Source organism: Eretmochelys imbricata, chromosome 6 (assembly GCF_965152235.1).
Source record: "Eretmochelys imbricata isolate rEreImb1 chromosome 6, rEreImb1.hap1, whole genome shotgun sequence".
In the NCBI taxonomy this organism is placed as follows: domain Eukaryota; kingdom Metazoa; phylum Chordata; order Testudines; family Cheloniidae; genus Eretmochelys; species Eretmochelys imbricata.
The window spans coordinates 26,659,158-26,731,064 of record NC_135577.1 but is presented as its reverse complement, the minus strand read 5'-3'; the positions used below and the strand labels follow the sequence as shown (position 1 = coordinate 26,731,064).

Below are 71,907 nucleotides of genomic sequence, written 5' to 3'. Positions count from 1 at the left end.
AGGGGAAAAAAAGAGCGGGTGTGGTTAGACAGAGGAGGGTCCCCACCATTGGAGTCCTGGTGGTCATTAGAAGCTGCTCCTGCCTAGTTGAGGGAATAGAGGACCCCGGGGACTGTTTCTTAGCTGCTCTACCCCTTTCCCCTAATCTCACTCAGACAGTCATAATTTTGAGCTGTTTGGTGTCAGGGCGACAGTGACATTTGCCAGGTTTTTAGAGCAATGTAAAAGAACATATTAAAGCTTCGGTTAGTCTATGTATCTCCGTAATCCTGATCCACTTCTGTCTCTCTCAAGGATTAAAAACCATCCTGAGCTTTCTCTCTCTTCAGGGAGGTCCTATGCTTCATCCCCGTGACAGAAAATCCGGTTTATTATTGAGCAGACTGCCCCAGACTGAATGGGCCAGGTCCTCAGCTATTGGAAATCACTCAGCTCCAGGGAAAACAATGGAGCTCTGTCAGTTTACACTAGAGAGGTGCATGTCTCATTACAGCTTTACTGAGCATTGGGGGAGGATTCTGCAAGAAAATACACAGGGTCTCAGGGGAAGGATCCCTAGTTTTCACTTGGGAGCCCATCCCATCCCCCTAATACCAGATGAGTGGCTTGGGAAGTCAGATTTTGGGCAGGAGGCCTGAAATCAGCTGCATCTGCAATAGCAAAAGACATCATAGGAAAGTGTTAAACTAAGCTTCCGCCATTCTATTATCGAAAAGAAAAGAATCAAAAAGGAGATAATCCTTGTTTAAATATCACAAGCGGCAGCTGAGTCAGTGGGAGCCTTAGGCTGGAAATGTCAGGGAGGAATTTAGATTTTCGGAGCAGTTGCTAGCCTGCAATTATCATAAGTCACTTATGACGACCCCTTGACCTTCATTGCCCCCACCTGCACATCCATAGCAGTGGGAAGAGGAAGTGGAGACAAAACACATGGCCCGAGCAGTGGGAGATAAGGCAAATTGAACAGGATCCCAGTTTAGGTACAAGACAATTCCCTTCAGGCTACAGCAAGGTTTGTGCGTGTGTGTGTGTGCGTGTGAGATGGACAGAGAAAAAGATGGGGGCGGAATCACAAAGAAGGCAGGAGAATAGGGGAAGAAAAGAGAGAGAAATGGAGGCAGGGAAGAAGACAAAGCAAGAAGGTGGGAAAGAGATGGCAGATGAGGGAGATCATGGGCTAACTCCAGGTAAAGGAGGGATGGATTAGCAGAGGATGCTTTCAGCATCTGATTGCTTTTAGAGCTATTTTGAAGGTGGGGGTTGAGGGAAAGGAAGAAAGTTCCAACAAAGTCAGTTTTTCTTCTGCATTGTCTCCTTCTTTGGTTCTCCTAATGTCCTTCTCTGACAACCCAGCCACGCTCAGACTGCAATTTAGCATGGTACTATATTAAGTAGGCGGAACCATCTCTAGTAACTCCTCTTGCTGGAGGTTGGGGTGTCAACAGGGATGGGCAGCCTTGAGAACATATCCTTGGAGGGCTGGGGTTCATTGTCACCAGATCAAACTCCCAAGGCCAGCTCTCAGCAAGACGATAAGACATTGCTTGGCACTGTGAGGAAGACATTTAGTTACTACCTGGGCTCTTTTCACTCCTGGGCATAGCTAGCTGGTACCCAGCTGAATGAGTCATTTAAGGGTAGTGGTCTTCTTGTGTTAAGATCTCAGAGATGGTTCCTGCTTGGTGGTTTTGTAGCAATGGGGCACACATATTGGATCATCAAACTACATTGCCTAGTCACTTTGAAATAGCCCTAAAGTGCAGTCACCCCAAAAACTTCCTATAAGGCACCATGGAGAATTCAGGGAACTAATAACTGAAAACAAAGTCCCACTTCAATGGCCACCTAAATCATCCTTTGCTTTATTTTTATTTGTCTGCATTTTTGGGGAGAGTCTCTCTTATTAAAGAGGTACCTTTCTTTTGGCATTGAGTGATAATGGGCCCCGATCTTGATCTTGCTTCCACTGGTTTTACACAGGGGAATCTCTGGCCACTTCAATGGAGTTACTCCTATTTTGCATCAGTGTGGATGAGACCAGAATCGGGCCCCATTTTTGCCTAAGGCTCCCAGGTAGGTTTTGGGGACAGCTGAGATTGAAAGGGGAGGGAGGAACATTAAATCATAGTGAGTTCTGGAGAATGTTTTGTACAAACGCGCCTTTGTACTTCTAAAAGACCCTGATGGCTGAGCCATCGCACATGCCACAAGGCAGGAAGTATTTTAAAATATAGGTTGTTGGTGTATCTCTGGATTTTGTAACTGCATTACATGTGGCCATGTTCCTAGTTCTACAGCTTCCTTGGACCTGCTGGTATATCCATTCTGTTTCTACACTGACTCATTGCTAGATTTGACAAAGTACTGGAGAGTCATGGATTTTGAGGCCAGCAAGAACTATTACATCAGCTAGTCTGACCCTCTGCATAAAACGCAGCATAGAATTTTGTCCCGTTACTCCCATATTGAGCCCAGTAATTTAAGTTATAACTTCCAGAAAGGCATTCAACCTTGATTTGAAGACCTCAAGAAACAGGGATTCCCACACTTGCCTTGGTGGCTTGTTCCAGTGGTTAATCAACCTCACTATTAAACATTTGTGTCTTATTTCTAATCTGAATTTGTCTGGCTTTAACTACCAGCCATTGGTTCTTGTTAATGCCTTTCTCTGTTCGTGGAGGGAACACTCCTGTAACAGCAAAGGTTATGGAACATATAACCTAGTCAGAGTCAGATTCACCATTGTGTTACTCCAATTTTACATTGATATAAGTCCACTGAAATCAACCATGATACGCCAGTGTAAAACTGCAGTAATGCAATGGCGAACCATGTCCAAGTCTTTTTGGTCCTTAATGCCCAGAAACTTGGATCAGAAAATCGCTTTTGATATATCCCAAAGGCACAAAAAGTGGGCCCAAAATGTGGAGTAAAAACAAACTATCCCTAACCCTGAGTGGGTTGAACGAGGCTTGTCACTGGTCAACATATTGTGTTCCTCTTTATCTGTAAAAAGAGGGACATAATGTTTTCTCATGCTCTTTCCCTTTTATTTAACTCATGAAAATAACTCATGATTCAGCTGGTGTGAATCAATGTAGCTTGCATGGACTTCATTGTGAAATACCGTTGGCAAATTCTGATTCAGAATTAGTTGAGTCTACATAATAAATCTCATCCATTCAATGCTGTATGTAAAATATCTTTCTATTGCCATACAAATAAGCATCTGTATGAAGTCAATATGGTGCTATTTCCATATGATCTGGGACTCCTAGCATAGCCCTTGATCCTAAAATTATATCAGACCTTTTGTTTGACAGATGGATCATTTTCATTCTCTGACGCCTGAGGAGAGACCTACCAAAGCGGGTAAGAAGTGGGTTATTTTCTGTGCACTCAGCAGTACTGAGCTGCACTTTACTGTCATCTGTTCCTATTGTCTTCTTCGCTGACATGGAGCTGCTGCTGTTCAAAAAAAATGAGGAAAAGCGGTGGAAGGATTGAGGGGGAGGGAACATATATATTTAACAGAAATTACATGTTACTGACAAGGGAGAACATTCAGCAAACACTGCCTGTGATGGAAACCCATGACTTTCTCTGTGGTTGCCACTTTCCATTTGCATCTGCAGTCAGATCCCAAAATGAGTTGCTGGGAAGCTCTAAGGGAAAGGGCATTTATAAATGAAGGGGTGAAAAACCTGGCCCCCTTGAAGTGCATGGGATTTTGGTATCAACTTCGATGGGGCAAGGATTTTGCCTGAAATCATTTGCTGTAAATAGTGAAAGTCTTCTGATCATTCCACAGGGAGACGGAAACTGGTTTGTGAGCTTTGATACTGGCTTTCCACTCCCCCTTCTGTTGCTGGCACGAATTATATAAATTATTTCCTGCTATAGAAGGCTCAGAAACAGCAGACAACGGTAAAACTTTCAAAAGTGCCGAAATGATTTAGGTGCTTGCACCCCCTTTTCAAAAGTGACTTATGCACTAAGTATGAGAGCCTAAGTCTCATTGAAAGACAATGATTTTTCAGAGGGTGCATGCTCAGCACTTTCTGAAAATCAGGCCCCTCTAAGGTGTCACACGCTGGGTGCCCAAACTCACTCGTCATTTTTGGAAATCTTAGCCACTGCTTTGTATCAAAAACGACTCGTTTTCTCCAGACACAAATACATAGTCCATGTCGTGTAAAGTTTGCCACACCTGGTGGGCCCTGAGGGGTTCCTGTGCAGAGAGAAACTCCCTGCTTTCTTTAAATGTACTGTTCATTGCACCATTCATTCTTGCGCTTTGGCCTACCCTGAGGAGAAGTGTTGGAAACTCAGTCTACTCTAGTTTCAGCCCAGAGCTGCATTCACATTTAGCACATAAAGAATTACTTTACCCCTTTTTGAAACTCCACTGCAGCACGTTCAGTTTATGCCTGGTAGCAGGTAAGAACCTCTCAACTTTTCCTTTTTATCTATAGGGGGAGCCAGAGAGCTTAATATGCTAATAAATCTGGCAGCATGTAGGTACACACACTCAAATTTCACCTATAGATGGGGCCAGAGAGCATCTGTTCCCTGAAACCTCCTAGTTCTGAGGCTTACAGCTGGGATAGGTGAAAAATAAAGTGGTCATTTTTTTTTGCTTGTACACAGTATTAGGGGACAGTCTGCTGGGAGTGCCACAGGGAAAAAGAGTCCTTTCCCAGATTCTTGCAAATTGCAGGAAAGCAGAATCCAGCACTCCTCTGGCCCCTCAGTTGTCCAGGTGGAGTTCTCCAGTCTTCCTGCTTGATGCAGGGAATATTTTCTAGGTTATACTCTTCATTTGAATTTTCTCTGTGGGAAATGGGGATATCTTAAAATAGGCACCAGGCTGGCGTTTACGGTGGGAGGGGTAGAAGCGAGAGCACCAATATAATTGTCCATGATCTCTGTCAAAATACAGCTGGTGATGGTCCTGTCTGGTGAGTGACTAACTAATAAGATCTGAATGTCTCTCTCTTATTGCTTTTCAAATGTGTAATTTGTCAGAGACTTGTTAAATGCTACAAGGATGGGTTGGAGGCGTGGTATATGCCCTGTAGACATAGGGTGACCAGATATCAACTGTGAAAAAAAGGGACACAGGGTGGGGGTAGTAGGCACCTATATGAGAAAAAGTCCCAAAAAACGGGACTGTCCCTATAAAAACAGGACATCTGGTCACCCTATGTAAACACAGTGTGAGCGACAGGGCATGAGCCTTCATCTGCAGTAGGACAGGACTCAAGAAGGATAAGCCAGTCAAAGAAGATAGTTGAGCAGAGAGAGCCTTTTGGTGCCCATGAAGGTGATACACTAAACTAAAATTACCAAAGAACCAGCTACATGAAGAGGAGATATTTAGGCATCTCGGAAATAGATCTGCAAATGCACCTTAATCCTAACTTGCGAAATACCCTACTGGTCCTGTCCTTAGGCCCATAGGCATTTCTACCATTGCCTCTCTAACCAAACTTGTTACATATTCCCCTGTTCCAGTGCATCATCAGCAGCAGCAATGCCTTCCCAGTGCATCAAAATCCCAGTTCACAATACCCCTTTCAAGACTTGATTTGCAGTTCAGGCCTGAAGTGCATGAGACGTACTGGGTTGGAACCTAGATTAGAACAGATGGGGATGTAGCACGATAGAGTGGAGATGCATTTGCAGAGCACTGTGAGGATGAACTACTTTTGAGTTTGTCTCCTTTTCATGACCAAGAGGATTTGTCCCTAGATAGAAGCTTTGTGGAAGGAGAATCCAGCCAAATACTAAAGTGCTTATATTGCTCTCTTCATTTACAAAGCTCTGTAGAGACATTAACCAATTATTCCTTACAATAGCACTAAGAAGTAAGAAGCCATGAAAACTATTAAAGTAATCTACAGAGGGGAATATTAAGGCAGAGAGTTATATGACTGGCTCAAGGCCCCATAGTGAGCCAGTAGAAAGGCAGCCCTATGTTTGCTCCGCTCGTTCATGTAGCTGCTCTGTAGATGTAATCAGCCCTTGACAATTGATTTTTTTTTAAATTTCAGATTGCTTCTGGTGTTTTGCCCTCTCAGCTTTTGGTATAAGGATAACCGTGTAATTTTTTTTTTTACAGTTGAGAGATAGGATTGCCAACTCCAAATGTTTAAAAATCCTGAGTCAAGCTACCCAAATTCATCAGCTAGGCTTAAAAATTACAAGAAGTAAAAATAAAATAACAATAATAATTTGGGCTCTTCATGATTGCACTCTGGTTTCCTTCTGGCTACACTTGGATCACATTTTCAGGCTTTGCTCCACAGCCATTAGGGCTAGAAACTTGAAAGCTGAGGTTCTCATGCAATCACCTGACTCCTGGAGCTTGCAGTAAAACATTAGGTATCATGAGACTCATCTTAGAATCACAGAGGGGCTGACCTCTATAAGGGGAAGTAAGAGGTGCATAGGCCTTGTGCTGACTCAAAACAGGGTTGAATTTTACTCTGTCTAAAATATGTGCTGTCCTTAGTTTATTCTGATTCGTCACCTGTGTCGAATTTGGTGCTCATGGATGTGTGTTTTTTGTTAATGGCTCCTATGAGGTGGACTATCACAGGACACTGGAAGGCAGCAGAGAGGATTGATGGAAATACGGGCAAACCTCGTGACCTCTCCAAAGATCTCACAGCATTCTGATGTAACCGGGGAGCAGAACTATCTCCTCTGCTATTTATTTAATTTGTTTATTTGCTGTATCAATGTCCTTACAAGTGACATTTTGGGGAAATATCTACATTGGCTGTGTGGGTGTGAGGAGGTGACCAATTAGCTTTACAAGTCTTTACAAAGCCTTTACAAGTTTACAAAGGTTCCAAGGGAAGGTACACTTTATTTTGCCTCCTGCCAGCTGCCTGTCTGTTCGCTGCCCATATTTCCAAAGACCAAATGACACTTAAGTGCTTCCCCATTGATCCAAGAGGAGATCGTTGTTTTGGATTCTGCAGTGACGGTCAAATCATCAATATGATGTTTCTGAATTCTCACTCAGATGCTCCTTGGCCATTTCCTGGCTCTTGTTAGTGCTAATTGCTGCAGCATTTCTCCCTCGGATGCAGAAAGTGAGAGATTGTTATTTTTTTCTGAGACGTCAAGACTGAATTCTAAGCTATGGGGTCATGTGAAAACACCAATTTTGCATTTGTTCTTGGGAAAAAAAGTTCACCCTTTTGTTCAGAGCCACGTTATTATCCTTCCAACATTTGATTAGTGTGAAATTTTCACAGAATGGCAATTGCCCATTGAACCATATGTGGTTTCAATATTTGGCTTGTTTCAGTGCAAAAACTGAGCTTTTGAGAACAAAATTTTGAATTTTAATACCATCAAGAGCTCTGCTTGAGAACAGGATCATATATGAGTAAAACCAGGCCCATTTGCATTCCAAAATGTCCTATCTTTGAGAAGGGGAAAAATTGCAGAAATTTATCATAAAATTGAATCAGTTTCACAAATTGTAAAACCTCAGATTTTGAGGTTTTCAGATACTAAGATATTGAATCTGTGCCTCAGCTTGTGTAAATCCACTTGACTTTAGTGACGCTGCACTGATCTAGACCAGCATATTGTTTGATCCATTTTGCATGGTCCTGCTTATCTATCTCTCCACCTCAAACCATTGGCTTTGTGTTTCTTTTTAAGCAGACAGCGTAGTGATTTGCGATGGTTCACCTTCCCCACCCATTTTCCATGAGAATGAGGCTGTGAAGAAAAAAATGCTCTGGGTTCATATGGATCTCAGTCCACTGGAGGCAAAAGCCAGAAGCTTGAATCTGAGACTTAGTAGGTCACTGGAGATGTGGGACAGCAGAGACAAGTCAGCAGTGGTGAGCAGTGGATAGAGGCTCAAAATTTTAGGGATCCTTGATAGAGTTGGGACGAATGGAGGAGGCCCAAAGCAGCATTTAAAATGTGGTGAAAGAAGGTCAGATAGCCAGTAGCATGGAAGGAGGATAAGGAGTACATGGGAGCATTACAACGCCAAGGAGTATACAAAAAGACCCTTTCTTCCTCCCTTCTGTGTACTACACACCTATCATGTGGCCAACATCCTTGCTACCCCGGCAGTATATGAATTGTGAATCTGTTTCTCTGCCAGAGGCTTGTACATTAATGAGTTCCCAGTCTCTGAACACAGTCTGATCCATTGACAGCAATGCGCAAGGGCCAGATTCTACCTCCCCACCTCTGAGCATGGTAAGATCTACCCACCAGCATCCTAGTGACCTAATGTACAGGAGAGCAGCTCTCCATGTCAGATTCACACACCATGCCAACTGCCTCTCAAAACCAACTTGTCCAGGGTGCAGTGGTTTGGCCTCAGAGGAGCCTCAGAAGTTAACAAAGCTTTGCTTCTAACAAAACTACCCTGTCTCATTCAGAGTGCAAGGGCACAAGTGCTAAAAGTCAGGGTTTGCTAAATAATACATGGCTGTAAAGTCAATGTGTACGTGGATTTTAATTATATTTTCCCCTCTTCCTCCAGTCCCAGGGAGGTTGCCAATGACGCTGAGCTGTGAGGTATCATTATGGGCTATTAAACTCTTTTGTGGCATTCAGTGAAGTTGAATGGAGCTGTGAATGGAAAAAGCACGATTTGATAGAGCTGGCTAAACTCTGTTGTAATTGCTTAAAGTGGCAGACTATAATTATTCAAGACTATGGAAGGAGGGGGGAGAGAGAGAACCACATGGGGAACTGAACTCCAAAATACGGTCATTGGTAGAACACTGTATTGTGCACTGTTGGTCCTATGAGATTTCATCCCATTGCATAATCAGTAGGTACTGGTCACTTTTACAGTAATATACATCAGCCCTTTAAAGCATATAGGGCCAATTCCTTGGATCTGGTTGGGCTGCACTCAGTGTAGGAGCTGAGACTGGGAGAAAGGTGCGTCAAGAGCTGAAATGAGTGCTGCTGTGTTCCCAGTGCTCTGCTCAAGGACACTCAAGGGTGCAAAGAGAATTTTTATTAGCAGAGAGTGACACACCGTACCTCAAAGTAGCACACTGTAACCCCCATGTTCATCATTCATATATGGGTGTACTATTTTATACAAAGCATGCCATGGAAGATATCATATGAAAGGTCATGATCTCCTGAAACCCATTATTCTGTCAAAATATGTATATTGTTGGTGTGTATGAAGTTATGAGACTTTGCTGTATTGTTGTTATTGAAATATTTTATCAGTTTGGGAGTCATGCACGGCTAGTTCTCCAGTAACAACAAAGGAGGCGATCTACACCCAGGCAGGTGTTAAACGACCATTAATCAGCAGCGGTGTCGTCAACAAGAGGTTTATGTGAGAGAGTTGTGCAGGCACCACACAATGGGGATTGCCCAACTCAGGGACTCAGTAAAGCCCACCAGGACGCGTCTGGGCTAGTATTTTCCATTTTTCAGGCACATAGACTGAGGGTATAAAATAAGAGACAGTGACATCATGTGATTATCTTTCTCCTTCTGCACCTATGGTGGAAGCAATGGGAGGAGACAGACTTGAACTGAGGAGATTGGTCCCAGGCTTAAAGGGAAAGCCTATGTATTAAGGACTGTAACCTACCTGCGACATCCAGTGGGGTGAGAAAAACTGCTTGATCCAAATACTGCCTAGTCTAATAAGGTTTAGGATTAAGACTGCATACATACCTTTTATTTTCTTTGGTAACTATCTCTGACCTTTTGTGCCTACCACTTATAATCACGTAAAATCCCTCTTTCTGCAGTTAATAAATCTGTTTTATGCTTTACCTAAAACAGTGTGTTTTGGTTGAGGTGCTCAGTTTACAAAGGCTAGTGTGGATCCTCTCCACATTGAGGGAAGGGTGGACTGGGTAATGAACTTCCACTGGTCAGGCTTCTGACCAGGACAAGACAGTACAGTTCTGGGGTTCAAGGCTGGGGGCTTGGGATACTTGCTGGTGCCTTTTTCTGGATGATTTGTGAGTGGCTCAGGGAGCTTTCATGCAATTTAGCTGAGTGTGGGGCTCCAGATGCTGTTGTACTGAATGATACAGTGCTTGGAGGGGTTTGCTGCTTGTCACTAGCAACTGGTTCCAGGTTGTACCCCAGTACCCTGTCACAGAGAGGAGGGTGTCTGATTTATTTTTGACTTCCAAGAATGGCAAACATCCTGCCTGAAACCTTTTGGGGAATGGGACATTGTGATATTTGAGCGGAAAGCAGAGCTTTGGTTTACATGTGGGTTCCTAACATAGTGCCAACTGGTTTATTAGAGGACAGACGACAACATTTTCCTAGGAGGGACAGCTTTCCCAACTCCCAGACCCTCCAAGCGTCTCTACACATTTAAGCAGGTTCCCACTGTTCAGCATATTAACATTAATTAGACTCAGCAACATGTCATCCTAATGATGCATCAAGGAAGGCCAAATCCAGCCCCCTTCAGGTGGACACACCTTTTCCATTGTGGGAAAAACAGAAAGATTTCTGGCTTCCTCTGATGCCACAGCAAATCCCAAAGAGGCAGAGGGGCACCAGTAAAATTCTAGAGTTATAGAGGGACTATGCCGCAGAACTAGAGGGCCAGTGTGGTCTAAGGGATATGGCACTGGATTGGGACTCAGGTGACCTGATTCTATTCCCAGCTCTGCCATGCTGTGTGACCTTGGGCAAATCACTTCACCTCTGTTTCCCCTGTGTCTATCTTTTCTATTTAGACCGTGTGCTCTTTTGGGCATGGACTGTTTCTCCCTATGCAAAGCACCTAGCAAAATTTGGCTCTGATCTCAGTTGGGGCCTCGAGGTGCTACTGTAATACAAATAATTAAAAACAACACCACTGCAAAGGAACAGTCAGAGGTGCTGGTCTCAAACAGAGGAAACACAGCCACTTCAATGGATGATTTAAATGGCTTCTGTTGGAATGGAAGTATTTTTTCCCCTTTTTTCTTGCTTTGGTGTCTTCAGAGTGTTTGTTTTTCAGTGAAGAGGCCGTGTAATCCCACATTCAGTCTGTGGTACAGTGAGGAGGAATGTACTGGTTACTAATAGTTTGGATAGTCTAGAGTCATGTTTAGACCAGTTGGTGAATGGTAACACCCACAAAAGTGCGCTCCCTACCATCCTGCTTCTGAAATATCAAATGAGCTCTGCCTTTGATGTCAAGTCCTGAGTCTTTACATTACGCCTCTGGCCCCACTGAGACAGCACGCCCTTTCAGGCACTGACAGGAAGTGCTCTTTCACAGGGCTCTGATTCAACTAGGAGCCTGGGTGGTAAGTGATGAGCAACCTAATGGTGCCATCCATAGCTATAGGGCAGGGGTGGGCAAAATTTTTGGCCGGAGGGCCACGTCGGGGTGCGAAACTGTATGGAGGGCCGGGTAGGGAAGGCTGTGACCCCCAAACAGCCTGGCCCCCGCCCCCTATTTGACCCGTCCCAGTTCCCATCCCCTGTCTCCTCCTGGAACCCCCTATCCCCCACAGGATCCCACTCCCTATCCAACCCCCCTGCTCCCTGTACCTTGACTGTCCCAACCTATCCACACCCCTGCCCCTAACAGGCCCCCCGGGACTCCCACGCCCTATCTATCCCCCCGTGTTCCCCGACCCCTGACAGCCTCAGAACCTCCGCCCCATCCAACTGCTCCCTGTTCCCTGACTGCCCCCCGGGACCCCAGCCCCAACCGCCCCCTGCTTCCTGACTGCCCCCTGAAATCCCCTACCCAACCCCCCTGCTGCCGTGCGCACCGCCGCTGCCTTCTTACCTTGCTGCTCAGAGCAACAGGAGCTTGCAGCCCTGCTGCCCATGCGGTGGTGAAAGTACGTGGGAGGGGAAACAGCAGAGGAGGGGCCAGGGGCTAGCCTCCCAGGCCAGGAGCTCAAGGGCCGGGCAGGTCGGTCCCGCGGGCTGTAGTTTGCCCACCTCTGCTATAGGAGAATGTGATGCATTTGAGACCTGATCCAAAGCCCACTGAAGTCAGTTGGAAACTCTCCATCCACTTCAATCAACAGTGGCTTAGGCCGTTGATGCTTTAGTAGTATCTTGGGCCTTTGCACATGGTGCCTGGGGCCATGGGCATAAACACTCTTCTGCTTTTGGGTGGGGTTTCTAAGAAGGCTTGATGGGCTGTAGAAGAATATGTGAGAGGGTGTATAGCTATGCTGTTATATACACATGATTTGGGGGGCATTAAGAGATACCAAGTAAAACACCAACTGCTTGCATGACTCTCAGGGCATGGCCCAGATGGTAAGCTCATTGGGTAGGTGTGATGCTGGAGACTTAGGCCAATTCTAGGCCTATGTAACAGCTGAAAGCGTCAGGCAAAATGCTGGTGGAATGTTATTAAAATTAAGCTGTTAAAATTGAAGTAAAATATGTAGTGTTTGGACTTTCCTAAATACTGGTGATCTGATAACTGTAATATGCATATGTTAATCTCTGTATTTCTCACGTGAAGAGTAACATCTGTGCATGTGTGTTACATAACTCTCACACGGCTGGGACAGACCCATGAGAACAAGAGCCATTAATCATTGCAGAGTTTCACCCATAGAAATGACTATACCTCTTAGGGGACGAATGGTCAATTGATACTCATTAAAAAGCAACATGTCTAAAGGAAACTCCTCAGTTCTCAGTACAGTAGGTAGAAACCAGTGTACAATACAACAGAGAAGAGGAAACTCCCACCCAGGGATGAGTAACTCAGGATGTCTTCACTGAAGAATTACCTCATGGACTCCTTCCCATCACCTTATTCATCTGTGAGCCTAGGGCCCGAACAGGCACATAGCAGGGTTTTCAGATAAAAGCTGCGTAGGGGAAGGAAACAAAACCAGATTCTTTTTACCAGACAGGATCCAGGACTTTGTGTGCCAGATAAAGGACCCCTAGCTTCCACAGCTGGGATAAGTCTCAGAAGCTGAACCTACGGGACTATGTTACTTAGAACAGAAGTTTTATAAGATAATAACCTAAGTTTGGCTTGGTCTGAGTGTTTAATATTCTTAGCATTGTGCAAATAGCTCTTGCTTCATTTTCATTTAATTAATAAAGCCTAAATAAGTTTATTACAGGATGAGACTGAGCATTGCCTTATTGGATGAAGGAGGGAAATCTAACGAGGAATTGACCTGTGACATATTTCTAGTCCTTTGAGAACAGAGGAAATTGGATTTTCTGATATATTACTGTGAAAAGAGCCTAATATCACAGGGTCCACTCACTTAGAGTCAAGAGGGACTGGGCTTCCAAGGAGATTGTTTAAATTCTATATGAAGGCTGGCAAAAAGTCTACAGCGTTAACAACCAGTGTGGTTAGCTGGTGTGTTTGAAGAGTCACAGCTGGCACTGGGCTATCTTCCTTGTTGAACAGTCTGCCCTGAAGTGGAACCTATAGTCTTCAGATACCAAGTGGCATGTCAGTAGGGACTGCCTTTTTGTTCTATGTTTGTACAGTGCCTAGCACAATGGGTTCCTGCTCCATGACTGGGGCTCCCAGGTACTATGGTAATACAAATAAATACATACTAATATCCTTGCTCAGCTAGGGCCCAATCCAAAGCCAATGGAAGTCAATGGGCGTCTTTCCATCGACCATCATGTACTTTAGATTAGGGCCATAAAGTATTATGAGTGTGGTCTTTTCAGCTGAGTGCCCCCTGGGCAGTTTAGACAAGTGTACACCAGACAAGCAGATTGCTCCCTGCATCCGAGACACTTAGTAAGGGCATTTATTACAAACAAAGTTTTAAGATGTACGAACAACCAAATTAATCCACCCCAAAGGTCTAAAGTAACAGACATTTCACTGCTATTTCTTCTGTATCATCAACACTAGAATCCAACAGCAGGTGAAATGAACATCCAAAAGACAGACCAACAGTGCTGTGTATGATAATGCCATTTCCTTAATCTCTCTCATCTCTGGCTTACCCTTTAGCAAGGCACAGTCAGAGTTGCTTTTGCTTTTTTGGACCAGTTCAGCTAAGCTGCCTCCAACGGTGTTGTTCCTGAAGCAGAAGTGGAAACGGCTGAGATCCGGTAAATCCCTTTATACACACGCACCGTCCGTGTATGAACATGATGCCTATACCCATGCAGAGAGAATCCCGTGGCCCGAATATCAGAAACATAGCGCTAGAGAACGAGCACTCTTGCTTCATCTTGAATCCCTTTCAAATGCTTTCTAATGCTTTCCTCTTTCTTCCCGAACAGATTCATTATTTAGTCCAACAGTGGTGGAAACCGCAGGCAGGCATGGCTCTGGTGGGGCCAGTGTTTAGCTAGGCACACACACAAAAATTGCATTTGATATTAGCACAAATTGCACACCCAACGGAATAGATGATTAACTGAGACACTGAGACACCAGGGGATGGAAATGTTAGAGCTGTAGACGGTCTCCTAGCAGGTGGGGGTTGGTTTTCGTTCGTGCACTTCTTGTTTGGATGGGCTGCCCTGCTCCTCTCTGAACTAGAGAGGGGTCTGACCCACCCTGAGAGAATGGATGGTGGAAGAAGCTGATCCTGTGATTAAGAAACTGGCCTAGGGCTTGGGAGCTCTAGCTTCAGTTCCCAGCTCTTCCACAGGACTTCCTGTGTGACCTTGGTAAGTCGCTGAATGTCTCTGTGCCTCAGTTTGCCACGTATGATAATGGGGGTAGTGATTCTTCCTTTTGTCTGTCTTGTCCATTTATATTGTAAGCTCTTTGGTTCACTGTGTGTTTGTACAGCTCCTAGCACCAGGGGGCCCTGGTCTCAGCTGCAGCTTCTAGGCAGTACTTTAATGCAAATAATAAATGCTAAATGAAGCCATACTTTGGCTCTTGCTCATCTCTAGTCCAAACTTGAACTAAGATTGAGGCATTAGTAATAACTGCTTAAGAAGCACAATTTGGGAAGCAGGGGAGCTGGACTGATGGGCCGTAGTGACTGTGCAACCCACCACAATGGTGGGAAGCTCAACTGGGGTACTTAGCTCCATGAGGCAGGGACTGGGTGTGCTGCAGAGAGAGAGTGCATCAGATCTTGCCAGGGAGCTGTAACTTGTGTTGCAACGCAGCCATGACCCACTCCTCCTGGCAGATGCACTGAACAGTGCTGACTGTCTCCAAAAGGAACTGCACCCAAACCTCCTTGTCCAGAAGGAGACTCACTCATGGTGAAATCTTCATCAGCTTTCCTTTCCTACAAGCTGTGTCTCCAGCTCTTCCCACGGCATTACTAAGATGATGATGGGGTACCAAAAGGCAGCACCACCCCAATACATTTTTGTGCATGGGGGCACAAATAAGAGGGTTTCAGTTGAATGCCAGAGGAAAGGTGGGTGTTAAAGAACTTGCCATTTTGTCTCCATCTCCAAGTAGCACGTCCCTGACACTTCTCTCTCTCCCAAGCAACTGCCTGTATGCATTGCCTTTAGAAACACCCATTCACCACTAGAAGTAGTGGAAGACTCCTGGGGAGTGGAGACAGAAACCTTTAGAAAGGATACAGTAATAAAATGAGGCCAAATTGTGGTCAGTTGAAAAGGGGATAGAAGAAACAGAGGAGAAAGGAAGAGGTGAGTCACTTCAGTTTGAGGGACTGGCCTCTCCTGGACAGAAATCTTAAATTCCATCTCCATGAGCATGCAGACCTCAAAATCTTTTTATTGACCATGGGTGAAATCCTGATGTATATTAAAGTTGATGGGAATTTTGCCACTGATTTTAGAGGGTCCCAGATTTTACCCTAGTTTCACTCTATTTCTCCCAGCAGATGCCTCTAAGGAAATCCTAGATTAATTACTGATTGTGTGAAAAAGTTGTCTGTGGAACTCATTGCCACAAGATAACATGGAGGTCAAGAGCTTAGCAGAGTTCAAAAAAGGATTGTTTTTTCATATGGCTAAGAATATCATCCTGTGATGGGGAATGTATTCCCCACTATCATGAAATGGATAACTAGAACTACTGAGCTCAAGGTACCTGGCTTCAGCTGGTGGGTTGGCCAGCCCCAATTATTGATCAATCCAAGCTGTGGGTTAATATAAAGAAAGGAAGTTGACAATAGTAAAGGATCTGCAGGGAAAATGACAGGAACTCTGCAATCACCATCTGGGACCAAAAAAGAGTGGTAGGGCATTTAAGGTTATACAGTTTGCTTGAGATTTTGTTGGGGATTCCAGGGGAAAGCCTTGTGAATCCTAGCCCTGATAGAAGAGTGAGCCTAAAGAGGTTGTGTGCACACTCCTAGAAAAACGGGTGAAGGACTGTAGGACTCTCCCTTCATTTTTCAAGTTAAATGTTTTCTTGGTCAGAACTTTAACCAAAGTGGGGGTCAAGCAAATTTATATTCAGTGCAAATGCTGGAAAAGTTTATACTTAGACAATAACCCACATACTGAGCCCAACCCACAGGGCTGGCCGTGCTGTGTTCAGCGCTTGATCCAGTGAGGAAAGAAACGAACAAAGATATCTCTACAAAGCCTGGCACACACTGCTCCCCTTCCTCCTCACACCCCAGTCCAGTTGCTCGCCAGGGGCCACTTCAGCCATTGGCACAAACTAAATCACAGACTAAATACTCTAATTTGTTTCTCTCTGCCAGTAGCCCCCAAGTGCCATTCCAACAGCCAAGGAGCTCAGCAGGGCTTTGGCCACATGCCACTCCCTGCTTCCTTTTCCAAAATATTTTATGGCGTCTATAGTGTATACCTCAGTCTGCTCTCCCCTTCATACAGTGCCTAGAACTATCAATGGGAGTAGCACATAGACACTGAGCGGGACAGGGGCCTGCTTTGGTTCTAAGATAGACACAGCGTGGCAGGATCTGACTTCAGGAAGGTGATGTAGAAAGGTTCCTTGTGTTCTGAAGTGCTGTCCTGCACTTCAGTTTGGTAAAATTATTTTTCATCTCACATTTCAAGCAGCCAGTGTTTAACAGAGGAAGAACAGTAGGTTTGAGAGACACAGAGGGGATTAGGGATGAAATTAAAGGCATGGAAAGAACTCGGTGCTCAAAACATGAGAGAAGGGGTACTGCACGTGAAGATCAGGGAGGCAGAGGTGACTGATAGCTGGGATAGCAGACTCCCTGGCTGGTACTTTGCTCATTGCTTCAGTCTTTACCTCTGTTTTGAGGCTGCCCCTCCTAAAGCCACTCTCCTGCAGCAAGCCATGGCATAACCATATGTCTTCCTCAGTTTCCCTTTTCTCCACACGTGCAAACGAATATTGTCTTTCTTAATGGCAAATTCAAATCCTTTCATTCATATAAAGTGCCATGGTCCTAATAGTAAAACCAATTCCTCTCAAAACCACCCAAGTAAAATAAGGGTTACAAAGTAGCAGCTCTCCAATCCCATACAAAGGTCACCGTTCCCAGGTCACCCACTCAAGAGTCATTAACTAGCCAACCCAAGTTCCTTTGCCCTGAGCCATGGCCCCACTCTCCAGACCTCCTACCTGAGAATTCCAAGACCCACTTCTCTCCCACAAGTCTTCTCCCATAGCCCCAAGTTAGGTCTGCTGAAAGAGGATCTCCTCAGAGTGTTTTATTGCCCCAGGACTCCTCACCTTTGATTCCTATCCCTGCTCAGAGGAACCTTCCTCCAGGACCAACCCCTCGTTCTTGGGTTCTTCCCACACCACTCCACTCAGGTCACTCTGCAGTGTTATGCTCCCCAGGCTTCCTTGCTGTGAGTCCTACCTCTGCTCCTTGGGACCTCCCTCTAGGATCAACTGCTTGCTTCTGCGGCCAGCTTACATTGACAATGCTGGTTCTTTCACTCTTCCTTGGGACCACTTCACAAGCCTCCCAACTGTTTTCCTTTGCACTCATCATGATCAGCTCATGGTTCATAGAATCATAGAAGATTAGGGTTGGAAGAAACCTCAGGAGGTCATCTAGTCCAATCACCTGCTCAAAGCAGGACCAACACCAACTAAATCATCCCAGCCAGGGCTTTGTCAAGCTGAGACTTAAAAACTTCTAAGGATGGAGATTCCACTACCTCCCTAGGTAACCCATTCCAGTGCTTCACCACCCTCCTAGTGAAGTAGTGTTTCCTAATATCCAACCTAGACCTTCCTCACTGCAACTTGAAACCATTGCTTCTTGTTCTGTCATCTGCCACCACTGAGAACAGCCTAGCTCCATCCTCTTTGGAACCCCCCTTCAGGTAATTGAAGGCTGCTATCAAATCCCCCCTCACTCTTCTCTTCTGCAGACTAAATAACCCCAGTTCCCTCAGCCTCTCCTCGTAAGTCATGTGCTCCAGCCCCCTAATCATTTTTGTTGCTCTCTGCTGGACTCTCTTCAATTTGTCCGCATCCCTTTTGTAGTGGGGGCAGGGGAGAGACCAAAACTGGATGCAACACTCCAGGTGTGGCTTCACCAGTGCCAAATAGAGGGGAATAATCACTTCCCTCGATCTGCTGGCAATGCTCCTACAAATACAGCCCAATATGCCACTGGCCTTCTTGGCAACAAGGGCACACTGCTGACTCATACCCAGCTTCTCATCCACTGTAATCCCCAGGTCCTTTTCTGCAGAACTGCTGCTTAGCCAGTTGGTCCCCAGCCTGTAGTGGTCCATGAAATTCTTCCTTCCTAACTGCAGGGCTCCGCACTTGTCCTTGTTGAACCACATCAGATTTTTTTTGGCCCAATCCTCCAATTTGTCTAGGTCACGCTGGACCCTATCCCAACCCTCCAGCATATCTACCTCTCCCCCCAGCTTAGTGTCATCCGTAAACTTGCTGAAGGTGCAATCCATCCCATCATCCAGATCATTAATAAAGATGTTGAACAAAACTGGCCCCAGGACTGACCCCTGGAGTACTCCGCTTGATACCGGCTGCCAAATAGACATCAAGCCATTGATCACTACCCATTGAGCCCGACAATCTAGCCAGCTTTCTATCCACCTTATAGTCCATTCATCCAATCCATACTTCTTTAACTTGCTGGCAAGAATACTGTGGGAGACTGTATCAAAAGCTTTGCTAAAGTCAAGATATATCACATCCACTGCTTTCCCCATATCCACAGAGCCAGTTATCTCATCTTTCCTCCTATCTCGTTGCTCTCCTCCTGGTTTCCTGGTACTCTTTCCCCTCAACTATTCATCTCCTTCTCTCTCTCCTCTGCCCCCAGGCAGCTGTCATCTATCCCTTCCTGACTTCCCCACTTCTCTGGCACAGATGTGTACATTTAAACCCAGTTGAGAGGCAGCTATCGAGTCACAGGTGCACTAGACCCTGCTCCCCCATAAATGGGCCAATTTACCCTCTGACAATGGTATTTGCATGTGTTTAGTGCTGGCAACTGGAATCCAAAATGACCAAATTCAGTTGAAATGTATTTGTATGCAGTATTGGGACAGATCCTCAGCTGGTGTAAATTGGTATAACTCTGATGTCAAGAAAGCTAAGCTGCTGTACACCCACCAATGTGCTGGTCAAAAATATCCCTGTGCACTGATACAGTTTTGTCATGCTCTTTGTACTTTCCAATTTAACTATAGTAGATGACAAACAACAAAACTGCAACAATCAAGAGACATCAAGCATTTTATAAATGTGGCTTAGTAAGTCTAGATCTCAATGGGGGAGTACCCATGACACAACATGGCAACCACCAGTACCATTGGTACCAACTTGGTATTCTTAGTAGACAGGCTAAGGTCCGGATAGGCCATCAAGACTAGCCTATCATCTCTCCACTGATGATGGTTCCTCCCAGCCAGAGTTGGGAGCCCATTAGGGAGATAACATGAGTCTTACAATGCTGCGGCCCATGTAATTAACAAGAGAACGTTTCTGGGACACCTCCTTAGCTAATGCAAATTGACATAATGCCATTGACTTCAATGGTGCAATGACCCTTCACGCTGGCTGGCTCTCAGTCTTAAGGCTTGCAAGCCAGCAAAATGCATTAACGCCATTTTTAAAAATGATCAAAAGTTGTTTCCAATAAGTCCGAAAAGGAAGTTGTAGCAACACCAAATCCCCGAGGCAGCCCCTCAGCTGGTGTGAATCGTCATAGCTCCATGGATCTTCGAGTCATTGGGTTTGGAGTAATTACAGCAAACGGAGCAAAGCCCTGAATCCTTCTCCTATTGTTCCAATTAGATTTCTTAATTTAAAAAAACCTTCCCCCTCTCCTACCAAGGATTCTAGTCTTATTTACGCTGGTTTTACACCAGTCTGACCCCTTTGGGCCAGATCTTCAGCTGGTCTTAATGAGTGCTGAAGTCAAGAGAGCGGTGCCAATTTACTGCATCTGGAGATCTGACCCTTTTGACTTCAGCAGAGTTTTTCCTGATTTACACCAGCGGGGGTGTATGTGAGCTCAGAATCAGGTCCAAAGTCAGCATGCCATGTCCTATTTCATTTCTATTATTAATTATTATTTTGTCTACATTATTGTAGGGCTGCAGACTAAAAAGGATAGAATGGTCTGACTCTTTTTCTCCCTTGGTTTTATTCTTTTGCAGCATTAAAGCACTACAGCTCAGCGTAGCCCAAACTGGAGAAGAAAATGGGGGAGAATAAAACACACAGGACCAAGGAGTGAACTCCATTGCAGGGAAGGAGAGAAAGAGAAACAGAGCAAAAGCTTTTGGGTGCAGGAGGAGAAAGGCTGATGGCTGGTTTGCAGAGGCAGGGTGTCTGCAATCTTTGTAGCAATTAGATTTAATGGGACAGAAGCGTTTTTCTTGTCCACATCCCCCCCCTCTCTTCTCTCCCCCTCAGGCTAAAGGGAGGGAGGTGGGGAAGGGGGGGGGATGTGAAAGGGTCTTTGACGTCAGACCTGCCCTATAAAAGCCTGGCAAGAAGAGGCAAAGCTGAGAGCAGAGCCAGTACGACAGCAAGGATGCCAACCCCCAACTCCTCCACTTCTTCAGCCAAAGGCTTCCGCAGGGCGGTGTCAGAGTTGGACTCCAAGCAAGCCGAGGCCATCATGGTAAGAACCCCCCAACCCCACCACCACTAATACCCAGTAGTCTCCAGAATGACTAAAGCTGCACAAGGGACTGCAACTATAGCTAGATGAACTAACAGAATGATCACTTTATTTTGAAAGCATCACTGCACACATGCATCTAGGCACTCAGGGTTGGCAAATCAGAAATCAAATCCAGCCTCAATAATTCATACACACAAACTAATACACAATACATATAAATATTGGAAAACAAATAACCTTAACTAATAATATAATAAAACTGCCCTCTTAAACTAGAATAACCAATAGAGCGAAAACAAGAATAACAAGGAATCCCTAGGGTAAAAATGCACTTTGAAAATCTAAACACTCTCTAGGTTTTATTAATTTCACAGCACTAAGCCAAAGAGTGTTCTTCTTTGCCAATTGAAAGAAAACACATGTCTTTCTTTTTTCCAGTGAAGCTACAAGGTGGTGGGAATTCAGGCAAACTTGCTAACTGTTACTATGTAATTACTGCAGGGTCTGCTTCCACCCACAGAGATTTAGGACCATCGGCTCAGTGTGTGGAACAATCCCGCATGCAATATAACTATAAGTGAGGGGAAGATAACACTTCATGCTGAGTCTTAAACTACCTTTAAAATCTGAATCCAGGTGAGTTTCAGATACACTGATTCAGTTGGCCTGGCACTAGGGACATGCAGGGCGTTTTAGTTAAAAACAGTTTTGTCATCTAGCATCAACTGATGTCCCTAGGAGACATTAAAGCCAATGAGACGATAAGGCATGCAGCATTCTGTCGGATCAAACCTTTAATGCATAGTTTGTCCCTTTTTGTGGCAGTCTCCTTCTCTTCTAGATGTCTAGTACAGTGGGCAGTCAACCTATGGAACAACTTCCTAATGCCCCACAGTTAGGGCACTATAGGATCTCAAGTGATTGCTTTGATTAGCACCTGCATTTGGCAAACTCAGTTTAGTGCCTTCTATAGTTTTTCCCAGTTATCAGTAGGTAGGAGATTGTAAAGTTTTTTTTTAAAATGGATCTTACTGTGTGCAAAGAGCATGTATTGAAAATCTGGATTTAAGATAAGTTTAGAGTTTGTCTATGCTGTAAAGTATATATTTGTTTTAAATATCCCTCTGCTTTTCCTAGCAGTGACCGTACAACCTTTTCCCTAGCAGAGTCAGATGAGAGCTGCCCCACATAACCTTCACCCCCCAAATTAAAGTTCCCCTCTTTCCTACCACTTTCCAGAACCACAGATATTTGACCTGGAAAGAAAAGACAGCCGAGGTCATCTAATCCAATAACATAATTGTTATTTAATATTGTGTGTAAAACTGGGTTTGACTTCTGATGTGTTATTTGCAGCTTTCCATTCTCTACTCTCTGTATTTTGCTGACCCACCCTTGCCTCCGCTCTGTGCAATGCTGTGTGTTTTGTAAAATCAGCTACTGTGCAAACAACAAAAAAGTTTCCTAGACACTGTAGCATGCTAGGAAAGAAGGGAAGGAGAGCTAGGAAATGAAGAGGTAAGCATGATTTCTGTAGTACACAATCATTGAAAACCACGGGCGTTTCCATATCTCACTTTGGCATTTTCCAACTAGCACATAGTGAACTACAAGGTAGTTAATTCTTAGAACCCTCTTAGTGGAGATGCAACTTAGACCAGCAAAAGAATACTTTGGCTGGCGTAGTAGTGAACTCTTAGAACACTGGCACTTTCCAGATTGCCATATTAATGCTCAGAAGAACATCCCTCTGTCTGTGGTAACAGCAGGAGCTGACAATGAAGGGGCATTTAATTGGTGCTGTAATACAATTCATGTGGGTATTTAGTCTTTAAATGACAAACGTGACCTTGAATGGTCTTGTTTAGCAATACTGTCTCCTTCATGGCACCCTGGGAAGGGTGTTTAGAAAAGCTCAGAATGAAATTGTGTTGTCTCCTTTTGTCCCTTTTAGTGATTCTCTCCCTCCGCCCAAAGGGCTAATTTAAAAATTAAGCTGGGCTGCTGAGGGGAGCACTTTAAGTACTTCAAAAAGAAAAGGAGGACTTGTGGCACCTTAGAGAGTGAGCTGTAGCTCACGAAAGCTTATGCTCAGATAAATTGGTTAGTCTCTAAGGTGCCACAAGTCCTCCTTTTCTTTTTGCGGATACAGACTAACACGGCTGCTACTCTGAAACCTGTCATTATGCAAGGCTTTAAGTACTGTTTTACCAAAGCTGCTGCTCCTGGATTATGATAGACCCCTTCCTCCCATCCCCCCACCTTTCTCACTTTGCTTTCAGCACTGACAAGCTTATATCAGACTTCAAGTTATTTCAAAAACCATTGCCTTCGTAGGGAAGGGGACCTGGAAAAGCTCAGAACGAAATTGTTAGGCTTTAATAACAGATGACAAATCTGAAATGCACATTTAAGACTCTGTCTTTTCTTTTTTAGTTTATCCTTTTTACTGCACCTTTAGCAGAAGGTTTCCACATTCCCATTATTCATTAATCAGATTTAAATCAACTGAGGCTCTGCCCCTGCATTTCTGCTATTTATTGAGTTTGGCCCAGATTTTTAAACCTATTTCAATGTTGATATGCTTAGCATCACAACATTTAACTGATTTAGGAATCTCAATCTCTTTTTCAAAAGGGATTTAGGTACTTTAGAGTCTAAATCTCACAGCCAACTGATGGATTTAGACTCCTAAGTGCCTAAATCCCTTTTGAAAGTGAGATTTAGATTCCTGAATCATTTACGTGTGGTGATGCTGACCGCAGCAAAGTCTATATCGTTTTAGAAATCTGGACCTCTATGTCTGGGACAAGCGGTCATCTTGCTTCAGTGTTTTAACATCCTGTCAGTGATCTGCCCCCTGCCCCACAGACTCACCCTGTTCTAAAGGAGCTGTTGCGTTTCCTTTATTATGATGATGCTCATGGAGCAGGACCCTGCTGTGCTTGGCGCTGTACAAAAACAGAACGAAAAGACAGCGCTTGTCTCAAAGCATTGAGGATCTAAGCCTTGTCTACACTAAAAAGGGTTTGACAGTATAACTGGACCGTCAAACCCCCTTACTGGAGATGCAGCTTATATCAGCAAAAAAGTGCTTTTGCTAGTATTGTTTATATCAGTTCCTGAACCAAATAAGCTATACTGGCAAAAGGAAATAATGACACTGTATTGATCAGTATGCCAGGCTACGGTACATGTTCTTAACAAGTAAAATCCTCTCTGTTTCCTAGATTCTTGAAAATTATAAGCAGGGGAAAAGCCAAGTTGCTCTGGTTACTCAAACTCAGAAGGCCATACTCTGGCATCCTTATTCACACTGAGTCGTCCCGCTGAGTTGCCACAATTTCAAGGGGGCTGTTGGAGGAGTAAAGTACCACAAAATGTCAATCATGGATTCAGAATCTAGTCCAGAATAAGCAACCTGATGCTTAACAGAACAAAAGTAATGTTTTTTACTGTAGTAAGAATTCTAAAATACACATGAGATGAACTAATCTGCAAGCTGATTCAAAACATACCTTTCAATAACGACTCCTAATAAAAACAAGCATTACTGGGAGAAGAGTCAGTGTGGAAAGAGGAATCAATTTTGTTTGTGTGTATCTAATTTGCAACTGGTAATGAAAACCCTGTGCAACTGTACTGAGTTACAACTTTACTCCCAAAGGGGTTAATAACATTCTAAAAAAATAGCAAAGAGGAGGGTAAAGAAAGAGAGACCAGTGTGATGGAAAGCAAGCAAGCAGACGGAATAGAATAAGCCGTGGAGATGGCAGGCAAATATCATTTCCCCCCCCCCGCAACCACAGACCCTCCCAAACAAAATCTAGTATCTTGTTAACTTACCCAGACATACTAAGTGAATGTTCAGGTGACTGCCTGCCAGCTGCTAGGATGATTCTACAGTTCTTTCTAGTAACCAGCTGTAGAGGAAACAAAACTGATTCCCTTTAGATCCAATGCAGTCTGCTGCACATCCGTGAAGCCAGCCTTAATCATGCAGAGGAGGAGGTGTCACATAGTAAATTTTAGCAAAGCTGCAGTGTCAATGTCTGATTATGTTGGGGACTGAATGCCAGCATAACTCACCGAATGGAAGCAACTTGTGTCAAGTGGATGTTTATCAATGATCTGATCTGCTGATTCTATTCTGATTTTCATACAACACAAGATCATGCTTTTAGAGCCCTTTCCAGTTGTCCATTAGATGCTGTGATTTACATCTGTCACACATGGTTCTTTCCTTCTTTCTCTTTTCCTCTACCCAGCCAAAGCTAAAGTTTGTTGAACTTCAGGGCACAGGGCAAGATGTGTCTTTTTGTTAAAGCATTGCTTGGCTTGGAACGTTGAGGAACTGATTTGTTACAGATGGCTGGTTTTGCACAGGGGTGTTTGTTCTTTCTATCGTGGGAAGTTTAAATTAATTTGATTAACTTTAAGCACTTCCAGTGGGATTTAAACCCATGCTTAACTGCTTCCTAAATGGGGATGCTTTCTTGAATTGGGACCTAATATATTTGTTAGATGAGTTTTCTGTTTCGACATGAACACATACCCAGTCCTCTATACCCCATTGTGGACCTGATCATGCAGATAACCTGTGATTATTTGTTCAGATGTGTGTCTTTTATACTGCAAGGAACAAACGTGTGACAAGCTTCAAATAGCATCATATAAGCGAATCTTTAATAAAAAAAGTTCTGGGGGCTGGTGCATGGGTTGATGTATAAAAATATGGTATAAAACAGAAAACTAGATAAGTGCTTGTGTTTAAAATGTGAGGAAAGCTTTGAGACTGGCTGCATATAAGATGCGTGAATGATTTTAAAAGAAAATACACTGGGTCAGTGGAGGAAATTAAAAATACAAAAGAAAAAAAAAGAAGGCTGAATGGTAGAGCTGGTTTAAATTTTGCAAGATTTTTTTAAATTTTCCCCCCAAAAGCCTTTTGGGAGACTTATGGACATTTTTGAAATATTTTCAATGGAAACTAACTGAAAAATGTAGCCATCTGGGTTTTAGTCTCTTGGTGTTAGTCTTCTTTGTATTTCTTCATAAGTCATGTCTTCTTTCTGTCATGCTGAGTTATCATCATTCATCATCAGGTTTCGGGGAGTGGATAGGATGAGTTATGTGGTAGGATTCTTCTGACAGTTTTAAGGGTTTTTTTAATTATTTTGAATTTTGAAAACTTCCGATTGTGACGTAGAAAATGTTCAATTTTTTGAAGAAAAAGAAAAAAGAAAACAAACGATCAGTGAGAAAGAAAATTTCTCTATTATGAAAACAAATGCTTTCAAAACTGTTAAGAACTCTTTTTTCAACAGGTGAGTGAGGTTTGCACCTGGCTCTACTAATTAAATAAAGGCACTTGAGCAGGTGGGGAGAAAAAGGAAGTGAGAGATTTTATAAAGCTTTAAAACCAGGCTTTAGTATTACTACCCACCTAAGGAAGCTCACATATACCCAGCTGTAGGGGAGCAAAATATTCAGTGACTGTTTATTGTATGCAGGACTAATCTTTATTAGTCCTCCTGTTGGCATATTCAACACATCTGAAGAATTATGAGTGGGTAAACCTCAAAAAGTTCAGAGATTTTGCAATACAAGAGGAAAGAAAGGCTTATGTTTGAGGTCCTGAGTTGGGACTCAGAACTGGCTTCAGTTCCTGCTGTGTAACAGATTTCCTGTGCAAAATTGGGCAAGCTACTTAAGCTCTCTGTGCCTCAATTCCGTATCTCTAAAATGGGGATAATATTTCACTTCTCCGAGTCTTTCTCTGCCTTGTCCTCTAGACTGGAAGCATTTTTAGGGTAGGGACTTTCTTACTGTGCCTGTAAAATGTCTAGCACAATTGGGTTCTGAGCTGAACTGGGGTCTCTATGTGCTACTGTCATACAAATAAGAGTTCCCTTTGGAAAAGCACCCAAAAGTTTGGGATATTGTCAACATCTTATCTGAACTAGACAAATCTCTTATGCCTGCAAACTTGGGTTGGGAACAGGTTTTCTTAGGTGCTCACAATGCTTCCTGTTTCCGGCCTGGCCAGAAATAGCTGAAACAGCTTTTCTCCTTCCACTCTTCCCTGCAATCAGGGAGCACAGAAATAAATAGCATTTCAAATTTGGGGTAAAGATTCAGTTTTATTGCTTAACCCATTCTTACTCTGTTGCTAAGTCTTGCCCTGGGAAGGAGGTATATTACCAGCAGTGTGCTGAGGCCAGGTTGACTGGTCGTGGCTGGGATGGACTTACAGCTTTTCCAGTCAGACCTAACAAAACATCATGAATGTATGATCCCATAATGAGCAGTAGACACAAGCCTGGTGGGAGTTTCTAGATGGACCATCTTGCTCTCTTATAATCCAGTTAGGGCTGTTTCAGATGGATTTGAAACTATTCTCTCTGATAAAAGTGGTAAAAAAAAAGACGACCCAGGGAGCCTATAAAAGATGCTATTTGCAGTCCATAAACCTCCACAGACATACCCCTGCCTCAATGTTTGGGAATGCACATAAGACATACGCGAAAAAGGGATGGATCAGTTTCTCTACTGGTGTAAATGGATCTAGCCCAATTACATCAACAGAGAATGGGGTCCAAGATCTGTTTTCGGTGGCAGTGAATAAAAGGATCACAAGTAAAAAATGGGTGGGTTGGCATATTCCCTCTACACTGGAACCTACCACAGCATGAGAGGACTAACCCTGTAAGGCATTGGGAACCTGTGACTCCCATTGAAACCAATGAGAGTTGAAGATACTCAGCTCCTTGCAGTAGGCATTTGTGAGATCTGGACTTCTGCCTCCAGTAGAGGCCAGGGTTTCAGGGTGTCTCAAGGCTCTAGAAGAAGCTTCTTTATTATGAAACAACACACGAAAACAATAGAATTCATAATGCCCAGAGCAAAAACCCAGGCTCAACCTTAGTAATACAAGAAATACACTCTTTTGGTTAGCTATAGTAGGGAGTCTAAACTGGGGGAACCTCAACTGCAAAGGCGACGTGCCTCAATCTGCATCCAGAAGAAAAGGCGTGAGTCACTTGGGGCTTGATCCAACCCCAGCTGAAGTCAATGGGAGATCTTTCCATTGACATCAATGGGCAAGAGATCAGGCCCTACTTACAGCAATGTCTATGACTGCTCTGCCACCCGAATTATTTGGATCCTGTTTTGCAGTGGAACAGCTCCAGTGCCTGACTACACTTACTGCCAAATTCAGAACCTTGAAAAGAGGCTGGACCTAGACTGAGGTTTGCAGAGCCAGATTGCTCTAGTTGTCTCCAATAAGAGCGGTTCTGCTCGTCCTTGAAGGAGTGTTACAATGGGGATCCAGTGATGGGAGTCCCATTGTTCCTTGGTGGTCTTAAGGAGAAGATTGCTGCTTTTTAACTCTGCTCTCCTTCCAGTCTCCACGGTTCATCGGTAGACGGCAGAGCCTCATCGAGGATGCCAGGAAGGAGAGAGAAGCGGCAGCTGCCGCCGCTGCCACGGATGCTGCAGAGGCCACAGAAACGATTGTCTTCGAGGAGAAGGATGGGAAGGCCATGTTGAACCTTTTCTTCACGCTTAAGGGAGCGAAGACTTCATCGCTTTCCCACACACTTAAAGTGTTTGAGGTGAGCGGCTAACCTCCCGTACTGCACTCAGTGAACACTGCATTTGATGTGGGTGGAAGGTCTGTTGCTGTAGTATGGGGGAACACTGCCAACTCACAGGAATTCAACTGGGTAAGGGTCTAGTTGAAGATCTCCCTAGTATGAATTATTGATTTAATTCTTCAGGGCTTAACTGGATGAATTCAAATATCAATGGTTGCATTAACTTAAGCAGTACACTCTATTCATTTACTGGTGTCTCTATCACACTCTTCCCCAGGGAGACCAATACAAATGAGACAGACCCCTTGCCTGACAATGCTCTGGTTGTAATTCCAGGCTCTGGGCTTGCCTTTGACTGAACATTGCCCAGAGTGGGCCAGTACCCAGTACAACTAAAATATAAACAACTGTGGATTAAATATAAATATAAACAACTGTGGATTTGTATTCACCTCTGATTCTCATGGGGCCCTCTAATGACCCACACTCTGCACTGTTGTCCACCTTTATAGCAATCCCTGGAACACTTCAGAGATTGCAGAGTTTGGACAGAGATTGTAAATGAATCAAGCAGCTCCCTCACATAGCCTCAGTCACCCCCTCGTTCAAGGCTCTGCCCATCTCTGAATCATATCCTCACTAAACTTCAGTCAAAGTGACTGGACCAACTTCAGCATGAGCATAAATCAACATAGTGCCCATTGATGTCAATGATACCTACTTACCTCAGGGATGAATTTGGTCCATAAACTTTCAAATGTTGCATTGATTTCTTTCATTACTGCATTCTGAATATGCCCATGACAAGAAGCATTTCTTACCAATGTATACAATTGCACAGGGAAATGGTAATTAATTGGGCTTTCCCAGTCAAAAGTAGCATTATCTATGACATTGGTACCAGGGATGGAAACTCACACAGGTAAATTCTGCTTATTTAGCCAGTAGTCAAAGATAATGATTGGAATTTATATAGAACCTTTCATGCAGAAATTTTAAAAAGCAGATTACAAATCATGAGCCTGAGTCTCTTCATTTATATAGGTTTAATTCCATTGTCTTCTGTGGTGTGAATGAGAGGAGAATTAGGTTGTATATGCATGTATGTGTGTGCGTAACACCTTAGTCCCCGGTGAAAAGCAGCCACTTCTGGGGGTGAAACCTGACCATCATTAACAATTCACAGCAACACTACAAAACAGTTGAGGACAGGTAGAAAAGAAAAAATATTCAGTTGAAATTGCGTGTGTGTGGGGGGGAGTTTAGTTACTAATTACCCAAACTAAAATTTGATCAGGACACCTCTTCTAATCTTATGGAAAGCATCTTGGGATCTTTAATGACCACAAGCGGCCTTGTATCTCTTGTGAAAGGATGGATGGAAGCAGGATAGAAATGTATCAACTAACAGTATTTAACCCTGGGTTCCTGTAGCATATTGCCTTTGCAGTGGGATCTGTGGACCAGAAGTGTCCATAAGGCAAGCATTTGAGAGCCCTGTTGGTCTTGGTCATAGTTGCTGTCTCTTTCCAGGAAGTTTGCGGCTGCCAGAAAAGGCTCAGAAGCGCATCAACAACAGATTTCAAATGCAATTTACAACTTCTCTGGCATGAGATGCCGCGTGATTCTCATCCTGTGAATTTTATAGTGTCCTGCACTTAGTAGATGTGGGTGGTATTTATTTTACACTGTGTGTGTGTGTGTGTGTGTGTGTGTAAAATATATTCCAAAGCAGCAGAGAACAATTTAAAAAGTCAGGCAAGAGCTCAGGGTGGCTTTTATTCAAATGGCACCTGCTTCCTCTTGGGGCAATTTACTCATTGCATGAGAAGCTCTCTCAGCAGAAGTGCTCTCTCAGCTTGACACAGAGAAAGTTTTTTTTTTAAAAGCCACAAGCATGTCAAGTTACAACTGGGGAAGATTCATTTCTCAGATCCCTCTGGCAATGCAGGTACAAGATATGAAAACAGACGGGTGTAATGACATTTGCCTCATCATGAAACAGGCTGCAGGGAGGCTGGTTTCACTCTGCTGTATGCATTACATGCAGCCAACGCATAGGTAATGCAATCAGAGCTGTCAGATTAATGCTAAGGTATTGATTATTGGAGGACAATGTAATAGAGAGGTGGGTAGGTACATTCAAAAACATGGTCCTAAATTGAATTTATCAGTGACATTGCCTCCGTTCCTTCTCCTCATTCTGCCTCTGATTAACTAAAAATCACAGCTCTTCCTCTACTGAAGAGCTCAGAGATTCAGAAAGGGCTGGGTCATCATCCAGAGAAGTGGGTTTGCAAGGGCCAGATTTCCCTGCACCAGGGAAAACATCCAGGAAGCTGTCAGAACCTTCCTGTGGATGCAAAGGGCCAATCCCCCTTCTCAGCTCTTTATCTCTGAGTGAATTAAGTGCTAGTGAAAGATGCCAAATGGATATCCCTGGAGACCAAGCAATGCTCAGAGGTACAGCATGGGCAGCTGCAGAGCAAGCTTCCCATCGCATCCCTCTACCCCCAAAGGACCTTCGCCCTAACTGGAGGGACCACCTCTCAGACTGATATCATTTCAGTAGTCATTCCCCACTGAGATGCCAGTTGTAGGAGTGAGCTTGATGACATCAACATCTGTCCGCAGGACTGAGGCCACCAAACTCATTTCACATAGGTCATTCAACAGCAATCAGATTAACTCTCAGTTGTTACCAACCTGAGGCCTGCCTCAATCCTGTGACCTAGAAGTGAAATCCTCTTGCTCATGGCACCAGCCTCCCCAGAGCCAACCCATCTGCTTCCAGCTTTTGCCATGGAGTGGGACATAGGTATATCTATCTATCTCTCCTTTTTCCTTCTGTCTAATCAGAGTCTGGTTTAGTTGGTCAAACTTGTCTTTTTTGCCCCATTGTTGTAAGCCCGATGCCAACTCTGTCCACATATTTATTCAAGTGGCACCATCATAGGACCTAATCACATTAGCCACGCCATCAGGGGCTCTCATTCACCTGCACATCTACCAATGTGATATATGCCATCATGTGCCAGCAATGCCCCTCTGTCATGTACATTGGCCAAACCGGACAGTCTCTACGCAAAAGAATAAATGGACACAAATCTGACATCAGGAATCATAACATTCAAAAACCAGTAGGAGAACACTTACTGTATGTTCCATTCTATGCATCCGATGAAGTAGGCTGTAGCCCATGAAAGCTTATGCTCTAATACATTTGTTAGTCTCTAAGGTGCCACAAGTACTCCTGTTCTTTTTGAGATCAGAAAGGCAGCTAAAAGCAATGCCCCAGACAGCCAGATGTTGGTACAAGTTTCCCAGGTCTTGAAGTGGCTAATAAGACCATGTGCGGTGCTTGTTTTTTCCCCCTCGGTAAGGACACAAGTAAGATTAAACACCAGAGACAGAAACTGCATTTTCTATCTTTGCTGGTTTTTTTTCTCCCCCCTTTTATTTGTGTTCATTTTGTTTTGTCTGAAAGGAAGCAGGATCAGACTTTGACAACCAAAGCAATAACAACTAACTTCTGCTCTTTTCCTCAGAAGGACAGACATTGCCACCAATAATAGCATCTAAATGACTGTCAATGAAGTGTTGTTTTTTCCTTCCAAAGACTCACTACTTCTAAAGGGAAAGGGAACAATGGATGTTACAATAAAAGCCTTACTTAATACTTTACATTTCTGATACTTTACCTCTCTTTCTTTTCTATATCTTTAATAAAATGTTTTTTTTTAAATTAATAAAGTGTTCGTCATGGTGAGGTCTCTGTATACCAAACTGTTTAAAACTGTTTAATGTTGGAGCGTTCCAGGGTCATGTTAACACTTTTAACTCTTTGGGCTCCTTTATTCCATCTAAATTAATCATTTCAGCACATGCACTAAAATGAAGTCTGTTTTCCTATATCCAAATGCCTGGGGAATAAGCAAAAGATGTGATAGCTTGAGTTAAAACTCTAGCTTGCACCTGCATTCAGTTAGTCTGGAGACAGCAGAGAAAATGAGCCACTTGAGTGCTGCTAGTGAGAAACAGACTAATTTATAAGCTAGTTAAACTCTGTTAAGATATCTGACTTTTGGGGCTCTCTCTTTCATGTTTAATAAAAGAATTAGAATGATGGGACAGATCTGCACCTAGTGTAACTCATCTTAGGTCCATTTAGCTTCAATGGAGTTATGCCAGTTCGTACCTGTTGTTGGGGATCTCGTAGCAGGTGCTTTGGGATTCTCCAGTACCCAAAGCACCCAGCAGCACACCTAGCTCTGTCACTGAGATTGGAGGGTAGGGCATGAGGCCAAGCTCCAATTCTTCTCAAGAAGCAAGATGTTCCAATGGCAGCATGAGCACTGGCTGATCTCCTTTGATGCTGCTGCCTTCCCTTTGTTGGGTAACAAAGATAACAGGAGCCAAAGGAGGAATCTTTCCCGCTATTTATGATTTCATAAGTATCTAGTAATTAACTCCAAATGGAGCTGAAGGAAGTTAATTATTAGATCTTCCAAGTATCAGGAGTCAAGGTATTGGAAGGGAAGCTAAACCAATCACAATGCTCTGTGAGCCAGCCCAATGGCCAACCAGTATCACAACCTGTTAACATGCTGGAGATTAGAGTGAGAATATTGCTTCCAGGCTCAGAGGGGATGGGAAGACAGTGGAAGCAGCATGCAGACCTGCTGGCTTGTGTGGGTGGTGAGAAAGGACAGAGGTGGTGGTTCTTCATATTACTCTTGAGAGATGCCGGTAGCTTTTTTGACAAGAGTCTGTGAAGGAATTTCCTTGACTGAGATTTCGTAGCTGTGGTATAAGATCCTTAAGGAATTCAGAGGAGTTGGGTGTAACATATGAAAAACTGACTGTGTTTTGGAAAGAGAGAGCCACTCAGTGCGTTTGACCCTGTAGCTCTTTCAGAGAGAAAAGACGACTCATAAATGATGTATAGCATTGTCAGTGTCTTCACTGTCTTTATTTCAGCACCTTGGCCAGTGCACAGGACAGACACTGCCTGGTAAATGAAAGCTATATCCTCACTTCGCGTTTTGCTTCCTTTTGAGTAACACTGGCTGACTTCCATGCCCATTATAGGCATTTGAGAGATAGGAAGTGTACTGGTGGAATGTCACTTCCTTATGTGTACTGCAGCTGTTCAACATAAGTAATAAGGTTCTGCAGCTACAACAAATTGCAGCCATTTGTTTGCGCACTCTGAGCCGAGAACTTGTGCTTCTTGACTGACTTTGGTGCCTCGCCACTTTGGTAACAATTAGAACAGTTTGAGGAGGGCAATATTCCATCTACAGGAAATGCTGCCATTTAGAAATTACTTTTTACCCGAATCAGAGTGAAAGCCAAAACACTGAAAAAGTTCATTAAAAAAATTCTAAAAATTTCAAATAGGAAAGGCTAATTTTTGACATTTTAAATTGAAGCAAAATTTTTGTTTCAAATCACCATTTCAAAATGAGACATTTTGTTTCAAAATAATTTTTCTCATTTTGATTCTCCCAAATTGGAGAATTGAAAAATACGTCACCATGGTTCACATTTTATTGCGCAAAATTTTTGACATTACAAAATGCGGTTTAATCTTGCAGAAAATGTCCATTATGATGTAATGGCATTTTGTAACGGGAAAATGTTTCAGTCGTAGAATTTCAACCTACTCACATTACAGTATACAAAAGGGATGGAATTAACAGGAAAGTGTCCTGTTCTAGTTTCAGGAGTTCCCAGCTCAGGATCAGAAATACCCATGCTCCTACCCCACAGGCATCCTGAAAAGAGCTTGTGTTTCTGGACTTTCTTCTCCACTTTAATTTCACCCGCTGGAATGTTTGCAATGCAATGTTATCAGCGCCTGTATTTTTACATTATATCTTTCCCCTCTTCCACCCTCTAAAGACCTTCGAAGCTAAAATTCACCACTTGGAGACAAGGCCCAGCAGGAAGCCTCGGGCCGGGACCACTGAGCTGGAATATTTTGTACGGTGTGAAGTCCATAGCTCTGATGTCAGCACTCTCATGAGCTCCATCAAAAGGGTGTCAGAAGATGTGAGGAGCACTAAGGAAGACAAATGTAAGGAACTTGCAGCTGTTTTATTTTTTCCCCCAAGTCAAACATGAAGATTGAGCTTTAGAAACCATGGCCCAGGGATTTCAGCACTCACATGCCAGGGGTCTGAATAGACTAGACTAGACCAGAATACTCCTCCCAGCAAGCTCCTCAGATCCCATCTTTTCTCTCTCACCTTCACCCCTTTCAAGAGGTGTCTGATTCCTTCTTCCAGGTCTGAAGAGCATCAGGATTAGAAATGTAATACCCAACACCTAGCACTGTACAGCTTCCACCCTGCATATTCTAGCCAGATGTCTGTTTTACATTTCTGACCTTTCTATCCATGTGTCAGTAACCCCACATGTGTTTGGAGGGTGCTCTTTCTACACTAGAGAGACACTAGTGACCAATTGATTGTCTCTAAGGGCTAGTAAAATGAATCCTTTCTAGTTGAGCAAGAATTCTACTTTGATACAGCACTAAGATCAGAGGATTTCTCTCTTTCTCTCAGCTTTCATTCCAGGAGCAGCCATTAGGTGGGTGGTAAGGGTAAGTTAGCCCTGGAGGTTCATCAGGAAAAGTCACTAAGAGCTTTAATTTTTTTTCCTGGTGAGATGCCAGCACTCCAAGAATTGGTAAGTGATTTCAACAGGATATTGGCTCAGCCTTTATATTTGGACTAGATAGAGAACAACTCTGTCTAAGTGTGCCCAACAGACACAAAGAGAAAGGAGAGCAGAAGATGGGATGATGGAAAAGTGATCAGTCATGGGGGCTTTCCTTACTATACCTGGCATCAGAAGATCATATGCCTTGGGTCCTGGGTATCACTCTGCTAATCTGGGGCCATTATTATCTCCCTGCATTCCTTGTAATTCCGTCCCTTCAGTGTTAGCTGATCAGTGATGCATGATCTCTCTCTGACCTAGCGATGCAGGTGAATAGCCTGGTCCAAGTCATTGGATGATTGTTCCCTATGTACATTCAAGCCTGGGAAGGCTGGTAAAATGGATTTGTTCCCTTATCACCTAATCCTTGATGCACCTGAGCTTCATCAACAGAAGCAGTGAGAGGTGTGTGGGGGTAATGCAGGATCCTAGGTGTCTTACAGTGACCATGTATTATTTTACCCTTGGGAGGGTGAAGCTGCTAAGAGTGAAAGCCAGTTTTTTTCCAAGTAGTTTCCTTGTGTCAGAAACGGTCATTGTGCTGGGAGGTTGAAAGGGAAGTCATGTTTGCTCATGTGATGGAGGTCAGTTTATTATATCTGGCTGTGAGATAGGTGTACCATACGACGGGCTCATGGGCAGTCATGGAACATAGTCATTGAAGCACAGTGGTGTCATGAGCAATTAAATCATTTGGAATTGACGTGATCATGTGTTTATGCATGTGCCACATCAGGTCATGTGTGTGCTATGACTATTTCCTCCACTTGGCATGAGATATACTTAGCTTAACGTTCACTTCTATGGTCTTATTTCTCTTTACAGTTTACTGGTTTCCAAGAAAAATCTCTGAACTGGACAAGTGTCACCACTTGGTCACCAAGTTTGACCCAGACTTGGATTTGGATCACCCAGTGAGTTGGTGCATTCAGACATCCTCAATTTCCAGCCATGTGTCTTCCAACAGAAGCAGAGAAATGGAAAGCACCTGTGATTAGAACTAGTTGGGAATTTTTTGACAAAATATTTTTCCATCAGAAAATGTTGATTCTGCAAAACCAAAAAACTGTTTTCAGGAAAAGGAGTAATTTGGAGTAATCTTTAATTTTAAAAAAAATGTTTGAAAAAAGTTTCAAAATTGTTGAAATGTCCCATTTTGAAGATAAGAAATTTGGGGCAGGGGTGCTTGTTTGTTTGTTCAAAAGGACTTTTTATTTTGAAATTTAAGCTAATTATAGCGGGGCTTAAAATACAAAAAGATAAAAATCAAAAAGGGACTGTTTTGATAGACTTGAATCAAAACTTTTGTGGGATAGTCAGCACATGAATATTTTTGAGATTCTGACTTTTCATCCAAATTGGGAAAGGAAAAAGATTTTCAAAATGTCAAACATTTTCCTAGGATGGGAAAACCATTTCTGGCCTAGCACTACCTGTAATCCCACCTTGTCTATCTCCCTGTAGCCAGTACAGGTTTAGTTCCTGCAGGATACTGTATTCCTCAGTGCTTTGTCTGGTCTAGTTTGATCAAGAGATGGGGCTTCTACTACATTCCTAAGGAGATTATTCCCCAGTCCAAAAGATCTCACTTCTGAGGAAATTTTCATGGCTATCCAGCCTAAATTTTAACTGGTTCTGTTTCAGAATCCATTTCCCAGAGATGGAGTAAAGATACTTTGTGTTTGGCTTGAAGGACCTGGCTTCTCAGAAAATGAACAGACAGGACATACACTGGATTGGGGCAGGGCCCAATTCTCCCTAGAAGGAGAATACAGAGCTCTCACTTTGAGATGGGGAATGGAGTTCCCTATGGGTATGAAAGGAGGGGCCTCTGTTGTAATGAGGGGCAGTTGCTAACTGTTAATGTGCGGGTGTGTATATCTCCCCCACCGTAGGGCCTATATTAAGTGTGTGTGTGGTAGTGTGGGAAAGGAGAGAACTTTCCTGTATGAAATGTTAACTTAAACGCTTCTTCTCTGTTCCCTCTTGCCACAGGGATTCTCTGACCAAGCATACCGGCAGCGAAGAAAAATGATAGCAGAAATTGCCTTCCACTATAAGCAGTAAGACACTTTCCAAACGTATGTGTAGGAGCAATTTCATCACACAGTGCCACCTGCTGGGAACTCATTAAGCTACTTCCATAAATCTGTCTTCTGTCAACTTATCTTCTCTGTCCATTATTTTGCCCTTCCATTCTCCCTTTCCAATTTCTTTTCTCCGTTCCTCTGCTCTCTGCACTCATTTCAGCTTCCTCCCATGTTTAAAAATCTGCATGTTCATTAATTCATAGATGTTGAGGCCAGAACAGACTTGCTGCATAACACAGGCCATAGAACTTCATGCAGTAATTTCTGCATCAAGCCCATAACTTTAGTCCAAGCTAGAGCATTTCTTTTAGAAAGATATCCAGTCTTGATTTAAAGACTTAAAGTAATAGAGAAACCACCACATCCCTAGGTAAATTGATCCAATGGTTAATTACTCTCACTGTTAAAAATGTGTGTTTTATTTCTAGATTGAATTTGTCTAGCTTTAGCTTTCAACCACTGGATCTTGTTATATCTTTTTCTGCTAGATTAAAGAACCACCTACTATCAGAACTCCTGTCCCCATAAAGGTACTTATAAACTGCAAACAGGTCACCTCTAAACTTTCTCTTGGATAAGCTAAATAGATTGAGCTTCTTAATTAGGTCATTATAAGGTATGTTTTCCAGACTTCAAATCACTCTTGTAGTTCTTTTCTAAACCTTTTCCAATTTTTCAACATTCTTTCTGAAGCATGGATACCAGGATTAGACACAGTAGTCCAGCAATGGTTTCACTAATGCTGGATACAGATGTACCTTCCCTGTCCCTACTTAATATTCCTCTGTTTATGCATCCAAGGAATGCATTCCCCACCCCACCTCAGCCCACCCACTTAGTTACAGCATTGCACTTGGAGCTCATCTTACCAAGCAATCCAGACTGGTCTTTATAACCGACTTGACCACATCATTATTTTTTATCACTCCTCCAATTTTTATGTCATCTACAAATTTTATCAGCAATAATTTTGTATTTTCTTCCAAATCATTGACAACAATATCGAATACCATGGGGCAAAGAACAGATCCCTTGGGGGCCCCACTTCCCCTAACAAGATGATGATTCCCCATTTACAATTACCTTTTAACCATCGGTTAACCATTTAACTTTAATAATTGCTGTTTAACACCCTCCCTAGTTACTGATGGAATAGAAATTATTTCATTATCACTATAAGGCATGAATGCATCATCTTGCTTCTTTCCAAATACAGAACAAAATTATTTATGGAACACTTCTGCCTTTTCTACATCATAATTGACAATTTTATCATCCTTATCTATCACCAGGTCTATCCCAATGTTAGGATTTTGTTTGTTTTAGTATATTTAAGGGCAATAAGAAGGAAATCTTTACCTCTACTGGCCACACATTTTCCATTGATACCTTGAGCTTCCCTTATCAATCATCTGCATTTCCTAACTGTCCATTTGTATTCATTGCTATCAACTTCCCCATTGTCCATGTGTGTGTGTGTGTGTGTGTGTGTGTGTGTATATATATATATATAAAAGAAAAGTAGTAATTATATTCTATTCTATATATATTGCTACTTTTCTTTTTCCTTTTCACCAGGATGTTTTTTTAACAAAAAAAGACTTCTTGTGGTATTGTGGGCACTCACATTTTGATATTTAAAATTTTCCTCCCGTCCCACTCAGTTTTACTCATAATTGTCAGCTTTGGGGAATTGTCCGTCTTAAAGCACCGTGTGTGTGTGTGTCTGTGTCTATTTATACAATTCTTGTGATTTATCACTTAGAACATTGATCCATAATCATTCCTGTTCCCGTCCTTCTGAATTGTCAGTAACTGAAGTAGCCAATAGTATCTTTAATGCTGCGTGTCGCTCCCTCCCCTTCATGCGAAGCCTACCCTATGAGCGAGGGCTGCGATTCCCAGTGCGCATACACAGACTCACACTAGCTTGATGAGCGTTAGCACGAGTCCAAACCGCAACATGGCTGTGGTAGCACGGGCAGTGGCACTGCCTAGCTGTGCCAAGACCAAACCGGCCTGAGCCCTGTGGGCATGTTCTCAGCACCACTTAGCCATGCTGCCATTGCCCATGCTCCCACAGCTACAATGCTAGTTACACTCTAGCTCTCATCAAGCCAGTGTGAGTCTGTGTGCGCAAGCTGGGAATCGCACCCCGAGCGCCAAGTGTAGACATTTTACCCTGTCAAGGAAATATAGGCTGTCCAGTGATTTTAACATTCTGGTCACGTGACTCCTCCCGCCAGGTTTCAGTCATACCATACCATACCATTTTTCTACCAAATGAGCCTAATTCCTCCTGTTTATTTCCCAGCTTTCTAGCATTGGTGTAAAGGCAATAGAAGAATTGCTTCTCCTTATGGCCCTTGCTGCCTTGATTCTTTACCTTCAAGCAACGTTGAGGCTCATATGTTTGGAGCATACGTGCAGGCTTTCACTCTTTAGCAGCTACCGCAGTGGCTGCTAGTTTAAAGCCCTCCTAACCCTATGTTCAGTTCTAAGCCCCATGTCTCCAGGTCGGCCCATGCTAGCCCTATGTTCATATACTAGCTGTGGCTCTAATTAGCCTTATGACCAGAGCTGAGCAACTAATAGCGTTTTCAGTTTTCTCTGGCAAGTCTGAAAAATTGAAGAAAAAAATAATTTCTGGTGGGCACAAAAATGAAGTTTTTTTGACAGGTTCAGTAAATCAAAATACTTGTAAAATGTTGTTTTGTTTGGCCCACCATAAAACATTTTGTTTTGATTTTGAGCATTTATAATATATTTTTAAAAAATTATAAATAAAATGAAAGGCACCTTTGAAACAAAGTTTCCATTTTTCTAGAATTTTTTTAGCTTTCATTTTGACCAAAACAACGGAACAAGTTTGACAGAAATTCACTAAAAGTTTTGGTGTCACTGAATCTGCATTTTTGGCTGAAAAGAAGTTTTGATCAAAAAGTTTGGCCCAACTCTACTTATGACCCATATGTTTCCTACTAGACTTGTGCTAACCCTATGCCCCATATGCTAGACATGTGTTAGGTTTAAAGTTGTCTAATCCATATTATACTGTGTGGAGATATTGTGCATCGTAAACTTAGCGCTCTTTTCTCAAAGGGAGGGGAAGCTTTCTTAAGGTTGGGGCCCCAGAGTGTATAGCATGTTGTTACTGTGTTTCCCCATCTCCCATCGCCCCTAACCCCATGTTTGCCTTGCAGCGGGGAGCCAATCCCTAGAGTGGAGTACAGGGCAGATGAGATAGCTACCTGGTGAGTGTTGATTTAATGTAAAATCCTTTCTGACTCCATCCAGCTGAATTAGGAACCATGAAAGAAATAAAAGATTTTGTCCCATTGACCAGCCGTGGGGGAGTGTGCCTTGGGCAAATAGAGAAATCAGAAAACAGTAGTGCGTTTATACTGGGGCCGGTACTGGAAGTTGAGAACAGAATGGTTGTGGTGGAGTGTCTTAAAAAATATATCATGAAGGTGTGGATGTTGCCTAATTGCCTCTCTGTAAAGAGCTCTGACTGTCTGCAAGGGACTCCTTGGGAGCTAAGGGAATTCTAAGTGGGAGGGTCCAGGAGGCCCATCCCTAAAGAACATCAGATGTTGCTAATGTTCGTAACTCAGAGAAAGTGGTGCAGCGTGTGAGGAAACCTGACCCTGTTAGTCTCTAAGGTGCCACAAGTACTCCTTTTCTTTTTGTGAATACAGACTAACACGGCTGTTACTCTGAAATAAATCAATTTCTGCGGCTCCTCCTCTCTAAGGGCTGTACCTAAAGTCCATTACAGGTCCACTTCTTATTCTTTCCAGAGGCTCCACTTAGGGTATGTCTAAATTGTTTTAAAACCTACAGCAGTGAGCCTCCAAGCCTAGGGACAGGGTCGGGCTTCAAAGCCAGAGCCACGACATCTACACTGCTGCTTTTAGAGCCCCAGCGTGAGCCCCATGAGCCTGAGTCTGTAGACCTGGGCTCTGAGACTCACTACTGCAGGTTTCTGTTTGCCATGTAGACTTACCCATGGTGGGAAGGACCACTAATGAGAAGATGACTGATATGGGGAGCTGCTGATGTGTATTTCTGGATTGTCCCTCTGCTGTCTCTCTTAACTGTCTATCACTAGTGTGACTTTTTTAAATAGATAAAGCCCCTGGGACTGGATTTTTGTTCCCAGATAGAATGAACTCTCTTGATGCACCCTTGGCCTTGAGTTAGTTATCTCCAGATACAGGAATTGTCCCTGTGAAGGTGCCCTCTGAATTCTCCACTCACACAGTCAGCAAGAAGCGTTTGGGTGGAGGGTGTGCGTGTGCACATGTGCTCGAGCATGTGTGTGTAAACAGATACAAACTCAAGGGTTAAAAACAAAAACACAAACAAAACCAGGGAGAGGAACTCCAGCAGAATGTGTACTGGGTCTTGTCTGTCCTGATGAGAGGAGCAACAAAGGCCGGCAGGGCTAGATCCTGAATTCACACCCTCTCTCCCATCTGTCACTCTGAAGGAGGGAGGTTTACACCACACTGAAGAGTCTGTACCCGACTCATGCCTGCAAAGAGCACCTGGAAGCCTTTCACCTGCTAGAGAGATTCTGTGGCTACAGCGAGAACAACATTCCTCAACTGGAGGATGTCTCCCGCTTCCTGAAAGGTGGGTGTGGGCGCATTCCAGGGCCAGGAGTGGGATCACAGTGTCATGGGTATCAGCATGTAAATCCATGGAATGGCTGGGGTGCGTTGCAAGGCAGAGTGTGAGTCTGGAGGAGGGAACTGGAGGTTAGGATAAAGAAGTGCTTGCTAGGGGGGCCGACAGCCTGAACTGGATTGTAGGGTAGTACAAATGAGGGAGAGGTCTAGTGTGCTCCAGGAGTGCGGGGGAGGGGGTTCATGCAAGAATGTGTACTCCTCTGGAGGGAGGGAGCCAGCGAGCATTCTGGGCCCAGTCTGAGAATTCAGGATGGTGGCAGGAGTCAGTGCATTGAGACATGGGCTTCTAGGTCAGAAGTGCAAAGAAGGATTTGTGGGGAGGTCTAGAGTGGAAATGTGTGTTCCCAGCACAGGAGTGAAAATCAACTCAAGGAATGTAGGGGCAAGTGTGGGCTGGGACTGAGAGCCCAAGCACTGAACTCTTCGTATATGGACTCCATTGTACCCAGTGGTGAATTCCAGCATTTGCCCAGTCACCATGTCCTCTTGGCTTGCAGGGAATTTGCTGCCTATTGCAAGTACAGATGCTAGGTCTGCCAAGGTAAAACTGAAGACATTCACTTACAGTACCATCGCTTTTTCTGTAAGTGCTGATAATACTATCATGACTAATGAACACCCCACCCTAAGACTCGGCTCAAAGGACTTTCACTATATAAGTAGGGCCCTACCAAATTCAGGGTCCATTTTGGTCAATTTCACGGTCATAGGATTTTAAAAACAGTAAATTTCATGATTTCAGCCATTTAAATCTGAAATTTCATGGCATTGTAATTGTAGGGGTCCTGACCCAAAAAGGAGTTGTGTGTAGGTGTGTGGAGGGGTGTGGGGGGCAGGGAGGGGGTCACAAAGATATTGTAGGGGAGGGGGTTACAGTACTGCTACCATTACTTCTGCAATGCTGCAGGCGGTGGCATCGTCTTCCGAGCTGGGCAGCTGGAGAGCGGCGGCTGCTGGCCGGGATCCCAGCTCTGAAGGCAGCAGAGTAGAGGTAAGGAGGGCCTGGTATGGTATTGCCACCCTTACTTCTGCGCTGCTGCCTGCAGAGCTGGGCGCCCAGCCAGCAGTCGCCGCTCCAGACACGCAGCTCTGAAGGCAGCACAGAAGTAAGGGTGGCAATACCACAACCCCCCTCTAATAACCTTGTGACCCCCCTGCAACTCCCTTTTGGGCAGGACCCCCACTTTGAGAAACGCTGGGCTCCCCCCATGAAATCTGTATAGTATAGGGTAAAAGCACACGAAAGACCAGATTTCACAGGGGGAGACCAGATTTTACGGTCTGTGACACGTTTTTCATGGCCGTGAATTTGGTAGGGCCCTATAGATAAGTGGTGGCTTGGATTATTTCAGAGAGAACTGGGTTCCAGCTCCGACCTGTGGCTGGCCTGCTGTCTGCACGTGACTTTCTATCCAGCTTGGCCTTCAGGGTATTCCAGTGTACGCAGTACATCCGCCATGCATCCTCACCCATGCATTCCCCAGAGCCGTGAGTATTGCTGGGTACAATGCAGAATCCTCCCTATCCTCACACTGCTCCTGACACAGTGTATAGCCAGGAAATGGGATTCAACCCTCTAGCAGTGACTAATCCATCATTCCTCTTTTCTTTCCAATGGAAGGGACTGTTGTCATGAACTTCTGGGGCACGTACCGATGCTGGCCGACAGGACGTTCGCACAGTTCTCCCAGGTAATTAGGGCAGGTGGTTCCTTGCACTGAAAGCCCAGCAATGGGTCCTGATGCTCAGAAGCCATTTTAGGGAATGGTGTGAGAACTCAAATCTATTCCAATCCCAGTTTCTCCCACCAGGGTTACTCAGGGATCTGTGTAGTTATGTTGGCTATAGGGGAGCCAGTTCACTTCCAATTTTTCCCAGCAGTATGGTTGGGAATGGCATGGGAATAGTAGCTGTGTGGGAGCTTACTCCTAGCATTGCCCTAGCAGGAGTTATTGTAGGGCATGCTATAGAATCACGGACTAGAGCTGGACAGAATATCGACCACAGCAAACAATTTATCCAATGGATTTAGGCCTCCTCCCCCGCCCAATTATCCACAAATCAAACTTTGCATTTTATGAACATATTCATTCTTGGTAACTGTTCCTCAAAGACATGGTGTGACTGTATTTCAGTCCACAGGTTGTTTGTACCCTCTCTACTTCAGGCTGTGCTTTTTACTCTTTGTTCATTTCTGATGGGTAACTGGCCACCTAAATCATTAGTAGTAGTAATATTTTTATCACTATTGACTAGGAGCCCTAGTCATGGACCAGGACCCTGTTGTGCTAGTTGCTATGCCAACACAGAGCAAAAGAAGGGCTCTGCCCCAAAGAGGTTACAGTCTAAATATGACAACAGAGGGCTGTAGACAGCTGGGGGAGTACAAGGAAACAATGAGACAGTATTGGTCAGCATGATAGATTGTGTTCTCAGGGCACCAGTAGCCAAACTGTTTTCATGTTTTTGGTCAGCATCGTGGAAAAGGAAAGTTCTAAAGAGAGATTTCAAGGAAAATAATGAGGCAGCTTTACAGATGTTTATGGGGAGCTCTTCCCAAGCAGGAGGGTCAGCTTGGAAGAAAGCATGAAGGTCCTTGTTTGAAAATGTAACACATGGCTGACACAGCCTGACATTCGCTGATTGGAGGCGGAAGTTGACATCTTGATACTGAATGAGAGAGGATAGGGAGGTGGAGATAGGCCATCAAGGGCCTGGAATGTGAGGTGTGGTATCATTTCTGCTTACAAACTAAATGGACAAGACAGAGAGAAAGGAAGTATTATTCCTCTTTTATAGATGCGGGACAGAGGACCAAAAGATTAAGTGACTTGCCCAAGGAGTCTGTGGCAAACCAAGAAATAGAACCAGATCTCCTGAATCCCAGCCCGGTGATTTAACCACGAGATCATGCTTCTTCCCCCTGCACTCTCAGCCTCTGTAGCGTGAGGTGCTAGAGGAAATGATACCGAAGCAGCTGCTACAGGCCGAGCTCAGAATTAGGTTAGTGCCACCCTGCTGCTGGTTTCTGAGCTGCTGACTAGCGGGTGGTGTGAGAAGTCCATCAAATGAGTGACATCTGAGCAGGCCAGAAGCCAAAGCCATTAGCGAAACTGACTGGTTTGAAACGGCTCTGGGTGCAAACCATGTCTACTCTTTAACCCTCTTCCTTCTCTTCCTAGGATATTGGCCTGGCATCATTGGGAGCCACTGAGGAAGAGATTGAAAAACTTGCAACGGTAAGTTTTCCTTTACTCTGAAGGGAACCCTGTTCCCTTAGCAGAACTGGTGAGCTCCTTCTCCTCCTTGGGTATTAGTGGCTGGGATGATTCAGGAGGATGTGGTTTAGTTAGGAAATGGGACAGTTTCTCCTGAGTTACATATAGGTTCGGTAGAGGCCTTAAGATCAGTCACTAATGTCCTGTCTCCAGATGTCTTCATTGTCTCTCCCCTCATGTTCGCTCAGGCCAAACGGCAGATGTGTCACCGGGGAGCCTCTGTTGGCTTGTTTCCCACACGGCATGCTGCATGACACCACTGGAGCATGTGAGTGGAGAACACAGAGTTCTGGTTCCCCTCTTAGGTGGCCTTCTCCAGAGCGTCACCTAACACCCATGAAACATGCAGGGCCGAGTCATGGGGCTCTGCAGCGCCTGTTGAAGTGCATGCTGTGAACACAGTCTACCTCACTCACAGGGATAGAGGTCAATTACAAAAGGCCAAGGTTGAGCAGAGCTCACCCGGCCACACATTACGTTTCATGGACAATGGCACTCACAGTTCTGTATCAACTGGCATCATGCTGTCAAAGATGTGGGATTTACTGTATAGCATCAAAAGAAATCTCCGGAGCTGGGTTACGTTATATCCCTTTCCTTTGAGTCTGCCTAACCAAGTTCAGCTTCAAGGCCCATTCACAAAGGTATTTTGTTGCTGCTGAATGCTCAGTGATATAACCAGATTATTTAGTACATTATCCAGAGAGATGCGTGAACCACATCGGAACTAGCTGGCCTTAAGCACCTGTAACACAAGCAACTGCTTGGCGCCCCATACTATTGGGGACCCCAATAAGACCATTAACTCGCTGTCTGTCTCACTCCCTCCAGCAGTGAAACCAAACAGGGTGGCACCATGCCCCTCGGATCTTCCAAAGGGGGAGGGAGGGAACAGGCAGCTCATGACCAGCTATGAAGGCGTGATTTATTCTTGAGAAGGTCTCAATTAGTCAACACAAGTCAGACATGACAGTGATGGGCACAGTGTAGGCAGACAGGCTAGAGAGATGCAAGGTGTTCCAAAGCGTATGAGTTATCTGATTGGGGTTTGTGGCCGGTGACCCCTCTGGTTCCTTCCAAACCCATCTAACAGCCCCAGGAAGGCTGTTCTCTGATCTGAACTGTCTGCGGGGCGGTGAAAGGAAAATAAAGAGGAGGGGGAGGAGGAGTGACTCCTTGCTTGTTTTTCTCTTGCCTTCGCAGCTCTATTGGTTTACAGTGGAGTTTGGGCTCTGCAAACAGAATGGAATAATCAAAGCTTATGGAGCTGGGCTCCTATCCTCCTATGGGGAGCTAATAGTAAGTCTCAACCTACCTTGTCCTTCTCTTCTCAGACACGTTGCAGAAAAGGGCCCCTTTTCCCTCTGCATACCTCCAGTTTCTTTAGCTAATCTACTTTCCGCATTTCTCTCTCTCTCTCTCTCTCTCTCTCTCTCATGTACACAAACTTCCTTCCCCTCCTTTAAGTATTGGCTTTTGTTCGTGCTTTCCTCAGCACTCCTTGTCGGAGGAGCCGGAGGTCCGGAACTTTGACCCAGATGCTGCCGCTGTGCAGCCTTATCAGGATCAGAACTACCAGCCAGTGTATTTTGTATCCGAAAGCTTCAGTGATGCCAAAGACAAACTCAGGTAGGCTCCAGAATGGAAATGCTACCAGGGCAACTAAGTACACACAGTTAATTATATCATGGCCTGATTTCCTCCTTGCATCATTCATAACAATACTTGGTACTTTAGCTGAAAGTCCCCATTTATGACCTCAAAGCACGTTAGAAACCATAATTAATTAGGCCTCACAAGGCCCTACAGGCAGGTAAGTATATTAGCCTAAGTTTTAGGTAGGGAAACTGAGGCACAATGAGGTTAAAGCAATTCTGCAAAGCTCACACAGCAGGGCTAAGACCAAACCCCAGGAATTCTCACTCCCAGACCTCTGCTCAAAGCACTAGGCCACAGCGCCCACCTGTCCAACCCTTAATCGTTCACAGGCATTAGACCTGTCAATTGCAGTGAGATGGAGGGCGGACTGAATGAGCTAAAGGAATGCATACTTCTATCTCTACTACCTGACTCCTATCAGAAGGGTCACAGAGTGACCAGCTCCACACTAAGTGGTGATATGGCACATCTGCCAGCCATGCTGTTATTGCAGCATATGGCAGAGACCAGACTCATGGCTGGTTGGGGATCCCAACGTCTGTGGCCCAGTTTTCCCCGGGATCTTCAGGCTTATGTGCCCTATTCCTACCACACTGTTGGCCGGTAGCTCTAACATACAACTGTGTGAGTAGTGAGCACCCATGATGGGCAGGAGAATCTGGCTGCAGTTTAGAAGGTGCTGCAGGACTGTATTCCTTCCTCTGTAGGGGGCCGCTCTGAATAGTCTATTGGACCATGCAAAAAACTGAGTGTAAGTGTGTTCTCCTGGGCACAATCATTTTTCTATTTAGTGTCGGGGGAAATGTATATTTCCTTTAGCCATTAGCAAAGAAAAGGTGGGTTTTTTTTAATATTACACAATGTAAAAGCCCAGGACATCTTGAAGGTGGAATGCTTCATTTTAAATAATGTGCTAAGAACCTGCCATTTTTAAGCCAGAATCTTTAGGGAACCCCTGAATATGTTAAAATATTCTAGCATCACTTCCAGGCCTTCAGGACTCAGTAACCAAGATTTAAGCGCTCTCAGCTGCCTTCCTTAAGAAATGAGGTTTCTTTTCTTACTGCCAGATAACGAATTATCCATCTGCAGTTTTGAGAAACCCACATGTGTGGATAGAGGATTGCTTAGAATGTCTCTCACTGGTGGAAGATACCCTAAGGCCTGATCCTACTGAAAGGCCATTGAGGTATTACACAAGAGTTGAACATGAGGTTACTTCACTAGTATTATTATTACCCTAGCATCTAGGAGCCTCACTTGTGATGCTCAGGGATCACTCAGGCTCAGGGCCACAAAGGTTTTTAGGAGCCTAAGCGTCAGGTTTGCAAGAGATCTGCTTTATTCTCTGCAGGTTCCAACTAGCCTTGCATAACAAGAGCTTCACAGTGCCCTGTCCATACTGTCTGGGAAGCTCAGCCCCTGAAATGCACTCCACAACACCACACCAGTTATGGAGTAGGACCCCATTATGGTAGATGCTGAACAAAAAGATTTTACAATCTGGCAGCTATTTAGTTATCCATGAAGCTACCTACCGAGGGGATGTTGTGTTTCTATGCACCAAGAGAAGCAAGATCTCCAAGAAGTTCTGAGATATGGATCCTCAAAGGGCCCACATTTCTAATTATTAATATTTTCCCCCAGGATTCTCCCTATCCCAATTTGCAGCAGACCACTGCAGTTCCAATAAGACCACCATTGTCAGTAATGTTAACTCCTTCAGTGCCCTGTCAGAGCTTCTTTTTATCTCTTGAGCCACCCTTCAAAGAGCTATTAATTCTAGTCCGAGTAACAATGAAAAACGGTGATCAATAGAGGCATAGTTAGGAGAGAGAGGAAGGTAATACATCTAGCCAGAAAACAAGAACCCCATTTAATGAAAATTTTCGACATATAGTTGCATTCCTCATTGGAACAAAACTAGAACTTTTTTGGGAAAAAATATTTTTGTGGAAAAATACCAAGGGAGACCGACTGACCCGTCCATGTGAGTGTAGCCAATAGCCTAGTGATTAAGGCAGTCCCTGTTCTGAGTCAGGCAGACATTTCTTGTTGGAAAATGCTGATTTGTTGAAAATTTTTCAACCAGGTCGAGAAGATAGTACATTTCCCTAAATTAACTGCAAGTGAATGGCATTTTAAAGACCACAAGAGGGTGCCAGAACCTAAGGAAAGATAAATGTTACTTGATACTATAAAGCCTATCAGTAAAAGATGCAGGTGAACCAGGTATTACAGATCTCAGTCAAATATTGGCAGCAAGGTGAAATGTGCAAAATATTGTTTAACACTATTGGTTATTCTAGTTCTCTTATGCTTTGGGTGCTCATCATCCCACTCAGTCAGTCCCCTGTCCACCTCTATCCACATGAACTTGCTGTTACCTGTTTACTAGTGTCAATTACTGCCATCAGCAATAATGACTCATGTAACTGGGCCTCATCAAAAATACTCTCTTTAGTAGAACAAACTTGTTCCCCAATCACTGTAAGCTTTTTTCGGTTTTTCAAACATGGATGTCTAATGTCAGGATCCTAAGTCCATATTTATTCAGTAGTGGAAAATCATGTCTCTTATTTAGGTGCCTAAATATTGGCATAGGAACCTAACCTCAGACACCCAATTCTGACAATCTTGGCTTTTGTTTGTTAACTTATCCTGTGATCTTTATTAGGTCTTTGTCCCACATTTTGGGTTTTAGAAGGTTGACAGCTATGGACCTGATTTCTGAGAGGTGCTGAGCATTTACACCTACAACTGAAGTCAATGGGTTAATGTGGAGTCAGGTGCAGGGTTACTAATTGAGAGTGAAGTACTGATTTGAGTCAGGACACTGTACAGAGAAGCTGTGCAAACTTCCCCTTCATGCGCAGAGCTCTGACAACAAAACCTCTCTTTCCCCATGGTCCACTCTTGGTTCCCAGATCTCCAGATGTACCTCTCTCCTGCAACACTCGCTGCCATTCCATTCCTGAGCAGACTATAAACTATGGGCAAGACTTTCAAAAGTACCTACGGAGCCTAAGCCCCAATTAAAATCAATGGGACTTTGGTTCCGAAGTCACTAAGGTGCTTTTCAAAATTTTGCTTAAGGCTTCTCTACATGAGATGTCAGCCTGATCTAATTATACAGCTATAGCTAAATCACTATAGTTATACAGGTATATCTTGTCATGAGGACATTCTTATTGCAGAATAAGTATGTTTTTTTTTTCTGATTTAGTTTAAACTGCTTCCAAAGTGACCTAAGATAGACTAGAAAAAGACCCTCTTATTCTGGAATAAGAGTGTCCACACAAGGAGTTATGCTGGTACATGGAGAAGCAGTTTCTATTCACATGCTGCCTTCTACCAGCATAAACTTCCCCATGAACACAAACGCTCCGTCTCCAAACACCCTAACACCTCAAAAGTATTTAAACACCTAATTCCCATTAAAATAATTGGTTAGATACCTTTTGAGGTTGTGGATGTTAGTCACTTTGCCCTATGCCAAAATGGATGGTGCTTTGTCATCTACACCAACATCCTCCCAGACGAAATTCACTTTCACGTTTGACTTAAGGCAACATTTTAACCTTGTTTTCAGAGTTATCTTAGCCCACTGAAATGTGCAGGAACAAATTATCCCAGGAGTGACTCCAATACATGGAAATACACTAGGGATATACCAAGACTACATCGCTGCCACGGTCATTGGGGATAACCTTGATGTTGGGACAAGCGCAGATTTTTTTTTTTGAAGTTGTCAAAAGTTAAAATGGAAAGTGATTGAAAGCAGAGAGACCGTTTTGAAGATATTTCATGGCAGCATATGCTCCGCCCCCCATTGTTTTCAACCCACTCACAGCCACTTTCTACTCATTACATTGGCTTCTACCCTCTCCCTACAGAAGCTACGCGGCACGCATCAAGCGACCCTTCTCGGTGAAATACGATCCGTACACCCACAGCATTGAGCTCCTGGACAACTCGCAGAAGATTCACCACTCTCTGGAGAATGTGCGAGACGAGCTTCACTCCTTAATTGACGCACTGAATGTAATCAGTTAATACGAAAACTGTGTTCCTTCCCTCCCTTCTGCCACTGGGTGCTTCCTCCTTCCACCATCACAGAGATGGCCGCTGCTCCGGCACTTTGCCACTGTGCTTTCAGCCCCAGGCCCTGGGCAATAGCTTCAGCCCATTCTCTCTTAGGGTTTGTACTGCTGCCCACCACCATTTTATCTCCACAGTCATTTAAAGAGGAATGGTTGTATTTTGAGATGATCCAGTTTGAATGGAAGATGGAAGGGTTAAGGGCCTGATCCAAAGCCTACTGAAGTCACTGGGAGTCTTCTTATTGCCTACAATGGGCTTTGGGTCAGTCCCCAATACAGTGTCACACTACAGTCATTACACATGAGCTGTGGGTCAGACTCAAGTGCAATTAATGGAATTAAGAGCACAAGAAGTCAGGAGACCATTACAAATGTTGGACATAAGGGATTTTTCATTTAAGATCCCACAGGAAACATGTTCATTTAATTAAAAAAAAAAATCCCAACAGCAGCTTCATGAAGAAGCAGCTGCCCTGTATTCAATCCCCTGGGAGGGCAAAAAGGCTTCTAAGTGAATCCTACCAGCTCCAGGTCCTAGTTTGAGCTGAACTCCTAACCCAAATTAATCTTCTAAAACTGGGCTGGGCTCTCTGGGCTGGAGTAAACGCCAACAGCTAAAACAAGCTCCTGAGCTAAACAAAACTTCCAGGCTGGAACAAGCATCTGAGCCACACCAAACTTCCAAGTTGGGATGAGCTTGTGAGTGCTGTCAGCCTCCCGGGTAGAAGTGAACTCCTGAGCTATATTAACCGCAACCATCACCCCAGAACTGGAGCAGCCTTCTGACTAGACTGAATTCCTCATGTGGAGTGACCTTCCTGGGCCCTGTAGCCAGTTTTATAGACCCTTAGCCCCCACCCCAATGGAGTCTGGCCAATCGGCCCCCTCCATCTTACCCAAAATGGAGTCTGACAGCTAGCAGCAAACAGCCTTTTCTAGCTCCAAGGAAAACTCCACCAACATGTTAGCCCAAGCTATAAATACCTAAACTGTATTTTCCCTAGGATAAAGATAATTAGAAGGAGGGCAGAAGAAACCAACTCTACAGTTGAGCTCTGTTTTCCTACCTCCCACTGGGACTTATTAAGGAGTTTTAATGCAAACACCACACATCACTCATTTAACCCATTCTCAGACTTACTCTGGGGGGGGGGGCCTCCGGGCTCTGCCTGCTCAGTCACAGAGCGATAATAACTCAAAAGGGTACGCTAGCCTGCATTCTGCCATCCTACCAGTGAGGGCGCTCATTCCAAAAGGGAGGATTTTAATTATTTTACATTGCTCAAATACAAGAAACAACTAAATATATATAGTTACTGTAGCTCCATTGTCCCATTTCTCTCCTCTCCCAGCACGCAAGCAGGCTGAGTAAAGGGAACATCGAGTGGTCAAAGGTGCTTTAGCAGGAGTGTCTGACGCTTTGATTCAGCAAAGCAATTAAGAACAAGCTTAACGTTAAGCACATAGGTAATCCCACCAGTGGTAATCTTTGTATTGACTTCAGTTGTGTTGGATCACACCCATCATGAGATTGCTCAGGTGCTTAAAGTGAAGCATGTTCCTAAATGCTCTGTGGGGTCAGGTCTGAAAGCCACAGTGCCATTCCCCAGGCCTCATGACATGTGGAGGCAGTTTGTATAAGAATGACGTGGAGAATGAACGAGCAACTGGTCACTGTTTTAACTCTCCTTTAAATGAAGCATGCTGGGAGGAGTCGTCCTGGGGCAGGGAGGAGGAGGAAGATTCATCTGATTCAGCCTTTAGTTTATTCACTGATATTTGTGTATACTAATGCCTCAATGAATGGTTCTCTCACTGTCGTTGCTGCTGCTGTGGATGGATCTGTCTGTCTGTGTAAAGAAAAACAATTTATTTTTCAGTTCAGAGTCATGCTGCTGCTCACATATTAATAATAAAGATTATATTTCTGGTCTAGCATCCTGGGTTTGGTTTCTGTGTCTTTTCTCATCTCCAAACCCAGACGTGGCCCCATGTCTGCCGGCAGGACGCAAACACAACGGGGATCTGTTAAGGCAAAAGGTCTCCAACTTGTCCCTTATACAGAACATTGACTTAGCAATCCATTGTGTCCGAGGGAACAGGCTTATTTGTTGCCTTCATAAAGTGGTATTAATTGCACATTTACTCGTGTAGCGTTAGTGGAGATGTCTTTTTTTCTTACTTGTAACACCAAACAGAAGTTTGCTTCGGCCTTGCCTTCACTATCCTTTCCCCCTTCTTAAATGCCCCACGATTACTACCACAAGTTCAGTTCCAGTGGTGTCAGTAATGGTAGGAGTGGTAGCCTAGCCAATGTGTCTTTTTGTCCATCTCTAGGGGTTGAACCACATGGGGTACGTCTACGCAGCCAATGGCAGCAAGTCTCCCAATCCGGTCAACAGACTTGGGCTTGTGCTCCTGCTCTAAAAAATAGCTGGATAGACAGACGGCATTTTGAAGTTGCGGCTTACCCCGGAGCTCAGGCTCTGCAGCCCACCCCGCTTCCAGAGCTAGCCCGAGCCACAACTTCAAAATGCCGTCTGCCCGGCTACTTTTAGAACATTAGCACGAGCCCAAGTCAGGTTTGTGAGTCAATTACCGCCTCCGCACGAATGGGGTTGGTCTTCTGGCTCAAACGTTGGTGGCTTCCTACTTTTAGATCCAGAAGCCCAGGGTTCAGCCGTTGCAGCTGACTTCGGGATCATCGAGGGATGACCATGAACAGCCGCGGGATGTCATTCCAAGTGCACTTATATAGGAACCAACACATGTTATCGACTGAGGGACACACAGTGATTTTGATGGGAATAAAAAATGCACCTGCTGTTGACACTCTCTCTGTCTAGACCTGCTCTGAGCAGAGATACAGGCAAGCCGGTGGCTAACACAGCAACAGCTGTCTACAGCACCGGGTACATGAGTGCACTCTCCAGAGGAGCCACAAGTAAAAGTGGGAAATTATAGAGAGAGAAAAGTGGCATGTATCTCGCTGAATCAGTTTGTTGAGTACGACAAACTTTGGATCAGGCCCAAATCACTGCACAGATCAGTGCAATGACATGGTTCGAGTTTTTATTCAAGAGGATTTTGTCCTGAAAATATCTAAAGTATTTCCTAGGAAATACTTTGTTTTTAGCAAACAAAAAATGGTCCAAGTACTTTTTTTTTTTTAATAATGGCATGTTTTTATTCTTCAGTGACATCTTTAAAAAAAATAAATCGTGACAGCTGGCTTTGCTGCTCCACAATGGCAATCGGTGACCTGAAGCACTGCCGAGTGTGTGTCACGCTGCTGGTGTGGGTATTCACATAAGCACGTGTGGACTGATTGGGATAAAAATAGAACTGACCTGAACCATCACCCAAAATTCTAACCAAGCTCAATTTTTTTTTTTTGGAGAGGCTAAAAAAATGTTCTGGACTTTTCTTTATGAGGTTTCAATAGTCCAGCTCCTTTGCAGCTGGGTATTATTATGTTTGGGACTGCACGCAAACGTCCGACAGAAAAGCTGGTCTGCAGCTATTTCTGGCTTGGCCAAAAGCAGAAAGTATCAAATATCTCATGAAAATGCCTGATTGAGAGATTTTCAGCCCCATTTTGCTGACTAACTAGGTTTAGAGAGATCACATAAGGATTCATAGTTAAAATATATAAGGACACTGACTACAGAACAGAAGTCATGCTGAGCTAGCATTGCTGAGTTCTCAACATACAACTGCCATTACAAACTAAGCAAACACATGACAATCATTATACAGCTTGTTTTGTAGACTTAGATTAATAAAATGAGCTTTGGGGGCCGAATGTTCCAACCTGCACACCCTTTATATATTTGTATCTATGCCTTGCATAGATACGAATTGGGATCTGTGCATGACCATGTCAATATGTGCACACAAATCCTGGCTTGCATATACTCGCTGGGTACTGTACATGCACAAGTCATGTTTGTGCTCTACTGTGAATGGAGGAGTTTTGCTTTCAAAACCTAACTAGAGATGGACCCATCTCCCCCCACCAGCCAAAAAAACCAAACCCTGCCACTGAACAACCTAGAATTTTGAAGAGCTTGGATTCAGATCTAAATTTCCAGTGTCAAACCCTGGATCCAATTCATCTGAGAGTGTTGGTTCATCCAACCCTAACGCAACCTCCAAACCTTTAGAGGTTTGCCCCGCATTGACAAAGAGAGAGATGTGTACGTACATTGCTATATAACACACTAGATTCAGCCAGAGGGATGCTGGAAGTGCTAATTAGGAGTGAAACACAGGTGCTTTTTGAGATGTAAGTCAAAGGGATGGCAGATCGGTGACTCAGAGTTAAGCAGGAACCATCTTAATTGACCTTGTTGGAGAAACAATGACGTAAGATCCATTTTTATCCTTGCTGTTAAACGCTCTTATCCTTTTATTATTTACGATGATTTACTATGTCTACATGCTTGGTAACTGAGCAATGAAATGATCTCAAAAATATTCTTACGGCCTGGGGAGTATTAGATATCCTCTTCTGATGATCTGATGTAACAAACAATAACCCGAGAGAGAAAAAAATAGTGAGAAAGGCGAGTTGTTCATTCTTATTCCACTGAGGTCAGCCCTAAATAACTCTTCTGCCTCCCTTTGGGGGCACAGACAAGATAACAAGGACAACAATGTCAGAGCAAAGTACCGGGCCCCTCGATTTATAGCTAAGGCCAAACCACTAACGAACAGATTGGAGCTTTCTTTCTAAACATTGATAAGAACTGAGAGGAGGCAACTTTGAACTAATGGGAGCAGATCCTCAGCTGGAGTAAGTTGGGAGAGCCCCCACTGGTAGTGATATCCCAATGCCTCCAGTCACTTGCACATCACAGTGCAAGCAAGAGGGAGTCTGAAGCACCAGATGCAGGCTGCACAGCTGACAGCCCCTGTGAGAGGGACAGCTGAGAACCAGCTCTCCACTAATCATCTCCCCTAAGAACCTAGAGATTCATGTACCTGTCTCCAACCAAACCACTCTCCAGCCTACCACTGGCTTAGTTTCTGTGGACCCTGTAATTCTAAGGGTGGCTTATCAGTGGGATTTACACCTCGTTGTCTAGGTACCTAATAAGCCAGTAGTCAAAATCTACCTACCAGTTACTGCTGTGCCTCTAAGCCTTAAGTACTCAAAACAATCCACTTATCCAGTGATTATTATTGGCATCTAACCCCAAGGGATTTGATAGATTTCCAGAATAATTGGGAATGTCTTAAAGACCCAGGTCTCTCTCTGTGTGTATACACACCAGAGAATTAACTCTTGTGTAACCTCATGATGCTTCACAGGGCTGGGGCTATTCAAGAGTTAAGTGTAATTGATGATACAGAAAGTTATGGATAAAATAAACTACTTCCAGGCACAAGCCTCAAAACAGCAGCCACCCCTTCCTGTGTCTCAGTTTCCCCATAGGTAAAATGGGGATAAATAACGTCCCTGACCCTTTTTTATAACGTGCTTTGAGATCTGCTGATGAAAAATTATCAGAACTAGGTTTTATTAAGAAATCCTGTTGGCACAATGGCCTTCAAGTCATACTTGAATCAAAAAATTTATTTTCAATAAGAAATACTAAATTTGATGTTAAGCTTAACTTAAACTACAAACCTCCTAAATGATCCAGTCTTCCATCACGAACAACACAATCTTCTTCACTTTATTGCTTTAGAAAGAAGCACATGTTGAGAAGCTTAACCAAAGAGGGAAGTGTGGATAGAAAGCAGAATCATCGGAGCACCCAGGGATGTAAAAAGGGATGAAGGAATTGGGCCATTTGTTTCCTCCCTGCTACAATGTCACCGCTGGATGAAAGAATTGTAGTAAGAGCTGGAGTCAAGAAGCCATGTGTTGTGTACAGCAACAACTTTATTAAGCCTTCTGCCTTATGAACAATGCTATGTATTCTTAGGTACCAGTATATGGTACTCCTTATATTTATTAGCTACCGATCCATATATACAGATATATCTCCTTTCTCTAGCAATCTTGTAACAGATCAGATCTGATGGTAGAGTCTTATAAAAAACCCAGGGGAAAAGTCTAGTTCACTGTTCTGGGTTTTGAATCAGGCGCTCCATTTTATACTATTACACCATTCCTCTGGATGGCACCCTACGAACAAAGAACAAGACAAAGTTCCCTACCCAGAAGAGCTTGGAAAGTTGTGAAATCCAGTCTGGTAGCAACATTGCTCCTTTGGCCTCATAGCTGGAGGGAAGATCAGGTGAGCCCATAAGAGGTGTGCCCAGCTGACAGCCTGGATTAGTTTCTAGAAACCAACTGGATTTCTTTTATCCCAGAGAAGAGTGGAGTGAAGTCCTTGTTAGCTTGCACAATGTCCCTTTGGATGCAATGATATCTCTCATTGTACGGCTCCAGATAAGCCTTTATTGCTCACCACCACTGCTCTCCAGCTCTGGGCCTCCATCTCTCCTACACAGGCGGAGATTCCCTGCCACACCTGCAGGTTGAAGCTACATCCCTCGTCTGATACCATGGGTTTTAATTCCTGGATTTAAATCCCCTTCTTGCTGCCAACTCACCCAGCATTTCCACTGCAGATTCTGCATGTCCTTGATCACTTTGTTATTGTGTGTAATGCAGTAGCACACTGCGGCTCCATTGTACAATGTGCTGAGGATTTAATATGAGCAATAGGGAGTTAATCAAAGGCATAGTGAGAAACAGTCCAGGAGTCTAATGGAGGGGAGAGGTGAAACAACGTCCCCTCTCTGTTGTGTGACCTTGGGAACAGACCCCATGTCTCCTGACTCCTAGTCCAGTGCCCTAGACTTTAGACTACATTACATCCTCATCTCCTCTTTTAATTATGCTGAGCACAAGGATTTAGTACGAGGGAACAGCACACACAGAATGACACAGAATATGGGTGCTGGGTGGCATTGTGAATTGATGGACTGGCTTTTTACTGTTGGGCTCCCGGAAGCTCTGTTTTCCCACCACAGATACAAAGCAGCTGCCACTGACAGCAAGGGGATTTACTTGCATACTGCAGCTAGAGAAACAGACCCCTGGCTTCAGATCCAGATTAGATCTCCGTTATGAGTTGCCTTGTTATGTCCTTTGCTAAGTGGACAGCATAAAAGCTGCTACACAACACTTCAGATCTTTATGAACATTTTGAGAGGCCCCGTTGCTGCTGGATCAGGAAGATGATGCATTGGCAGAAAGGTATGGGGAAAGTTCAAAGAGTGCTCACATGCATTATGCCTAGCTCAGCTACTATTGGTTTAATATGCAATGAATTCGCCCACAATTGAAAGAAAGAAGATGACGACAACAACAGGTGATCCGTAGAGGGAATGAGTCCATGGTCTCTGCCCCATTTCCAATAAGAAAGGTGTCCATATAACAAAAACCATAATCTCAGCTGACAGAGCAACTGACTAATCAGCCTGCCAAGGACTGAACTTCTGTACCTGTTTGATGGAGAAAGGGCTTCAGTTTTTACTGCTGATCCATATCCTTTCACAAGCACTTAAATCCAAACTGAGAGCAGATGGGTAACAGCTGGACATAGTTAAACAGCAGCGTGGTAAGATCAGGCTGGTGGGAGAGCTGACAGTGGCACGAGGACAGGGCAGCCCTAGCAGTGAACAGCGAACACAATACAAGTGAGGCAGCTAAAGCTCTGGGTGTGACTGGTGGTACCAATTGGTTTACTCACCGAGAACTTGTTCATCTCTGAATTTGACCTTTGGTTTCAGTAGAACTTGCACAAACTTGTAATGGTTAACCAGTTCCCCCATAATAGTCCTGTTATTTTTCAGGACAGCGTTCGAAAATGCTAGACAACTACTGTAGTAAAGGATTTATTGTGCTGGCAACAGACTGTAAAACCTGATTACACGATGCTGAGGATTGCCTAAGCCAAGTTCCCATTGACATAAGCTCTTAGGGTCGGGGGAGGCCCAAGTCTTGCTGGAAGATATCAGCTCTGGACGTGACTTGAAACTATGTCACACAGGGCAGAAGTCATGAGCAGTTCAACAACCCTTCTCAACCCCCCACAGTATGTCCTTCTGTCCAAATGACCAGAGGATGGGGCGGTGCAAGGGGTTTGAACACACTGTTCAAATCTGGCCTAAAAATCAAAGAAATGTTTAGGACATTGGCCTGTTTCCATCTAATCAAGTGACGATCCAGGGGTAGGTGACAATGAGACTGACTGAGCTGGTTGAGATTTTTCACACATTTTTCATTGAAAGGTGGCCTTCTTTCAAAAGCTCAACTCTTTGCAAAAATTTGTCTTCATTGACACCATCCTCCTTGCACAAAATTTCCCAGAATGTTTTTATCAATATTTTATTGAAATTTATATCAGAATCATTGTTGATATTTTTCATTCACTGAAAGCCCATGTTTGAAATTAAATATAATTGATAATGAACTTTTGGACCCCCCCCCAAAAAAAAAATCATAGAAAGTTTTCACAAGAAGTGTAAAATGGGTCTATTTTGAACCCCAAAACAACTTCAAAATTTTGAATTTTTCCCCAAATCATTTTCCCACCATCTCTAAAAACTGAGCTGTCTGCAGAAAGGGAAAATGAATTGAACAAAAGGTAACACTCCAATAGTCCTAGTAAGTGCTCTCAACCACTCAAACTATGGCAAACCTACAGGAATTACTGTCTGGACAGGTGCAGTTTGGCTGTTCTCCTTTTCCACAGCTAGCTGCTATTTTTTTTCCTGAAAAGATCAATGCCATAATAGACCTCCTGCGTGCATGCTACAGAAACAGATGAGATTTTCAAACCTGCCTAAGGGATTTGGATATCCAGAATTAATGGGAACTATACAGGGAGGGTTAGGCCTATGGCCAAAGTCCATTTAATCACAAAACAAAATTGGTTTTGGGTGCCATTGGAAGCAGTGCTTCAGACATCTAAGCAAGGCCCATAAATGAAAGGATAAGACTAGGACAGCTGGAGTAGCAGGTGAATCAATGTCATATGGGCCACATCCTTGGCTGGTGTAAATCAGAAGAGCTGTATTGACTTCCCTGGAGCCATGTCAGTTTACAACAGCTGAGGATGCTTCCCAAAATGTACAAAGTGTCACAAGCCCTTGATCTAGAGCAGGCTCCTCTTGGAAGCAGCCCCAATAGCACTTGGCCTGCTAGGTTAGGAAAATTTGCTGCCCTCCAGCTCTAAAGCATAGCCAGCAGGCAGCAGCAGCCCCCTGCATAGGCAGACATGCATGATTCAAGTGGCTGCAAAGGTTGCTTCACATAAGTGAATAGGAGCGAGGATAGTTGCTGGGACATACTGATTCCTAGGTAATGGGGCTTGCATTCAGACTTTTCAGGATGCTGAAAGGGTCCTGCTTATCAAAGCTCATTTTAAAACCTCCAGAGTTTGCGATAGATGTGAGGATGGAGGCTTTAAACAAAGAGATCTGGGTCTCTTCTCTGCAGCAATCTATCATGGGCACCCAGAGAGTTTATGGTCCGGCCTTTCTACCATAATGCTTTTGATGCTTAATAGCTGTCACTCGTGATTAAACTGACAAAGAGCAGGGTTGAGAGTAGACATCCTTTCAGGGTTCCTTTGCTCAAGGCACACTGTTCTAAGGTGTGGAAAAGAGAAGAGGAATAGGAGATATAAACAAAAGTCTAAACAAATATTTAATGGCATAGCAGAGACTCATTGAACACTCCTATTCCCAGTCATACAAGAAAAAGGGAGCACTAAGGCAACAGATATTTTAGAAACGTGTTTCCTATTTAGCAGCTCTTGTCATTAACCTGTGGAACTCATTGCTGTAGGATATTATTGAGGCAATCAGTTTAGTAAACTATTGTTCTTCAAGAGCCTAAGATGTGCAGTATATTGATAGGGTACACCTAGCCACATTGCAGGAGGGGGAACTAAAAACATGTAACTTGTAACGGGACTTGTGCTCCTAAGTCATGTATGTGTTTTTGCCAATGCCACCCATAATGTCAGAAGCTTAACAGGCTATGGGATTCATTACTTTGGATCAGTACATTGGGGAAGATTGCCAACAACACAGAGATGTGGTAGGCACCCGGTTTCTATTTGCGGCTTTGAAAATCTCCTGAACATTGTATCTCAGTTTTGTGATTTAGGCAGCACTTACTCTAGGAAGCAGGTAATGCCCTGTCACAGCCCAGTGGAAAGTAGGCCTGATTAATCGAATTCACTTACTCAGATCTTCTTGGCACCTGAGCCCCTATGCCTGAATATGCTGCCAGGAGACTCAGTAGTGCACCAAAAGGTTTTTTTGGGGTAACGGCTGGGGGAGGGGTGTTGGTGGGGATAATGTTACATATTGTGCAGAGATCCTATTAACTTGTTTGAATGTCATGGCTTAGATATATTAGCATGAGAAAGAGAGCGAGAGAGAGAGCATATATAGCAGAGGACATGACTGATAACCTTATCTTAGGTCTATGTGGGTAAATAAATCCCCTCTCCATCCATGTATCAGAGGTTTGCCACTTTTCACAAGACTTTCTGCTCACAGAGTCATTTAGCAAACACATGATACTATATGCCCTAAAAACATGAAGATGCCAAACAGGAGTTATTACTTAGGGAGCACTGATAGCAGAGGAAGACATGGTCCCTTACCTAAGGACTTTAGGTCATTGATTTAGACCGATTCAGCTCTCATCATTTTTTACATTGGCCTGACTCTACTCATTTCAAAGGAATTCTGATTTATACAGGTATAAGAGGACAATTGGGCCCTTAATGTCTAGATTAAACAGGCAAGAGAGTTAAGAGACATAAGGTCCTGAATTTCAGAGGTGCCGAGTGCCTGTAACTCCAGTGAACAGGATACCAGAAGATGGTCCAATCCCAGGAGTCCAGATTTTTAAATGCATTTCTTTTGCTGTGGGTCTTTGCAGAAAAAGTGTGTTTTGAAGAGGGTGGTACAAGTGGATTGGCAGCAGCAGGCAGGGGAGCAGGAGGAAATGAGCTCAGAGATGTACAGTAGATGGAGTCAAGAAGCTGCAACCTGGTGTGGTAGATTACAGCAGTGTAGACCTATGTTATATGGTGCTTTCTTTTCTCTCTTTGATGAGCAGTGAAATAATTAAATGTGTTGACATTTAAAGTATCGTTGTTGGCATCTGGCTAGCACCCATTGACATGAACAGAGCATCTCACACCTCAGAGTTATTGTTTCAGGCTCTCTGCAAACTCAGGTACAAACATCTCTACAGCGGTTACACTCACTTCGTGTTCTGAAGGTTTTCTTCTCAACCATACCAGCTAGAGACTGGAGAACAATAGGGAGTTCCACCCACACCCCGCTCTTTGGGAAACAATGGGCAAGAGCAAATCAATAAAGTGGTCAGTGACAAGGAGCATGTTGTGATCATGAATGATTTAGTTGGGGATTGGTCCTGCTTTGAGCAGGAGGTTGGACTAGATGACCTTCTGAGGTCTCTTCCAGCCCTGATATTCTAGGATTCTATGATCAGATAGTTAGAAAGAAGGGTGATTTTAGCAACATAATTCTGTATCGAGTGGAGGGGAGTCAGATGAGTTTCAGGAGGGCCAGAGGAAGAAGAAGCTACTGAAGACAAAAGTAAGATATGATCCAAGTTGTGGTTTTGGAAATACATAGGGAGTTTCTGGTCATGTCTGGTTCCTTTCCTGCATGTGAGCTGGTTGCACTTGAACCTATAACTCCTTCTGGGATCATATAGATTTCCCTAGGATGTTCTTTCAGTCTCTCTTTTGCTCATTCTCACCCAGCCTGCATTCTACCATGAACCAAACAACTACTCCTCATGCTTTTTATCTTCCATAATTCCCTTTATTGCTGTGCAATAGAGACACAAAGGTAATAAACCTCTTAAGAGGAGCGGAGATGTGCACCTGTTTTATTTCCCCTATTGATTTTGTATCATTTGGATACCAGTACGGAAGTGCAAAATAATAATAATAAAAAAAACCCCACACCCTGTCTGCAGTGTGTAGTTTTATATAGCATCTTTTTATGCTACAAGTGCTTTCCAGAGTAACATAGCATCTGGACAGGCAAACATAGCAGGCATTATGCACTCAGCATTCAATATGAACTCCTAAAAAACTGGAATGACAGCAACCTCCCATGTATTCTGAGGAGAGAGAGACAGAATTCTGCGGCTAGCTCCCTACATTCTGAAGCATTCCAGTAGAAATTCTGTGGCATCTTATGGTGAATTTAATTTTTTTGGTTTTATGACTATGAATAATTTAGTCAGTACAGTAGCCCCTCCGTTATTCATTCTGATATTTAATTCTATTTATTTTACTCTCTCCTCACATTATAATATGCTAAATGTTATTATTAGGATCCAGAATTAACACACTAATAATATAAATGGGGGTAGCGCCCACCTCTCCAAGCTATTCCTTCTGGTTGTCTGCAGACATCAGGGCATCAGTTTACAGTCGGGTCACAGTTTTAAGCTTTCCATTGGAACCCTGAGGGCAAGGAACCTAATTTGTAAAAGATTCCAACACCAGAAAAGACAATTGGGATAATCTGGTTTAACCTCCTGTAAAACACAGGCCATAGAATTTCCCTGAAATAATTCCCAGAGCATCTTTCAGAAAAACATCCAATCCTGATTTAAAAAATTGCCAGCAATGGAGTAGAATTCTGCAGAAAATCACATGGCAGCAGAATCATGGAGTATACAAACCCCATGAAGGTTAAAACTTGTTTCATTCAGACAGGTGGATGGGCAGTATTAGTGAGGACTCGGATAATAAATGATATCCTGTTTTCTGTTTCACCCCACCCCTACCCCTGCACATGGCAGGAGCCTGAATTTTAGTAGCCCACCACAGATAATTACCTTGAAGGATATGTCTACATTACAAACTTAGCTCAACCATGATTCACAAACAAAAGAGCTTATAAGCAAGGAAAATTTGAGAGATTAAGACTATTCTCATGCTTTTGTAGCCAGAGGCAGTTCCTTGCTCAACACTGCTGCAGTTTACATTTCTGTTTATTCCCACCATCCCCACGACTCATTAAACAGCCCTGCTTGTTCACCATCCACCAAGGGCCTTGGAATTTCATTCTGCCTCTCAGTCTTACATTTAAAAAAGAAAAAAAAAATCAGATAGTGATCTTGAGATCTTTGGGCTAGCATGAGAAAATGTGACCTCACTGCAAAATAACAGTCCGCTCTAGGCCATCAAGCATGGTAGTTGCCTGGACTATTGTAACAAGCAGCACACAGTTGAGGGGGTTTGTGTCTGGATGGGGGAGTGAGTTAATGGGAACAATTAAGCTAGACTTAAAGATGAAGCTCTAATGAGGAGAAAAGTCTCAGCTATACTCCCTATGTAGTCCTGCATTGTAAAGGTCACATACAAGCCTAGGGCCCGTTCTAGAACCCACAGCCTTCTGACCTAGAGGTGAGAGCGTGAAGCCATCCTTCCTTGTCCATCTGTAGGATAGAGCTTGTTGCATGTTATTTTTTTTTTTTTTGACAGATCTTTTCTCCATTGAAAATGCTGTTTAATTGAAGCTAAAATGTTTCATGGAAACATGTCAGTTTCAAGGAAATTTTCATCAGGAACGTGTTCCAGGTCCAAGATACAATTTCTAATATATATATGTATATGTGTGAGTGAGAGATACAGATATCCTTCCCTCTAATGAAGTGTTTTTTCCCTCTTTAACACCTGGCTATAGCACAGTCTTATCAACAGCTTGGCCTATCGTCAGTTACTCGGTGGGCTGAAATTAACCTAACATATTAACGTGTTTGCTTTTCTCTAATTTTACACTTCAGAAACAGCTGTTGAGACTGGCAGCCACTTGGCCCCCTCAATCCCGGCAGTGCCTATTGCCCAGCATTAGTGTAATCATTAGCGCTTTAATGGCAGCATTATCTCCTGCTAAAAGGGTCACCACAACTCAAGGCAGAGCTTCTGCCAAGTGAAAACAGGCTACAGGTGAAATGAGATGGAAACTGCAAAGTGTTGCTTCTATCTTAACCCTCCTAAAGACCTGTTGACACTGTGCAGAGAGGACTGAATGTGCCTAGGCTGCAAAAATTTTGGCCAGGGCGTTGCTGAGAAGGTGGAGCTCTGATTAACTCTTGTATCGTTCGGACAAATCAAAGGATATAAATACAGCGAAAGGAGGATGGGGGAGTCACTATAAAGCAACTCTTGCCCCTCCAAGCAGACCTCACTTCTTCTCCTGCTGCCACCTAGTTAGGTAAGTCCATTTTCCTCTCTATCTGTGTTTGTTTTTCAATCCCTTTCCTTAGGAGAATGTGGTGCCAGTGAAAGGTGCTGGCTTGACAGCTCTGGCAAATGATGTCAGCTATCTGCAGCTTTGGCACAGCATGGGGAATCAAAATTTCCCACACTGCCTGCCCAAGAGCTTCGGACTTGGCATGAATGGGTTACCTATCCACAGCAAGTCAGTCTTTGTGCTCTCTCTGCAAGGACAGCAGACAAGGGTGCTAGTCAGTTCCCGCAGCGATGGTGGTTTTGTGATGTTCATAGCATAGGTGGGCACCGCAAGCGGGAAGAGGTGACGGCTGAGGCTCAACAGTGAACGTCCATCTTGAGTGTTTTCCCCACAAAATATTTATGGCCAGGAGCAGCCTGCTAGAAGGGGGAGAAACCCACAGGCTAACATTTAAAAAGCCCAGCTCCTTATAATTGGGCATTGAGGGCTACCTCCTTACCGGGCCATGGCTGAAATGCATTGGTAGGATGGGTAAGGAAGCTGGCACTGCTATGGCACAAGCAGAAGCTGCCTGATCAGGTCTGTTTCACCCCTTTGTGTGCACCTTGGGATTAACATGTCAGATGACTGCAGCATTCCATTCAAAAGACTATAGCCCAGGTCCTGGTGTGTGGTGTAGCCATCCCCTAACTAGCACCACATGTCTAACATAACTGGCCATAGAAGGGTCGTCCTGCTGTAGGAGGGTCCTCTGCTGCTGCAGAGATGCTTTTGTGGCTCTTACAGCACAACCCCTCTCCCCACCAGCGCTGGTGTAGGGAACATGACTGGGGTTTCCATGTGTCCCACTGAGCCCTGTCTGCTTTGCTGCCCCAGGATTTGGGGAGATCATAGGCTACCTTTGCATTCTTCCCCCTGAGGTTCCGAGCTGCGGCTGATGTGCAGGAGTGAAGAGCAGTTCTCTGTTATTTCATACTCAGGCACTTAGGGTCCAGTCACGTTCTTTGGGGGAAGAGGCCAGGGGGCGATAAGTTAGACATGAGCCATTTTCTACTTGACTGGGTTCCATATGGACTGGCTACGAGCTGTTTTTTAACAAGTATTATTATTATTATTATTATTATTAACGTAATATCACATGGGAGGCACCAAAGTTTCTCTGAGACTGGGATTCATAAAGCACCCTCTCACCCATGATTCTGTGGGATTGTTAGAGGGGGCCCTTCCATCATCTTGCATTGACTCTCTTGCCAAAGGAATTAAAGGGTTTAAGATGCACGACGATGTAAGTCTCCTATTAAACTCTCTCCTACCCACCCTCCCTGTCTCTGCCTTGTTCTCCACCTCCCTCCCTCTTGTAGCTTTCCTAGGTCTCACCCCTCTCATCATGGCTCTCTGGATCCAATCACTGCCTCTCCTGGTCCTCCTTGCTCTTTCCGGCCTCACGATCAGCCATGCTGCTGCCAACCAGCACCTCTGCGGCTCACACCTAGTGGAGGCCCTCTATCTGGTGTGCGGAGAACGGGGCTTCTTCTACTCTCCCAAAGCCCGACGGGACCTCGAGCAGCCCCTAGGTAAGTCAGTTCTTTCCAGCCATCCCACTGGCCTCCCCTGCAGCTCACATCTGCTTCTTCCCTGTTGGAAACCACTTCTCTTTATGCAGGAACTCGCAGGCCCTGTATAGATGGGTAGGAAGCCTATTGCTGAATCATAGCAAGAAGATGTTTCTCCATCACAGGGTGGCCGGTGAGGAAAGGGGAAGTCTGTATGGCAAGAGTTGGCAGGAAGAAAACTAGGGCACAGCATGTCTTGATTGTGCCATCTGTCCTTCAGGGCAAGCTGTTGAAATGTTAGCAGCCCTCTTCTCTTCAATGGGGAGACAATGTATGAAGCAAAGAAATGATGCTAACTATTATTAATTTGTTCTGTGGTAGAGCCTAGCAATCCCAGTCATGGACCTGGACCCCATTGTACAAACACTGGAAAAATCATGTTTCAAATGAAGTCTTTTTTTAAACGCAAAGGCTGGCTGGCTGGTCCTGCAGTAAAGTAACATGCTGCCATGCTGTAGGAATGATCACTGAAGGCTCACACTTGTCTCCTGCCTTGGAAAGCAGGGGCTGGGAACGGTGCCGTTCCCAGCCCCTGATGGGCTCACAAAGTACTTCATGCTGCCAAATGGCTGCCATGGAAGTGATATTGACAGGCACCACGGTTCTTCTCAGCCAGTTGGCTGAGCACAGGACGTTTGAAGGAAGGACAAGGCTTGTCTACATGGTAGTCCACGATTTCAGGTGCATTCCAAGGGAAAGAGGGGCTTCTCCATGTAAAAATGTCATGAAATCAGGAGCTCACTTGGGCGCCAATGACACTATCATCTGCTTGACTGAGGTGCAGAGTGAATGGGCTTGTGTCCAAGCTGTTCTGTTTGACAGTAAAAGGACTGGCTGGAAAATTTCAGTTGAACAGGAAGCCCCTTTGTGCTAGGAGCTTTTCAAACATAAAACAGGGAGCCCCAGAGAACTTCTAACCAAAGACAAACAAAGAGCCAGGGGAAAGTGATGCAACAATGGAAACGGTCACAATTTTTCCATCTAAACTTTTGTAGTTGTACAATTGCTTTTTTTCCCCCTTCCAAGCAAAAAAAATTCATTTCATTTGAAGTTTTCCATGTTTTTCATTGAAAAGCCAAAGATTTAGTTTGAGAAATTTTCAGTTCATCAAAAATGTGTTGAAAATTTTTGTAAAAGTCCTCCATTTCCCCCCCCAAACTTTTCACCAAACATAAACAGGTACCATGTTTCAGTCATCCTTAGGCTACATGCAACCACTGAAGAGGAAAAGGCTATTCAAGATCCAAGAGGCAGCACATCCAACCTCATAACTAACGCTTGCCCACAATCCCTTGGGTAGTGCAGACTCACAAGATGGGGACCCTGAGACATTTGCAATTCCAGCCTAACTCACCTCCATGTAACAGAGCAGCATGTTTTACAATAGTCTATTACCAGCCAGACACCTCATTTAGCTCAGAAGATCTTTCTCCATCTCTACAAGTCCCCCATAATAATTCTACACCCTCTTCCTTTTAGTATTACCAATACCCATCCAGCGTGGCCCCTCTAATGAATTACAGAACCTGGTTGGAACATGAAATACAGGAAGCATGACCAGATTGCAAGTGTGAAAAATGGGGACGCTTCATTTTTTTCCAGGGAGCAGGGTATAGTTGCGTATATAAGAAAAAGCCCCTAATATCGGGACAGTCCTAATAATATTGGGACATCTGATCACCCTAAATACAGGGCCTCTATATGCTACAATATTAATAAAGGGAAAATAAATTCAGTTTTCCCCCTATTTTCCAACCAGCTCTATACAGGAAATACTGACCACTATAAAGAGGTATCCCAGCGGAGATAAAACAGCCAAAGGTAATTCTGTATGTAATTCCACAAGGTTTTCTTCTTTTTCCTGGCAGCTAATGGCCATCTGCAGAATGCGGTGGAAGAACTGCCATTCCAACAACAGGAATACCAGCAAGAGAAGAGGGGAATTGTTGAGCAATGTTGCCATAGCACCTGCTCCCTGTACCAGCTGGAAAACTACTGCAATTAGAAGAGACAAAGATGGAGGGGAGTGTGTGTGTATGTGTGTGTGTGTGAATGAGAGAGAGGCACTTTTGGTATTGCACCTTTAAAGCAATTGAATAAAAACGCTGTGAATCTACTCCAGGAGCTGTGGAATTCATTATGTGTTTGCCTCTGGAGCTGTCAAGGTTCCTTCTCCACCCTGAACTCTAGGGTACAGATGTGGGGACCTGCATGAAAACCTCCTAAGCTTACTTTTACCAGCTTAGGTTAAAACTTTCCCAAGGTACAAACTATTTTACCCTTTGCTCTTGGACTTCCACTGCCACCACCAAACATTTATCTGGGTTTATTTTTATTAGGAAAGCGTCGTTTGGAAACGTCTTTCCCCCCAGAAATCCTCCCAACCCTTGCACCCCACTTCCTGGGGAACGTTTGGTAAAAATCCTCACCAATTTGCATAGGTGACCACAGACCCAAACCCTTGGATCTTAGATGAAAAAAGCATTCTTGAAAAGAAACATTTTAATAGAAGAAACAGTAAAAAGAATCACCTCTGTAAAATCAGGATGGTAAATACCCTACAGGGTAATTAGATTCAAAACATAGAGAATCCCTCTAGGCAAAACCTTAAGTTACAAAAAAGACACACAGACAGGAATATTCATTCTATTCAGCATAGCTATTTTCTCAGCCATTTAAAGAAATCATAATTTAACACATACCTAGCTAGATTACTTACTAAGTTCTAAGACTCCATTCCTGTTCTGTCCCCGGCAAAAGCATCACGCAGACAGACACAGACCCTTTGTTTTTCTCCCTCCTCCCAGCTTTTGAAAGTATCTTGTCTCCTCATTGGTCATTTTGGTCAGGTGCCAGCGAGGTTACCTTTAGCTTCTTAACCCTTTACAGGTGAAAGGATTTGTCCTCTGGCCAGGAGGGATTTTAAAGGTGATTACCCTTCCCTTTATATTTATGACAGGAGCCTACTCTGCGTTTGTTTCAGGAATCCAGAGTCTGAAAAGTCCTTTGCAGTCTGATAGTCCTGTATCAAAGGGATCAGAAAGGAGTGAAGTCACCCATCATGTACTAATGCCTTTACCCAACTCGGAAGACTTCTTGGGAATCTAAAAAGCCCTACAAGCAGAGAATGCAATGCTGAACTGGGCACGTCAGGGTTAGTAGTAGAAACTACCACTGATGACTTAATGATGGGTGGTAAAAGGGGGTTTAAGATGAAGCATGTCTTGCCAGCAACTTATTCTCATACCATCTCCATCAACACTAGATACTGACCAACTTTCTGTAGGTCCGTGGTCCAAATATAGAAGGATTGCTGGGAAAATGGAACTCCTTCAGATAGCAGAAGACAGCAGGGCTCAGGCTGATATAAGCAAAGAGTGGAGTCATCTTTTAACTATAACTGGTTAAATTAATCATTATGAACAACCGATTAAGTGAATCCAGCCCTCTTTCTGTTGGCGAATTGCCCACAAATAGTTCATGGTTATTAAAAATGTTTGTTTCTCAACAGTCTTTAACAAATAGTTGATAGAAAGCTAATTTCAGTGAAAGGAGTTTCTCCCAAGCCATTTGTCGTGACTACTCAGTGTTCAAAATTTGCAGTTTGAGCTGTGCTCCATATGGAACATGGCATTGTTTCTGTTCCTTGCTGGGATTTCCCTGACCCTTCTAACATACTGCCCCTTCCACTCAAAACAAGTTGTTGCTTCACAACATGAATTTCATTTTTTGATTAATCTGATCTCAGCTGCAGCCCTGAAAGGCACCTACACCAAACTGCCTCGGTTCAATAAAACAAACAAGCTTACAGAGATTCAAATGTTGTATGCTTGGGAGACCATTCTCATCTTATTTTTGCACCCAGGGTGTTTAACTTTATCTTCCCTTTTCATGGGGCGACACTGCATTCCCCCCTGTACTCTGTGCTAAACACCCCACTCCATCACTGCAACTAGTTATGGGACTACCCTCTTATCAAGAGAAACAAGTGGGTGAGGTAATTTCTTTTATTAGACCAACTTCTGTTGGTGAGAGAGACACGCTTTATAAAGGACTTTTAAGTCCACTGAATGAAAAGCAAGCACCTCAAGGTGGCTGCATCCATTTTATTCCTTCCTGTATCTCCACTGAACTTTTGTTTGTTTGCAGGAAAAGAAACCCAATTCTTTCCTTTTGGAGGCAAATTTTGATAATTTCACTTGGAGCTCAGTAGATGAGGGAAGCTACTGAGACGTATTAGTATGAACATATACGTCCCCTCTTCCCTGAAACAAAACCGTCAATGGTCACTTTTAAATTGTTGATAAGCAGATGTTTTAGAGAGCATCCTCACTGGTCTGTGGGCTCACAGGCATAACTTGCACTACTTGGGTTCTACCTGAACATGCATCACAGAGATTCAGATGCCCTATCCCCACCCTGCCCCCAAGTCCTCTTCATAGAACCTGGCCCAAAAGATGCCAGAACTACTGTCTCCCACCAAGGGATCACAGTAGCCCAGGTGCCATCTTTTAATGTGTTCCTAGAGTACAGCTCCTTGTTCCACCAAGGACACAATCTGGCAAAACTGGTGACAAGTTCAAGGACTGGAATACTGTGGGCTTTTGTGGGTCACCTTGGCAGAAGTGCAGGCAGGAAGCACACCTGCACAAAATGAAAAATCGAACAGTATGAGACTTTCTGTCCAGTTGACCTCTTCCTAGCTAGGTACTTATATGGTCCTTATCGCTGTTATATCTGACAGCCTCAGACATTGATTCATTTATCCTCACCATGCCCTGGGAGGTAAAGCAATGTTGTTATCCCCATTCTACAGATGGGGAACTGAGCCACAAAGGATTCAAGCCCAGTTCTAATGAAAATCCCCACTGACTTCACAAGGACAGGATTTCACCCAAAGACATTCAATGATTTGCTGAAGGCCATG

At 43.9% G+C, this 71,907-nt stretch overlaps 2 protein-coding genes across 3 annotated transcripts; both read left to right on the top strand.

Annotated features, from left to right (window-relative positions):
* The first annotated feature begins 20,882 nt into the window (after positions 1-20,882).
* Positions 20,883-51,085, top strand: TH (tyrosine hydroxylase). Of its 2 annotated transcripts, none has more exons than XM_077820031.1 (13): positions 20,883-20,972; positions 28,385-28,594; positions 34,484-34,658; positions 36,131-36,219; positions 37,301-37,368; positions 40,599-40,649; positions 41,891-42,036; positions 43,445-43,580; positions 43,714-43,783; positions 45,275-45,331; positions 46,574-46,669; positions 46,866-46,999; positions 50,926-51,085. In XM_077820031.1, exons 1-13 carry the CDS (start codon positions 20,883-20,885, stop codon positions 51,083-51,085), a joined length of 1,482 nt encoding a protein of 493 aa, XP_077676157.1. The 2 variants fall into 2 exon arrangements, with proteins under 2 accessions (XP_077676157.1, XP_077676156.1); XM_077820030.1 differs by having other exon boundaries at positions 20,883-20,980; positions 28,381-28,594.
* A 15,669-nt stretch (positions 51,086-66,754) lies between these two features.
* INS (insulin) lies at positions 66,755-68,985 on the top strand. The gene is made up of 2 exons (XM_077820029.1): positions 66,755-66,941; positions 68,849-68,985. Exons 1-2 carry the CDS (start codon positions 66,755-66,757, stop codon positions 68,983-68,985), a joined length of 324 nt encoding a protein of 107 aa, XP_077676155.1.
* Positions 68,986-71,907: the final 2,922 nt, after the last annotated feature.

What these genes read in the sequence shown, in the direction of transcription:
- TH (XM_077820030.1), top strand. Translation starts at nt 20,883, where the DNA reads ATGCCAACCCCCAACTCCTCCACTTCTTCAGCCAAAGGCTTCCGCAGG. An exon ending in ACTTGGATTTGGATCACCCA is followed by an intron (nt 36,220 to 37,300) that starts GTGAGTTGGTGC and finishes CTCTTGCCACAG; the next exon opens with GGATTCTCTGACCAAGCATA. An exon ending in GATGCCAAAGACAAACTCAG is followed by an intron (nt 47,000 to 50,925) that starts GTAGGCTCCAGA and finishes CTCTCCCTACAG; the next exon opens with AAGCTACGCGGCACGCATCA.
- INS (XM_077820029.1), top strand. Translation starts at nt 66,755, where the DNA reads ATGGCTCTCTGGATCCAATCACTGCCTCTCCTGGTCCTCCTTGCTCTT. An exon ending in GGACCTCGAGCAGCCCCTAG is followed by an intron (nt 66,942 to 68,848) that starts GTAAGTCAGTTC and finishes TTTTCCTGGCAG; the next exon opens with CTAATGGCCATCTGCAGAAT.